We start from the raw sequence: 72,089 nt of genomic DNA on the forward strand, positions 1-72,089 counted from the left end.
ATGCAGTTTATTCAGGAACCTTGAACAATCATCGGACCCTGGGGAAAGCCAGCCCACAGCTTAAATAGCCTCTGGGTAGCCAACCCCAGCGTGCCACGTGGGCAATGCAGATAGGTCCACATACATGGAAGCAAGCCAGATCCTCAGCCTTAGCCAAATGTGGAGTTGTTTGTGACAGAGAGCACTCACCATCGGGAAGGTGGAAGGCGGGAAACCAGCTCCATCTTTAAGGCGCGGCATTATGCAGCTCTCTACAGTTCCCCCTTTTTGTTTTAGACGCATCAGGCAAGAGTAGAGGTCTGATCTCTGATATTAGAAATAAATTGGGACTTTGTACTGATGTTCATTTAGGTGTCATCCACCCAAAGAGCATCAGACCCGTCTGATACCTTTTTCTCAGAGGCGGGACCTGGGGCATCAACCCGCATGCAATCAGACTTGCTCTTCTCTGGGTCCAAAGCGGCTGACCCTGAGTGCAGTGCTTAGCCTCGCATCCTGAGCATAACATTTTAGCTTTTTATGGTAGCCAACCATGCTTGGGGAGACTGTCCTGCTTCAATGAACCTCAGATTACACCTTATCAAACCCATCAGAATGGTTAAGATAAAAAACTCAAATGACAATACATTCTGGAGAGGATATGTAGAAAGGGTAACTCTCCTCCATTGCTAGTGGGAATGTAAACTTGTGCAACCACTTTGGAAATAAATCTGGTGCTAACTCAGAAAACTAGGAATAGTACTTCCTCAAGATCCAGCAATACCACTCCTAGGGATATATTCAAAATATGTTCAAGTATACAGCATGGACATTTGCTCAACCATGTTCATAGCAGGTTTATTCGTCAAAGCCAGAATCTAAAATCAAAAAGATGTCCATCAACTGAGGAATGGATAGAGAAATTGTGGTACATTTACACAATAGGATACTACTCAGCAATTAAAAACAAGGAAATTATGAAATTTACAAGCAAATGGATGCAACAAGAAAAGATTATCCTGAGTGAAGTATCCCAGAAGCAGAAAGGCACACATGGTATATAGTCACTTCTACATGGATATTAGACATATAATCTAAGATAAACATACTAAAATCTGTACACCTAAAGAAGCTAAGCCAGAAGGATGACCCTGGGTAAGATGATCAATCTACACTCAGAAAGGCAAAAGGGACAGACATCAGTAGAGGGAGTAAACAGGGAACAGACAGGAGCTTACCGCAGAGTGCCTCTGAAAGACTACCCAGCAGGGTATCAGAGCAGATGCTGAGACACTCATACCCAAACTTTGGGCAGAGTGCAGGGAATCTTATGAACGAAGCAGGAGACAGAAAGACCTGGAAGGTGTAGGAGCTCCACAGGAGAGAAGCACAACAAAAAAATCTGGATAAAGGGTCTTTTCTAAGACTGATACTCCAACCAAGAACCATGCAAGGAACTAACCTAGAATCCTTGCACAAATGTAGTTCATGGCAGCTCAGTCTCCAAGTGGGTTCCCTAGTAATGGGAACAGGGACTGTCTTGGACATGAACTCAGTGATTGGTTCTTTGATTACTTACCACTGAATTGGGAACAGACTTATCAGGCCACAGAGGAAGACAATTCAGCCAGTCCTGATGAGATTTGATAGGCTAGGGTCAGAGGGAAGGGTAGGAGGACCTCCTTAATCAGTGGACTAGGGAAGAGGCATATAAGTAAAAGAGGGAAGGTGGATGAAATTGGGCAGCAACAAGGGATTGGGGCCACAGCTGGGATACAAATTGAATAAATTTTAATAAATAGTAAAAACAAATAAATTTAAAAAATAATGAACCTTAGATATATGCTTAAATGTGACACACGAATATACAAGTGTGACTATATAAAATAAAAAGATTTCTGTGTATGAAAAATACAATAAAAACTTATTCTAAAAATTTGGTAGAAATTATTTGGTCATCCAGCATATGATAAAGGAATAGTATCAAGTGTAATTAAAAAAACTCATACAACACAAACAAATAGTAACCTGGTTCAACAAAAAAAAAAAAAAATAAGGTATGAAAAGACATTTTCTAAAAACATTAAATGACCAAAAATTATAAGAAAATAGTTTACTATAACTCATCATCAGAAAAAAAATCAAAGCTGCAATGATGTTTTTATGAAAGCAATAGTAACAATAGGCAAAGTGATAGAAAAAAGGAAGTTCTCATACACTGTTTATGGCTATGTAAGCTTGTATAACTGATATGGAAAACAGGGTATAGGACTCTAAAATTCATGAAAAATAGAGCTAAACACATGACCAATAAATCTCTCAGTTGGATATGCAATAAAAGGAAATAAATTCTGGACTTGTGCAGATAAGTTTCTGTGTTCAGTGTAACATTATTTTATTGTAGCCAACATGGACATGTTATGTAACACTTAAATATATATAAAATAAAATACAGTCTGTGTTCCCATTACTAGGGAACCCACATGGATACTGAGCTGCCATGGGCTATGTCTAAGCAGGGGTTCTAGGTTATATCCAAACATGGTCCTTGGTTGGGGAATCAGCCTCAGAAAAGACCCCTGTGCCTAAATATAGTTGGTCCTTGTGGAGCTCCTTTCTCTCCAGTTCTCAGTGGCCTGCTCTTTGACCTCTCCTGACCCCTGAGGGAGAAGCAGCCTTGCTAGGCCACAGAAGAGGACATTGCAGCCAGTCCGGATGAGACCTGATAAGCTAGAGCCACTTGGAAGAGGAGGAGGACCTTCCCTATCAGTGGACTTAAAGAAGGACAGGGAGGAATGTGGGATTGGGAGGGAATGAGGGAGGGTGCTACAGTTGGGATACAAAGTAAATAAACTGTAATTAATATAAAAAATAAAATGCAACCAAGTGAACTTCAAGAAAATAATGAAAGATGTCAGAAAATAACACTAACTGCTTCAAATGGTGGCAGACAATAAGCACTTGACAAATTAAAATGTTTTTTATCTATTTTAATCTTAACCTGAAGGCAACTGGAAACCCTTGAAGGAGCCTCAGTAAGGCTTGATGCTAAAGATGAGAGCAGTGGTTGATGCTGTACAGAAAATTAATGGTTTACTATGTCAGAATAACAGGGAGAAGAGAAATGTGACCTAATAAGAGTTGAATCACAGTAGGCATGTTGTCAATGGGGTAGAAAACAGACCATGGGTGAAGATACCCATATCTTCCTGAGGTATGAGGAAGGACAGGTACTGGTTGTGGTTATGTTGGGGTTCCAGCTATAGTATCCATACAACTTATAAATTGTCCTCCTAGAGGCCGCTGACTGAAAAACAGTTGTATGAAAAATGTTTAAGGCCACTCTGGTATCTCTGAGCTTGTAGTTATTGTAAGATATCCAGATGGACATGACAGATAAGTAGAGCAGCTTTCACTCAAGAAGTAGATGCTCTGGCCACACTGAGCTATGTATTTCCCTGAAAACACCGTGATTAACTACCTTTTTTTGTTTTCCCATTAATTGTTGGCTATAGGTTAATTTTTCTCTTTACTAGTGCTAGAGTCCCATTTCGTGAGTCTGACACAAACTAGAGTCATATGGGAACGGAGAACCTCAGTCGAGAGAATAAGTCTTTCTTATTGCCCTGTATGCAAGCTTCTGAGGGTATTTTCTTGAATAATGACTGAAATGGGTTTGTCTAGCCTATTGGGTCTGTGTCACTCTTGGAAAAGTGATGCTGTGCTATATAAAAAGGTACCTGAATAAGCCTTGGGGATCAAGACAGTAAGCAGTGTTCCTCCATAGCTTCTTTTTGAGTCTTTGCCTCTACGTTCCTGCCTTGAGTTTCTTCTCTGACTTCCCTTCATTTTAACCTGTAATCTAAAACAAACTCTTTCCTCCACAGGTAGCTTTTGGTCATGGCATTTGGCGCAGCAGTGGAAAGCAAATAAGACACCTTTATTATCCTTCAAATATTGGATCACAAATCACCTCTACCATGAAGCCTTCCTTCCTTTTCAGATCTGTGCATCTGATTTTTCTGGTTCATTGCCTTTATTATCCAGAATTGGGAATACATTGTTTTGATTATTCAGTCGTTTTAAAAATATATATATTTGCATCCTCTTCTAGACTCTAACTCCTATGTATTCATGTATTTGTTCTAATGCTTCTGCCTTCTTCAGTGGCATCCCAGAGAAAACACACAGAAGATGGGCAGTGATTGTGCATTAATGTGAATTTAAATAACATAGTTTATTAAGTAAAATTAGAAGAAAAGAATGGAAGTAATTTTTCCTGAAAAAAAAATATTGCAATACAGTCCTTTCTGCAAACAACTATAGCTTAAAAACTACTGGTTTTCTTGTACCTTAGTGGTACAAGATAACAAAGTATAACCTCTTGAAAGGTTGTAGGGTTTGGTGAGCTTTTTCAGAAGCTCACTTCTGTGCTTTGAGGTATTAAATCTGACTGTTCCCTGTGACTTCTTCTTCTTGGCCTAATTCTGTTGCTGCTGGATTTGCTGATTCCATGATTCCTTGAAGAATTCTAATATTTTCTCTGCACTTATCTCTTGCTTTTGCTTTGCCCAATATTTGAGACTTGGTTCTTTTCTACCATTTCTCAGTCTATTCTTTTTCTTTGCAATTTTGTTTGAAATTTTGTCTATCTTTGTAGGATGTAGAGTCCTACAGCTGTTTTTGTACCTGTTTTGTATAGAATTAAAGTAGGTTTGATACAAGAAAAGCCTGGCTAGATATCACTGATGTCTTTCAATAGCACTAAACACAGGTGGCCATTGTATTATATTTAGACGTCAGTTTTTTCTTTGTTTCCTGTGTAGATACACATACACATATGCACTTATATGCATAGGCATAGACATAGATGTCATATATACACATCACACACATATATGCATATATATGCACATTTTAGGACGTTTTCTTCCCCAAGTTTTCTAAACCTTGTGGATTCTAACAATTTAATATAAATAATAGCAACCAAAAAAAATTAAAATGTTTATTCCTAAGCATTACACAAAAAGATTCTGGGAGGGAGCTCTAAACACCTCTGGAGATTTGGATACAGAAGAAACACAGAAGAGGAGTTAAGAAGTTAGTAAAGAACAAATCTCTGAATGACAGTCATTGGTGGGCTTTGCTCTCTGGTTCTATTTTCCCCTTCTATGACACTTCTCCTTTAGACATCTCAGTTGAAGGTATCTTCATAAACTTATGAGTGTATAGTCACTGTTACCATTTACCCGCATTATTAGTTTACAGACTAGCTCTGCAGAGTCTGTATAATTCACCGCTGGCCATAGTGGTGCATGCTTTAGTCTCAGCACTCACTCACATGACATGAGTTCCAGGGCAGATTGGTCTACAGAATGAGTTACTGTTTTCTCCATTTAAATACTACTCTTCACTCCTTTTAGCTGAGCTTTCATGTACCAGGGAAGAGTTTGTCTTTAACATGATGATAGTGCTTTCATAAACTTTCATTGACTTCCTAATATACAGCGAAGTTCAACTCATACCAGGCACTTCAGTAGCCTGGCATTCGACCCTTTGGCCTAAAGATCAAATTTGTTTACCATTTTATTCTTCTCAATAAATATTTTATGAGAAACACAGTTACATCAATAGGTTTGCTTATTTTTCTGCCTCTAATTTTGTCCTGCAGAAGCATAGTAAGGAACTTGTCATACATTTCATGTGGATGGTAAAACTTTCAACATTTGTTTTCTGATACTTTGTAAAAATGTCTACCAATCCCAATGTAGTTCCTGCTTTCCTCACCATATGAGTGCCTTAACTCTTACTGTTCCTTCAGCCTCATATAACTTCTCCAACGCCAGAGAATTGTAATTTGAATGACATTTCAAAGGGAGATGTTTAACTGGCTGACCCTGCTCCTACACTCCAGTCTGATATTGAAAAAGATTGAATTAAAGAGAAGTCCTTAAAAGAATCTGGCATGGTAATGGGCTTCACAGTAGACTGAAGTCCATCTTACCACTGAGCTGAGCTGATCAGACTAGACTGATACATGATAAGGTTAAATTATTCTAAAGAAGGCCTAGTTTATCAAGTTGACTAGTTTGGAATGTTATCATCTGTTCCATTAATGTAATCTCTTTTCATACCTCTTGGCAGCTTCTCTTAAAAATGATTCTGGGTCCTCTTTCCTTTTTATCTTCTCTAGGTGTATAGATTTCAGTATGTTTATCCTATGTTATAGGTCTATATAAGTGAGTATATACCATGTTTGTCTTTCTGCTTCGGGGATATCTCACTCAGTATGATCGTTTCTAGGTCCCACCATTTGCCTGCAAATTTCATGATTGCTTCTGCTCAGATGTAGCCCTTGGTAGCGCAGTATCCAAGTGGGTTCCCTAATAAGGGGAACAGGGACTGTTTCTGACATGAACACAATGGCGGGCTCTTTGACTGCCCCTTCCCCCCCTGCAGGGAGGAGCAGCCCTGCTAGGCCACAGAGGAGGACTTTGCAGGCAGTCCTGAAGACACCTGATAAACCAGTATCAGATGGAAGGGGAGGAGGTTCTGCCCTATCAGTGCAGATAGGAAAGGGGCAGGAAGGAGTTGAGAGTGGGAGGGTGGAGTTGGGAGGGAGAAAGGGAGCAGGATAGAGCAAGGATACAAAGTTAACAAACTGTAACTAATATTAAAATTAAAAATTAAAAAAATAAATGATTATGAAGCTGGTACCTGACTATGAATTAGGAACACACACACACACACACACACACACACAAACAAACAAACAAAAACACAACTATAAATAGAAAAAAATTAATGTGAGTGGGAGTACATGAATACTGTCACAATGATGTTTGAGTGAGGCATATTGGAAAATGTGCAGTATGAAGTGGTAGGAACATCAAGGCTACATGCACTGTGGAGAAAACAATAATATGGAGTCAATACATCCTACTCTCATCAACATTAAAAAACATGTTAATGTTGAATCAAAAGCATTTTATTTCTCTCTTTTTTCCTTTTTTATTTTTTAAATCTCATTTATTTAATCTTTATATTTTTTATTTATTACAATTTATTCACCTTTATTCCCAGCTATAGCCCCCACCCTTGTTCCCTCCAAATCCCTCCATCCCTCCCTCCCTCATCTTCTCCCATGCCACTTCTCCAGTCCACTGATAGGGGAGAACCTCTTCCTCTTCCATCTGACCCTTTTCTGTTTTAAGTTTAATGCTCCATTGATTGCACAGAGGTTATTTACTAATTTAATACTGTAGCTCTCTGGAAATGGAACAGTTTGAATGAGTACCTAAAGAAATAGTTTTTGTAATTTAAAAGCCCAGGGACTATGGAGTAGTCATGTTTGATGGGCTTCTCATTAATATTATTGAAATAGAATAAAATTATAATTGCATTTACAGCCATTACAAAATGCTCGCAAAATCTTTAGAAATTTATAGAGATTGAAGTATCAAAACCCTTGAGGTCTACTGACACAGTTTTTCTTTTCTTCTTCTTTTAATGATAACTTTCTATCTTAATAGAATGAAGTTGCAAAGAATAAGAATATCTTTTTTATACTTAAGATAATTTTTACTTGTTCTTAATATTTTCTACAACCTGAACTACAATAATTAAAATTCTCTGGAATAAATTACAATTACATCTAAATAAGGGTAAATTAAAAAAATAAAAAGGCCCAACTGCATTTACTGAAGAGAATTCAAAACTACAGACCTTTGTGTTTCATGTATCAGCTCAAAATACAGCTAAAAATTTAATGTTTTGATTGAAAAGATAAATACAAGCACGTGTTATGAGCTTGTTCCTATAATGCCATCTTCAGCACAGTGAACAAAGGAAACTGTTTTTCCTTTGTAAAATGCTGATACCTGCCCCCCAGAAAACATTGACAATTATTGCATTTCTTATATAACATAATGATTACTATATCAATGGTACTTGGTGGCTATATTTGATTTGCAATTACAATGCATAGAAGATACTGCTTACTAATAAAATTCACTAGATCAAATATTTTGAATATTCTGGGTAAATTTGCTTCAGAATTTTGACTTCAGTTGTAACAGTGCATAACACAGAAAATCCTTACATTCTTAATGATATCCTCCAAGATCTAGTGTAAGCTTATAGTTGAATAATTGCTTTAGTATAACTTTCATTTTCTTTTTCTGAACCATTCTCACTTTGACTATTGGGGATAGAAATGTCTAGGTATTATAGCTTGTTCTTCTAGTTACAGGTGGCTTATGAAAATTACAGTTAAACTTCAACGGATTGTCTCCTATATCCTCACCCATAGAGTCTCATCGTCTCTCTGGAACTTCCAAATAAAATAAAGCACTATAATGAAAACATCATTATCCTGTGTGTCCAAAGATCCTGGATCAAGGTGACAATGATAAATTTTTTTACCTTGAGTAAGTCATTCTCTCTCTCTCTCTCTTTCTCTCTCTCTCTCTCTCTCCTTTATTTGAAGTGATAGGGACCAAGGAATGTTACTGAGCACATATACTTCCATCTTCCTTTGATGGCCCTTAAACAAGGAAGATGCATGTTCACAAAAGTTTTCCTGGCCTATCAATTGTGATAAAGAATATACTATTCCAAAGACCATTTAGTGTAGTCTTACCTGGGTATATTATGATTCACATATAAGGTTAACATGGGTTTTTGTTGTTGCTGTTGTTTATTTATTTTTGTTTGTTTTTTTGTTTGTTTGACTTACCTCCATCAAATGACCACCTGAAATAATATGTGCATTTGATATTAAATGATCAAGCCTGTGATTACACAGTCTGCATTGTGATACAGAGTAGACATTGGGACAGAGTAAACAGAGAGTAAATATGTTACCTCTAGGTTAAGCCTTACTTCCTTTTAACACCCATAACATAACAAATGAAAAATGACAATTTCACTGGAGGTTGGTGGACCTAGACTTAATTTTAATTAAATGCTTTCATTTGATTCTCTTAAAGCCTCTTTTTTTCTTAAGGATACCCTAGTTGACTTCTTAATACCAATCACTTTATTGATTTTCCAATTGACATTTGCATAGGTACATGCTGAAAATGATGCTTAGTAAATTTTCATGGTGAGAATTGATGTAGCAGCGTTTCAGCAGCTGCACCAAATCTAAAAGAAATAAATATTTTCTGAACTATTAAGTGTAAAAGGAAAATAATAGCCAAGTTAGCTCAACTCATGAGCAAACTAACCAATATGTCAGCAATAATGCCCTTCTGTAGTTAGAGTAGGGGTTACAGACTGAAAAGCTATTATTTAGACTCTGGTTTATAACCTAAACGTTTCATTGATCTCTAATCACATTGCAAGTAATCTTAATACACACATACACACACAGACACACATACAAAATATCTTGCAAAAGTTGATTTTTTTCTGCTGAAAATTCAGTTTGTCTTCTTAAAATAATTTTTATGTCACCAATTCTTGCTGCACTAAAATTTCTTTATTTCTAGAACTTACAGAAGGAAAGTGGTAACTCAAAGTATGTGGATTCTTTCTAGAAATATTTGTGAGTTTCCAAAATGGAGTGTAGTTTTCACTTTGAAGAATAGTAGTGAATAAAACAACAGGCAGTTCCTGTGGGCTGGAGAATAACTAATGAACAAAACCAAAGATGCAACATGGAAAATGCACAAAATTAAAATGCTCTTGAGTATAATCTTATGCATGTGAATAGCAGCCCCGCAATACCATAGTTTTTGTGTATTGCCACTAGAAAAACAGAAAAAAAAAATTCCCTAAGTTAGCCTATGCCATAGATGGTGCTGGTTGTTCATAACAACAGAAGAGAATAATCTTCAGCAGGGAGGACTTGGCAAAGAAAGCATATCCTGCTATGGAGCAAAGGGATCCATGGCAGATACATGATTTCCTGGGGTTTCATGTGGGAAATGGCTTCTGAAATAGGCACTTGTTTTTTTCTACTGAAGTAAAATTTCTGAAAACAAGCCAGATGATCTAGCAACATTTTATTACAACATGAAACCCAAATGCTTATAATGATCTATTTTATTTCCTAAAAATATTTTAGGAATAATATGTATATCTTGCATACTACTCTTAAACAAACAAACAAAAAATACTTCTCATCATTTAAACAAATAATGCCAATTCAGAAGGCTCCAACATAAATCTATAACATTAGTCAACAAAAAATATCAGGAAGAAGATCCAGGCAGTCGTGATGAGACTTAACAAATTATGGACAGATGGCAATGGTGGAGAACTCCCCCCTTTCAGTGGGCTAGAGGAAGGAGATAGGGAGGAAGAAAGATGAAGGGTGGGATTGGGAAGATTTGAGGGAGGGGGCTTCAGTAGGGATATGTAATGAATAAATTGTGAAAATAAGAATAAAGAAAGTAAGTTCATAGAAAAAGAAAGAAAAGTAAATAAATGTTTATTTGACCAGTTTATCTTGAAAAAATTACAAATGTTATATAAGCACTGCTTGGGTTTCATATCAATTTAACAGAAAAATCATAGTTAAAATAAGGAAAACTAGTCTAATATTTGATATATTTTACCGTGAAGATTTTTCAGCAATTAGATTTTGATCTGGAATTTGTTTTTGTGTATACTACTTTGGCTTTATTATCTTAATCTCTAGTCACTAGTTTCAACTAAATGGTCCTTTTTTAAAAATATATTTGAATGTTATTTTTAAACATAAATCTCACCCTTGGTGTATGCACTCACTTGACAGCTTTTTTGATCACTTTCCCCTGGGGGGACTGCTTTGCCAGGACAAAAAGAGGAAGAAGACACTGTCAATCCTGATGCAATTTGATGAGCTGGGCTGGATGGGAAAGAGAGCTTCTCTTTTCTGAGAAAAAGAGGAGAGTGAGAGGGAATGGAGAGAGAGTGGAACTGGGAGGCTAGGGGGAATGGGCTTACAACAGGATTTAAAGTGAATATAAATACATAAAAAAATAAACACATACTATATTTCACCCTTTGATTCCTTATTTTGTGTATATCTGCCTCCACATGGTTCTCTGAATAGGCTTGATTTGAAGCTGGCTGGTGTTCTCTGAATAGCACATGGCACCATTCATTTTTTTAAGCACATATAATGAGGAGGCAAAATGAAAAATTAAAAATGAGGTAAATAAAAAAAATCAAATGACTTGAGAGTTACATTACTGAAATCTAAGGGAGTCAGGGATAAGCTTTGTCCAGTTACTACTAAATATGACAAGGTGGTTATGTTTCAATTTAAAGTTAAAATAAAGTTATCATTGAGGATGAGGTTGTTACTTCATTTGAAAACTTTAGATGAGTCAGCAACATACTAATATTTAACAACTAGATACTGTATTTGTGTATTTCAGTGTTTGTGAGTATTACTTTTTGTGTGCATTTATGTATGTACAGGTATAACTTCCATAATTATGTAAACTAATAGGATAAGTATACTGAGTAAATAGGAAATTATTTGAATTCCTCTGTACTTGAGCTTTGCTAATATCAGACTAAGAAAAACATTGAATGGCTGCACATATGACCTATAAGAAAAGACTTTTATTCATGAAAACAGCATTAAAGTTACTCCATAGGAACTCCAGAATTTTAGCACAATGATTCAGTTTACATGAAACAATAATGGAAATATACATTGCAAATCTTAGTATGGAGAACAGTACTTAATAAGATTCTTAAGCATTTCCATAATTAATATCAATTGAACAACATGGCTTCTTTAAATGTTTATCAATAGCATCTGACATGATTTACTATTTGAGTTGACAACTGAGAGAAGTATATTGTTCAAAAATTCTAAAGGAATACCTTGTCTCTCTAAAGCCAATTTAAAAGTAAAGGTGGATATTCATTCATTATATAATCCCACTGGTTCTCCGAAGACTCAATTCATGAATTTTTAAAGCAATTTGTCTTTTCTATAGTAATATTAGAATGGCTAGATTTTCTGCTTATGTGAAGGCAATGTGTACAAAAGTAAACTACAGAGAAAGATTGAATATCTTGGCTCTGGGTTCGATTGTAACTCTAACTTGTAATTATCAAGCAATGTGGAGTTTATATTTTTTATATTCCCAGTCTCATATTTTCTGAGCCAGTATTCAATTGCCTCAGAGCTTCAATTCATTTCTCTGTTAAGTAGATATGAGAACAACAAATCAAAAAATATGTTTTGTAGAATTTTTAGAAAATTATAGTATTTCATATAGGAGATAGTACAACCACTTTCTTTACATTTTTATTCTCCAATGCTATCCTATAAATCACTGGAATCTAAATAGAATAAAGAAAACAATACAATAAAATTAAATTAAAGTTTATACTAAACACAGCTTTTATAAAAAAAAATAAGTTATTTAGGTTCTTTTGACCTCTCATTTGGTTTTAACAAAGGACAAATCCCCTAGAAATCTGCAATAGAGAAATAACAATTGTCAGTTAATTAGTAACTGTTCCTAGTAAGTGATACCAACAATAGTTTTGTTCAGTTCATCTGATTAGTAACTGAATGAACACTGAACATGAACACAGCCCTTGATTAAATGCCACTTGTCTACCTAATGGAGTGCCTGAGGAGGAACAAAAAAATAGTCTTATGCTTGCTATATATATATATATTTTTTTTTTTTACTAACTTTCAGCACAGTTTATGTATAGTTGTAAAGCCACAGAAATCTTAATTTATTATACTTCTGTGCACTCTTTCATGTAAATTAGTGATACATGATTTTTAACAACCTTATGATAAATGCAGGCTTTTGATATTTTCTTTCTGTTCTCAATTTAACTATAATGTAATTGGTTCATTTTTTTAACCATAGAAAATGCATCATGCTACTGACTAATTCTTTTGGTTGCTTTAAAATAAACCGTGTGAAAAAAAAAAAAAGCATTTACCACAGTAACTTGAAATTAGTCAAGTTTGCTTTGACATGTAAAAGTTCTCAAGTTTCTCTAAAAATATGTTGATATTTCAGACTAGATACTAGTATTTGCTAATTTGAAGTTATATTAGTTTCCAGATGATGAGTGAGAATCAAAAAGACCAAAGTTCATTGATTTTGAAACTGTGTGACAACTGTTTCTTTAAGTGACTGCCACAACAAAAGAATACAGATTATAATTATGTTCGTAAATAAAGCAATTTTAACAGAGGCTTAACAATTAAGTTGAGTGTAAACAGTTTTATAAAGCTATATATCTTACCTTCAAATTTGAGTGAAAATAATCAGTTTGGTTACTGTTTCATATTTCTGAAAAGATACATATACGTAGCAAACTGCTGTTTCAGAAATAACACTGGACCAAACAATTTTGTTAATGCTTCCTGAAAAAAAAATGGCATTTAATAAATTCTAAAATTTTGGTGTAATTCAAAGAAAACAAAATTCAATAAAATGATTTTTTGCTGTGATTTACATTAGCTTTTATAGCATTACTTGATTTTATAGAAATAATCAAATCAAGTAAAATCAATATAATATAGATTATTTATTTTATTTCAAAATAGTAACTATAAATACATTCTCAATATATTTCTCCCTAACTCTTTGGATGCAACAATAACAAAAAAATGAAAGAAAGAAAGAAAGAAAGAAAGAAAGAAAGAAAGAAAGAAAGAAAGAAAGAAAGAAAGAGAAAGAAAGAAAGAAAGAAAGAAGGAAAGAAAGAAGGAAAGGAAGAAAGAAAGAAAATTAAAGAAAAGAAAAGAAAAGACAATCTCACTGTGCTCATTTGATGTATTATCTATGTAAAAGTCATGCAAATTATATTGTAGAGTAATATTATCACCATATACTTCTAGATTGACTCTGATATTTCTGAAATACCTGTGCCATTACTCATGAGGCCATGCCTTTTAATATTTATGCATCCTTATGTTGTACAAAACAAAATGTTTATGAAAAGCAACAAATGATAATGGTCTTCAATAACTTTCTAAATAATATATGTGTTGATACTGTTATTTAGAATGGAAAATTAAGTATAGATATAAATTGTCTCATATATTTGAATCACTGTACTTTAATAGCTGATTTCTCATAAAATTACACAAAGATTAACTTTTAAACAATTGAATCATTTTTATTGATTTCATAAAAAAATAATTTAAATCTTGATTTATATTACACTGACACAATATATTATGTCACCCCTTCACTGATTTCATAAGATCTAGTTTTCTCTGAAACTGTTCTAATACAGTCCATACACAAGAAAATCATGCCAAGAGGGTCATGATCTCACTTTAGAAATTATCACTTCTTGGCTTTTTAAGATTTGAATCAAAGTCTTTCTAAAAAATGTTTTTCCATGTACATATCATACTTCACAGGGTAAACTAACATCAAGATTATAGTTGAAGTCAACAAAATGTACATACAGTATTTTAACTGCTCTGGTACTCAACTCAGAATTTATAACTAACTACAGTATCATAAAAGATACAAGAACTAATGAAAGACAGGTGCAAAATAGAATACACTATATAATGTAGGCACAATGACTTCAGTTAAGGAAGTATATTAGCCTTAACCAAGGATTTGTTACTTTCATTTACAATTAGAACCTCCAAACAACCACATACAATTAAACTATTTTATCTCAATATTCTTTGAACATTTTTATCTTTCAGCAGAAGAGTGTGGGGAAGCTAATATACTACAGCAAGCTTAGCAATGCCTAAGATGGTGGCAGGTACTCTTGCTATTGACAGTCCTGCAGAAACCTTGAAACATCTTCCAAACATCACCTCACTGAATAAAAATACACAATCACAAGGACCTGTTAGCTTCAGCTTATGCATGGAACTTTCTGGTTCCTCATATAAGTGTTCATTTAAGATTTCTGTATCCACACTTTACTGATGGGATAAACAAAAACATTTCCTTAGAGGCCTTTGTGTCTTTATCCTGTCAGTGTGCATTAGGAGCCCTTTAATCCATGGATGCATGCATGAATGTAAATGGCATATTAAATGTCCTCATGAAACTGCAAATGGAAATTAGCGTTTTAACACACTTCTTTTCTTTCAAGATCAGAAAGCAATTATCTGTTTGGATGTATTTATATTCATATAAAGTATTCACAGACATTGTCATGAAACTGAAAATTACACGTTAAAGTTTTAAGAGCACCAGCATATACATAGGGAGAATTTTATTTTCTATCTAAAACAAAATGTCCAAATCATCTATATGTGTGAATATATACCCAAACACACATGCATGTACACCCACACACACACGCACACACACACACACACACACACACACGCACACACACACACACACACACACGCACACACACGCACACACAGACATAAATATACATAGTCCTGTAGTAAAATCAAGTTTATCTTTAAAAATTTTTGAACAAACCCATAAAATCTTCAAATTAGTATTTAATAAAGGGATTACTGTTACAAGCTTAACTGCAATATACTTTTGGAAGCTGCACAAAAAACATCTGCCCATTTGCCTTCTTGGCTACCTTACTGAATAATTAATTTATCAATTTATCACACCACATCACACCAAACACACACACACACACACACACACACACACACACACACACACACACAGCTGGCCAAGAAAGCAATAAGTCTCTGAATATTGATTTGCTAATTAGACTTCCTAAACATCTTCAGTTATCAACCCGTTAACAAATACTTCAATTATTTGACCAATTCTGATCTAGAACTTAAAAGCACACGCAAACAAAGGGGCATGTCAGTTGTAGTTGTAGATCATGAATTCATCTGAGCCCATTGCAAGCATTTTAGTGTGGCTTTGTTAGCCAAGATTACCATGATGTTTACAGTTCTACTAGATTGTCTGATAGTAGTCAGATGGATGAAAGAACAGTATACTTATGCATACAAGATACTATTTACCTTAGTCATTAATTTGTTAAATATTGTAATTAAAACTATTTGAACTAAGCTCATAGAATACTGAAAAGCAAGACAATTGATGGCAAATAACAACTGCCCCAGACACACTACTATAAAACTAAGGAGCCTATTTTAAAATGCACAGTTGGTAACAAATCTGAAGATAATATGCTAAATTCACAAGAATTGCACAGAACTTTTTTTTTAATTTTTGTGGGGTTTTTTTTGTATTTTTTTCTGCTTTTAAATTATACCTGATCACAGAATCCAAAATATTTCTATACACATTAGCTTCAGTTTCACTTTAGTATTTCTTTATCTTACCTAAATTTACACTTACTGATAAATTTGCTATGATCAGGAGAATAAGTCAGGCATATTAAATACATATTAAGGAGTACATGTTTTCCTATTTAGTATACAAAGTACTTCATAAATATGAATTATGTTACAAAAATAGCTTTGGGTGCGCTCACACGGTAAGCACTTTGCTAATTTTGGACAACCTTTAAGGATTGTGGGTATTTGACAACACTGAGAACAAAATCTAGTTTAATTTGAGCCATGTTTAATTATGATAAACATCATGTTTTTCTCTAGATCACCACAAATGCTATGTAACTCACATTTATTTTTTTCTCCTTTAAGTTTTTATGTATAGACAGGTAAGATGTAAAGTATTCGAATTTATTTTATAGTTATGTAATGCATGGTATATTTTAAACAAGTATTTCCACAATTTAACATTACAAATCCAGCGTTTTCAAGATGCAGGCCATAAATTTTACCGATTTACAAATACTATCAAATGTTCTCTCTTTGCATGCTTATTTGTTTTTCACACTTTTCAAATAATCTTTACACAGAGTTGTTACAATGCCACAAATCAAAAGGGTTATTCCAGTTTCGTCGACTTAATCTACATGCAAGATGAAGAACCCAGCTGAGGTACAAACACTGGTACCAGTTTTCTTGAGTTTGCTTTAAAAGCACAAAGCAACGAAGGTTTTGCATCAGGGTACAAAACTGATTTGCCTCTTGAGGTTAAATTCAGTGTATTATATTTATAAAGCATCCCTTTGGCAATAGAGTTTGCAGTATCCCCACAGGACTCCACAGTATAGGTTTTATGTAGTAAAATCTATTAAGGAAATTCTTTTTTACTTGACACATCTTTACAGCTACGGTTAATGAGATACCCTTGGAAACACCTGCCTCTATGCCTAATGATAATATATTATTTGGAAATTAGAAGTCAACAAAAGGCACTTTCATCATTAAATAATGTCCTCTGTATGAAGTCAGATTATATGACCTATATCTTATTCAAAGCTGTTTGCTCTTCCAGAACCTGTAGGTAGTCAGGGGAACTCTGAAGTTTTGCCTTCAGTTCAAAATACTCACTCTTTCTTTGTTCCACAACAATTTTACTGTGGTTACCACCTATCAGTGACTTCTTGGATTTTTTATCTTGTTGTTTTTCTGGATAGCGAATTTCAAAGCCGCTGACACCAATGCTGTTATACTCCTTTTTGCTTTCAAGAAAATTCTGAATAAACACATTGGAATCTCTGCTAGGAAATAGTTCATCCAGCTCATCAATTGTGCTCAGTCTCTTCCTGGTATCTACATGCAATAAATCTTTGTCTTTGTCAGCAGCATTTCTCATCATGACCTTCTGTCCCAAAGTATCTGAAAACATGAACCCAATTTCAGGTTCTTTGAGGCCACAGGTGTGATTTTTGCTCATCTGTTCTATGGTTTGTGGAATGAATGCTTCTGTGCTCAGTCCATCTTTTTTATTGGTTTTGTGGTCATGCTTCCTTAGTTGCAGCTGCATGGAGCCACATTCAGGATTCCCTAGACCTTCGTGCTTCACTGTGGGTTTCTTGTTGCGTCTTAGCACAAAAACAAGAAGGCAAAATGCAACAAAAACAGTTAAAATAAGAACCACCAAGATACTTAAGATTAAAATAGACAGAGGCACTGGGCCCCCAGGAGGACTTCTAATAGGACCCAACGGAGTGGTGAACGTAATTGCAGGTGCAGGGCTTGTGAATGGTGCAGATGGCTTGTTTAGGAGTTTAGGACATAAGATTTCATTTTTGAGGGACTTCAATTCAATGTTGGCAAACTGTACAGGAGTCTCACATTTTAGTTCTTTCACAACAATGCCATCATTTAACTTCTCCAACCACAGCTTTAATGCTACCAAGTCACAAGTGCAGTCCCAAGGATTGCCTTCCAAATCAATTTGTGTAAGAGACTGCAACTGATCTAGGACTCCACTGACAGGTAGGTACATGAATTTGTTGTTCCTCAGGTTCAGTCTCGCAAGTGGTGCTCCAGAAAAAATGTAAACTGGCAGGCTCTTTAAGAGATTATTGTTCAAGTACAGTAGCTGCAAATTAGGCATGGAGTCAAAGGTGCCTGCTAAGATTTCCTTAATTAAGTTGTATTCCAAATACAGATACTGCAGGTTATGAAGGCCTGAAAATATTTCAGGGTACAGCCTTTCAATCTGATTGCCATTGAGATAAAGCCTGCGTAGATTAGTAAGATTGTGGAATACTTCTCCTTTGATCACCATAATCTGATTGCTGCCTAAATGGAGCAAATCCAGTCCTTCAAACTCAGTGAAGTCTGAAATGTCCACATCTTTAATGTTATTGCCATTTACATGCAACTTCTTAGCATTTAAAGGTTTTGGTGTCAGTTCAGACATGGACTGTATATTTTTCTCTTGGCAATTCACACTCAATCCCAAATCAGAAGGATGTGTTTTACAAAAACAAGGTGCCGGGCAAGGTGTAAGAGGAGGCACTCTTGTTTGGTACGACACAATCTGACTGAGATTTCGGTTGGAGAGGGCTTTGCCTGCCACAATTCCCGAGATTTTGGAAGGATTTGTTGTTTTGGGTGGTTTTGTCACTAATCTGTGCAAAGTTGTTTGAGTAGTGTAACCATTGGGAGTGGTGTAGCCATTTTCCAGTTGAGATGGAGGCAGAATGCGTACATCAAAGTCACTTCCTGTACCCATGGGACATAATTCTTGCTTGTTGGTTTCCTTTAAAAGCCTTCCATATAAGTCACTGGGAGTTTCACAGATAGCCTCTCCTATGTAAATATTATATGGCATATTCTCCAACCAAGCCTTTAGAGGCAACAAATCACAGCTACAGTTCCAAGGGTTATCTTCCAGCTGCAGTTCAACAACCCGGCCAATATGTTCAAGAACTCCAATATAGGGGAGTTTCTGGATTCTGTTTCCTCGTATATCCAAATGGGTTAAAGATGCGAATCGAAAAATATTATCAGGAAGGAATGAAATGAGATTGTCATTAAGAATGAGAACTTTCAGTTTGTGGAGCTTATTGAAGGCTCCTCGTTCAATATACTTGATTAAATTGTAGTCAGCCTGGAGATACTCCAAGTTCTCTATGCCAAGGAAAGTGTCAGCTCGGAGAATCTTTAATTCATTGTTGTTCAAGTGCAACTGCTTTAATGCATTGAGCCCGAGAAAGGCTCCTCCCTCAATGTTCTGCAGTTTATTATTTCCCAGATGCAGAGATACTGCATGTGAAAAATTCACGAATGTATTTGGATAGAGGATATTTAAAAAATTGTTTTGGAAATTAAGATGATAAAAATGAGACCAAGGTGGTTTCAGCTGGTTTGGTCTGTAGACTGAAACCTTCTCACAGTTGACATAGAGCACATTCTCTACTGATACGCAGGAGCACACATTGCAGATTTCCACTGATACATCAGTATCTGCATTTGTCGAAGAAATCAGGGCTGACACAATCAGAAAGAGCCAAAGATACATCTTCTTGCAATCAGAAAACAACTCTATGCTTCTGAATAAAGAGAAATAATCTAAAAAATAAAAAGAAAACAGTTTTTCAATGGTCATTCCTTGAAAAAAATATTTGTACTTAAATCATCTCATTGTGAACACATGGCTACAGTCTCCAGCACTGTATTTTTTAAAACATCCAGATTTGCTATTCACTAAACAATAATAAGCACAAAATGTCACATTTTATATCTATAATTTGAACAAAATATACATGCATAGAATATACAAAAAACAGTAAGAAATACTTCAAGTCATACTTACACCTTTAATAAATTCAGTTTTTAACTTGAACTACCAACCTTTGCCCTTAAGAATAAGCCTCAAGCTTGCTATTTGCCACTTAAATGAATATACCTAGAGCATCATTTCTTTCCTTTTCTTTCTTTCTTTCTTTTTTTTTTTTTTTTTTTACATCCTCGATACCACAAAGATACCTCAGTTGGTGGAAATCTCTTCTCTAGGCTTCTGCTAGATACAGTAGCTAGATACTGACCATAATTGAACAGAATTAAGTAGAAGATGGCAGTGGGAGGACTGAGTCCCTTTAAAAAAAACGGTTAAAACTGTTAAGTGGAAGGTGCCCTGAAAAGAAATTTGCCTTAGCTTTGACAGTTAGGTAAGTACGTTGCCATGAATCACTTAATTTCTATAATCTGTTGCCTTCAAAAGCACAGGTGACCCTATTGGGGTCTAGAAAACCAACTGTCAGATTAATAAACAACACCTAATTTGCTGTCAGTCTCTTCTCAAATGGGGCTAAAAAGCCTTTTGTCTTTGGGTTCCTGAAAGCAGAAAAGGGACCTGCTTATTTTGCACTCTGCTGGTATCCAGGCAGCATTTTTACCCACCAGAACTGGCTTTTCTGTCTGCCTGGGCCTCTCCTGTTCTTCTTTTGTCAGTTTGAACCCAGTCCCCACTGACCTCTTGGCTCAAATGCATATCACATCATTCAGACCACAGCCTGTCACTACTGAGGAAGAGGAGTCCACTTGCCATAGTTTTTTAACAACTTCATCTGCAGAAACATATATTCAGTTCTACATAAAGCCTTCAGTTACCAAACATGCTTCCAAAATGACCACTCTATCCACCTACCTATAACCAAATGAAGAATTACTTCTTAGAAGACTTTAATGATTCAAAAATTAACCCTTTGAATCCACCTCCTTAAAGGCCTACAGACAAACAGATACACACACACACACACACACACACACACACACACATGCATATGCTCATACACACACACACATACAGAGAGAGAGAGAGAGAGAGAGAGAGAGAGAGACAGAGACGGAGACAGAGACACAGACACAGAGAGAGACAGAGAGAGAATGTTCCTGCCTTATTTGGCATTATGGAAAATAACTTAGTGGAACACATTTTACTGGATGCAGTTTTAGGCTTGTAAATCTTTCCAGTTGTGAATGGGAAGAAGGTGAGTTCAATTTTAATATGGTCACCACTAAATATAAATTAAATAAATAAAATATTCAGAGGCACAAGGATAAAATAACGCAAAGAACAAAATGTATCACACAGAAACTTTTTTTTTTCCTCACAAGGAATCAGCTAGTGTAGAAACCAAATGTGTCTCAAGGTAGAAAATCCTTTAGCCAAGACCCAGGAAGACTTGCATTTTAAGTACTTTGGTTCAGAATATAGCTAACACCACTGAAATGTTATTTAGCTGTCATATAGGTGGGCATTTCCCCTATTCACTGTTATAGCACAGCTGTCATTGTAAAAAGAAGTCATAGTTCTTAAGCATGACATCACCCAAAACAACTTCAATTGTAAAATCAAAATTTTCTCTTGGTCCTTTTTGTCTTGTGTTGATGTAGCTTTCAACAGCTATTTTAGTTCAGTTGAGTCATTTCTTGTTCCTAACCACCCCCATCCAAAAACAAAGAAACCAAAACGCAGCCAAACTAAAAGGAACCAAAACAGAGAAAGCAAAGAGAAACAAAACAAAATTCGAATAAGTGGAATTCAGCTCAAAAATAAGAAGTATAAGCCTAACAGATGTGAAAATACACGAAGAGCTGCCGTTTTATTAGCAATTTCTACGTTCTATTATTTGTCCCTATTTTTTATTTAATTTTATTTATATATTTGTTTATTACAATTTATTCACTTTGACTGCCCTCTGCAGCCCCCTCCCTTGTCTCCTCCCAGTCCCACTCACCCTCCCTCTTCTTCCCCTGTGCCCTTCCTTTCCCTAGTCTCCTGATAGGGGAAGACTTCCTCTCCTTCTATCTGATCTTAGCTTATCAGGTCTCATCAAGGTGCAGTAATTTCTACTTTAAGTATTAAAGGGGTCAGGGGAGGTGCAAGGATGAGCTAAGAAGTTCCCAAATACAGTTTTGGTGAAAGAAAAGAAACCAAAAGCAGCTGGAGCAAGCAAGTAAGTCAGAGTAAGAGTCAACCCAAGAAGGAGATGCAAACAGGCACTGAAAGGGCAACAGACATGGAGAGCTGGAGAACTGTCAAAAATGAGGCTAGGAAAAAAAGAAACCAAGAAAAGTACTGTAAGGAAGACAAATACCACTATAAATATACTAAAAAAACGTGACACAAAACAGCAAAAACACCGAAAAAGAAAACCTTACAAAGTATGGGTTGGATACCCAAAACCACCTCTCAGGCTTCCAAGGGGAACGAATTTCCCTAACCTCTTTTCTTCTATTGGTAGTACCAAGCAAGACTGTCAGCTCTCAAGGCTGCACAAGACTGCACAAACCTTGCCCTAACATAAATCCAGCATCTACCAGAGTGCAGCTGCTAGCGCTCCTTGCCCAAGCAGAGAGAGCGAGTCTGCAGAGTGAAAACCACTGCCAAGGGGGTCCACAGGTCGAGGTGGCTCTACATCAGTGGACACGGGGAACCTTAGCTGCCCCATCCCTGAGAGCCGCTGTGGGGGTGGGGAGAACTGTGGAGAGCTCAGCCACTGTAGCCCCCTGAGTGCTACCTAGAGCTGGAGGCGACGCGGTTGGAGGGGCCTCTGGCGGGTACCGCAATGTTTTGCCGCATCCCGGTGCCCAGAGCAGGCGCGCAGCCCCCTCCTCGGTACCCGGCCCAAGCAGCAGCCTCTCAGGCTGGGTGGCGGGGGCGGGGAACTGTGCACGATGTCGCGGGGGCCTTCAGTCCTGCTGCGCACACATTTCTCCGCTTGCTCCCGTCCCACAAGGGGTAGCTGCTGGAGTTTTCTTTGCCCTCTCTAGACCTGAACGTGCAGTGGGTGAGAAAGAGGAAGAGACGGCTAGTTCAGGCCGCGAGGAATATAACACTGGGGCATCAAAAACCCTTTTGCCACAGTCAGAGTGACTCCATAGTTCTATTGCCTCTAGCCACGGCCCGGGTTTTGCCCCCCACCCCCACCTGCCCAGGCCAGCTATAAGATCCCGTTAACCCAGCCAGAAATCACCTCAACATTTAAAAACCTTGCAAAGTGTCACTGTTATCGTTCGCCAGGTTTTGTTGCGCTTTCAGAGTTACCCACCAGCTATTCCTCCCATATTGCCTGTCTTGCTGAGTGCCAGCAGTCTCTGAGCAGTCCACTGGCCACCGCCTGAAACCCCACATTCAAGTCCACGCACAGTGCCTCAGAGTAGGGCACAGAGCACAAAGCCCAACAGCAGCCTTGACAACTTATGGTGCCAGAGACCAGGACACTTTCCCTGGTATCCAGATTGCCCCAGGGGCAGGGATGTTAAGGACACCCAGATTCTTTCGGTCCTTGAGGACAAGGGATAGCGCCATAGGCAGGCAAGTGGGAGGTGTGTGCCTGTGTGTGTGTGTTGGGGGTGGGGGATAGCCAACATGTCCACTTCGTCTACTCAACGGGCCCCAAACCAACACGACTCCAACTAAAAATAATAAGCTACCTGCTTCCCTCCTCGCGTGCACACATGCACTGTGCCAAGCCCAGCCAGGAAGAGGCAGCGCGCCCTTCTTTGCATCTCTCGCAGCTCGGGCTTGAAATTTACCCACCTCTGCAGTTCGAAGTCCTGTTGAGGTCCCAAGGCGTTCTGACTCGTTTCTCAGTTTCCGCGATGGTCTCTATGAGATCTGGGATCCAGCTTCTTGGCGCCTGCTAGCCGGTCAAACCCACCAAACAGCCTTTAGGCAAGCAAGCAGGCAGCGGCGCGCACGCGCACCCGGCCAGACACCGCGCGCGCACCCAGACCCTCGCACAAGGGCTGCACCTTTACTTACACGCTCTGAATCCCCGCCCCCGCCCCCGCCCCCGCCCCCGCCCCCGTCCCTTGGCGTACTCGCAGCCCTCCCTCTGGACACCCAACCATTTCTGTCCCCACACATTCCTGAGTCCCTTGACCCTACAGAAGAAACCCCGGACTTGAGTCCTTTTCTATCCAAACACTGAGAAAGACAACATCCTTTCCTCCTGGCATCCACCTCCTCTTTTACCTAAAACATCTCTTAGGGAGGAGCGACTCGAATTCTCAGGCATCAGAACCCTAATTTCCTAACACGGTCGCACTAACCTCCATAACCCTACCACGTACGTACACTCGAGTCTTTTCTCTTCCTCCAGCACCCTAACAAGGAAAAGAAGGCTCGCGTGCACGAGCTCGTGAACACACGCGCGCGCACACACACACACACACACACACACACACACACACACACTGGAGGTGTTCCTCTGAAGGAGCAAGCAAGAAGTGGGGTAGTGGAAAAGAAATTTTGGAGAGCCTGGGGAGAGAAGATGGGGTGGGGGTGGGGGCAGGGTACACAGGGTTTTCAAATCTACACTGTGGAATTGAATAATTCCAGAGAAGAAGGGTGAAACAACAACAATGGTCTTGTGGCATTATAGTGCACCCAGACACACTTGGATTTTATATCATGGGTATGGCTCCTTTGGCTAATTGTCATCAGTCAGAAGGGAGCTTTGGGAACACTTCAGTAGCAGGCAGTCCTTGATGAAGCATTCTTGGGACCAGTTTCCTGGGATTCAGCGGTATTCGCACTCCCCCTACCTGTCTGCGAGTGAGGGGTTTGAAGCTTTGAGGCAAAAGTGTTAGGCTCTAGCCCAAAGTGAGCTTACTTGTCAGGGTTAAAAGGAAACGGCTTAATTCTACGTATTTTAGAACTCTTCAGGCCTTTGTCGCTGAAGATATTAAGCATGCATGATAAATAGCTGAGGGTGTGAACAGGGAGTTAAGTAAGGGAAGGGGAAAGCAAGGTGTGGGACAGGGAGAGAACTATGCTTGAAACTATAAGAGGAGAAAAACAAAACAAAACAAAACAAAACAAAAAAAAAAAACAAATAGGGAGGAAAAAAAAAAAAAACTCGCCTTGACTACTGAGCATGCCCAGTTTCCAGCACAAGCGTTATAAGGGAGGCATTGTGTGCATTCCACTTCTCCGAGTTTTGGAGGTGACCAGGAAGGGACTTTGCTTGGGTGGTGGGGGGTTGGTGAGAGTCTTTAGGAAAGGGGTGGGGGGTATGTGGTTGGAAGCATTAAGCTGCTGAAAGGGGACTGTGAAGAGTGAAGGGGAAGGGATACACTAGAAAAAAAAAAAAGTCTTTCTTTACTTTCTGCCCGAGGGGAAATGACTTTAGGTTTATAGGTCTAAGTTATATATGGGAAGCTTTTCCTCTACAATATCTTACAATTCATTCTTTGCCACAATTCAAGAAAGACTTTCAGATCCATTTCTTTGAGATCTGTGCTTTCCTCGGCTCACTTATTCAAATCTCAGTGGCTCTAGCCACAATCCAGTGTAGCCAGTACCCAGGAATGCTTTTGCATATGAATGATAAATTCATTAAGCCAAAAATAGCAATAGCTTTTATATCAGAGTTATGCTGTCTACCTTAATTCCTACAGGTAAAAATGTGCAGTAATTGAAGGTTAATGCCCCAAATCTTAGCAAAACCATCAAACAAAATGGGCAATAGATTCATATTATTTTTTGATAATATCCTATTTTACATACTGTCTATATAGTTATCTCTTTCTGTTTTTATTTTCATTTTTGTCATTTCATGAAGCTCTCTTCAGTTTATATATATGCAAATGCAAATGTTAGTTGAACACAGAGATGCACGTGTAGTATTTAAATATTTAACTAGCTATGTATGTATAGGCTTATTTCTTCATGCATCCTTCATAAAGTGTTCTTCCTCCATACACACCCTCCATTGCCTTGATTTTTTTATACTCTCCTTTTTAAAAAGAACCTAGAAGCAAAAAATTGAGTGGACAGCAACTGTAATATTTGTCATATTCATTGTGAAACTCACTATGAAATAATATTGCTTAAAGAAACACTAAAAGATCAGTTCACAACATGTGTACTGGTGTGTCTTCTCTCACTGAGATGAAATGTGTTTTCTCCATAGGTAACAACTGCAATATGTTGAAAAATTTCCCCACTGTTGTGTACTTGAACAACATGAATCCTGCTAATTAAGAGCTCAAATTTGCATTACATTACTTAGTGAAATTAACAACTGGGAATGCGTAACAAAAGAAGTTGGCACGCAACTACCCTGTATTTTATCAGGTGAACTGTTTGTTCTTTGCTATAAATGTTAAAAAAGATCCAATGGAATGAACAATTTTTGTCTGAAAATATAATGCAAGTTTTAAGTACTAAGGTAGCTCAAAAGTCTACATTTGGACAATAAATATCAGACTATTTAAATGCCCATTTTTATTCAGATTTTGAAAGTGTTCTGAGGTTTAGTTATATTTAACATCAATAACTATAACCAGTTCTGTTTTATGCAAGTATGGAGAGAGCAATCTGAAAGTGAAAACACCTAGAACACTGATGAATTGCAATTAATATTACTACTAAACCTGGGTTGGTGATTAATATTAAGTTCACTAAAATGAGTGTTCTAGAATAACAGTTTTTTATGTAAAATAGATTAAATGAAATCACAAAATAAAAGTATCCGCTGCATAGTTTATCTTTCTTTGGCTTGAGAAGCAATTTAAAATTAAGTCCTGGAATCCTGTGGTTGCTTTTCCACTTCCTAGATGCTCATGTAGCATGAAGATAGAACAACAGCAAACAGAAAGAATTGTATGGCCAGAAAAAAAAAGAATGACTATATTAATGAGAAATGCTAAGGGAACTCTAGTACTATTTATGGTAATTGAAAAAAAAAATAGAGTTGGGCCTGAAAGATGGTTCAGTGGTTAAGAGAACTGGCTGCTCTTGCAGAGGACCTAGGTTCAATTCCCAGCACCCACATGGCAAATCACAATTGTCTGTAACTTCCATTCCAGGCAGTCTGACAACTTCATATAGACATTTACACAGGCAAAACACCAATGCACACAAACGAAAAATAAATAATCACTAAATAAAAATCAGAGTTGATGTTTTCTGTAAAAAAAAAAACAACAAAAAAAAACAATTAAACATTAAACATTAAACATTAAACATTACCTTGCAGGAGTACTTCCCATACTGTGGTGATTCTCAGATATGCTGTGTATCTCTCACTCAGGACATAAAATTTCCTCAGGAGGTTAAACAAGATCCTGACTATCTTGAGTTCCAACGTTTCAGTTATTGAACAACAGTAGGCCTACATGAGTAAAATTACCAAAACTTTTTCCTAGACAACATCCTCTCACTTTTATAGAATTTCTTATTTTTCTGCTTTGAGGGTTTTTTTGTTTTGTTTTGTTTTGTTTTCCTAATATTTATTTTATTTTATTTTTCTTTATTAATTACACTTTATTCACTTTGTATCCCCCCCATGGTTCTCTCCCTCCTCCTGTCCCAATCCCTCCCTTCCTCCACCCTTTGCATGCTTGCCCCTCCCCAAGTCCACTGATAGGGAAGGACTTCTTTTCCTTCTTTCTGATCCTAGTCAATTAGGTCTCATCAGGAGTGGCTGCCTTGTCCTTTTCTGTGGCCTGGTAATGCTGCTTCCCCCTCATCGGGAGGTAATTAAAGAGCAGGCCAATCAGTTCATGTCAGAGACAGTCCCTGTTCCTACTACAATGGAACCCACTTGGATACTGAACTGCCCTGGGCTACATCTGTGCAGGGGTCTTAGGTTATCTCCATACATAGTCCTTGGTTGGAATAGCAGTCTCAGGAAAGACCCTATGCTCAATTTTTTTGGTTCTGTTGCTCTCCTTATGGAGTTCCTGTCCTCTCCAGATCTTACTGTTTCCCACTTCTTTCCTAAGATTCCCTGCACTCTGCCCAAAGGTTGCCCATAAGTCTCAGTATCTACATTAATAATCTGCAGGGCAGAGCTTTTCAGAGGTACTCCGTGTCAGGATCCTGACTTGTTCCCTCTTTTCTCCTTCTTCTGATGTCCAGCCTCTTTGTCTTTCTGGATGGGAATTGAACATTTTAGCAAGAGTCCTCCCTCTTGATTAGTTTCTTTAGGTGTACAGATTTTAGTAGGTTTATCCTATATTATATGTCTATATGAGTGAGTATATACTGTGTGCATCCCTCTGCTTCTGGGATAGCTCACTCAGGATGATCTTTTCAAGATCCCACCATTTACCTGCAAATTTCATGATTTCCTTGTTTTTTATTGCTGAATAATATTCCATTGTGTAGATAAACGACAATTTGTGCATCCATTCCTCCCCTGAGGGGCATCTGGGCTGTTTCCAGCTTCTGGCTATTACAAATAAGGCTGCTACAAACATGGTTGAGCAAATGTCCTTATTGTGTACTTGAGAATTTTTTGGATATATGCCTAGGAGTGGTATAGCTGGATCTTGAGGAAGCGCTATTACTAGTTGCTGCTTTGATATTTTTACTGCTTAGCCTTAATTTTGGTATTCAAGTAGCACAGATTGTTAAAGTTAATATGTAATATTCATTATCTATTATTTAGTATTTTAACAATTAAGAATTTGGCATTTTTTGTTTATTTAAGTGAAACAGGACAAATAATTCCTAAGTAGTTAATAAACTGTGAAGTTTTCTTTTCATCATCAAATGAGCAAATAAGATCATTGATTCATATAACTAAATGAGATCTTTTTTAAATTTTAGGAATTCTCAATATTTTTAATTTTTTAAAATGAACTTTTGTTTACTAAGGGAAGTGGGATGGCACATATAGCTAACTTCTTTGACAATATAATCTACTTATTATTATTACTCTTTGAGTAGCTTTTACTAACTGTTTATTTGTGAAAATATGTAATTTAGAAGGTGAAAGGAAGCTTTTGGGTCATAAGTTGATATTATAATGGTAGCTTCTACTTAGTGAATGCCTTTTCTTAATCATTATTTAGTTAAAGATACAAGGGAGTTGATTATTATGTTTCTTTCTAAAAAATCCATCAGGGAGGTTAAATAACTTGCTGAAGATCACATAGTAAATATGTGATAGTCAGAATTTTGATTCCATGTCTTGGAGGCCTTTTGACTGCTCCAAAAGTTGCTTTCTTCAGAGGAATTTTGGCATGTTTAAGTTCAAAAAGAGAATAGATTTGAATTCATGATAGATTTTTCAATGGCAAATACTTAGGATTTTATTGTTTTCAAGTATTAAAGTATCAGTTTTTAGCAGAAGAATGATTCAATAAAGTATGTGAAAACCCGTTCATATCAGTTTTGTATGACAGAATGAATGTCTTAAACCAAACTTTTGATCCTAGGTCTACAATGATGCCTTATTTGTACATTGTAAGGAACGATAGTTTTACTGCTGCCAGGAGGAATTATTTAAAGAAACAGTGTTCATTCCAGTCTAGGGACAAAAGAACTGCTATTTGATATGACATTGAGTGAATTAGATGATATGAGACTGCTTAACCATTTATATAGAACATATCAGCTAACTGGGCCTCCCATGTCCTACAGAATTTTTTATAAATCAACTAGTAATCTTTCTTACTCAGAAACTATATAGAAAATAGTTAACAAATAAAAGTCTGTGCACTCCAGTCATTAATACAGTCATGGAATTTCATTCATAAATTAGTATCTGTAGAAGTGCAATATGAATGTATATTGTATTGAAGGTTTTTGGTAATTTTATCTTCTAATGAGTATTCATATGCCTCATTAATGCCACTTACATTGTCTACAATATTATTTGTTTTTTTCTGTAATTGTTAACATGGCAATATCACTGTTTTGTAAATGAATTTTTTTCTTTCTATACATTCTTTAATTTGGACAAATCTCACTTTTCTCACTGGCTGTCAAAGGCTGGGCTATAGAAACAAATTGTGCTGCCCTCAACAACTCTAAGATAACAAAGACTGTGAAAGAAAAGAAAAGAAAAAAAAGAACAAAAAACAAAATTAAGAGCTAAACAATCTTGTGTGAGAATTACTCCCATGGGCTATACAACTTCCATAATGCCAATGAAAGCTTTGTCAAGGTGACAGAAACCAGAAAATATTCTTTTTTAGTTTTACAATGTTCAACTCTGTTTAGGAAACAAGTGTGCTATGCCAGCCAGCAAAAACATTATCATCATTATATTTTTTTTCAAAAGGATTGAGGGTTTCTTTTTACCTAATCCTTTATGAGAGTATTATTTTTCCTTAGAAGTATGAAGTTATAGCTTCCTTTAAAATTGTTCTAGTTGCTATCCCATCTTCTTTTATTTCAGAGACTAGGTGGACATTTTAAAACTTGGTTCACAATCAGTAACATTAAAACAAAACAAAAACAACTATGGTATGAAAGACATGAGTATGACTGTGCCCTATTTACTATATCAAAAATAAAATTTATCTCTTTCTGATCTTCAAAGAATGAGTCAGAAGAAAGCATAATATCTGTATAAGCTAGTGTCAAATATCTTTGACTGACTACTTTTTTTTTGTTTCAGTTCAAAATTGAAGCATCTAATTGCCCACTCTGACTCAAATTGAATAATGTCCACCCACATAAGGTCATCATAAGAAAACCTTCCTCAGACCTATGCCAAGTGAATAATACAGGAAAAAAGTGTCATCACAGAGAATTGCTGCCATTTTTAATGTATACAACATTCTTGTTAAGTGAAATTTTAGAGCTTAAAGAGACCATTAACCACCCTCAATCAAGTTTGAAATATTCATAAGGTTAAACAATCACTGGTTTGATGCAACTCAGTGACAGAGAGCTCACTGAAAAGGAATCTCCAGGGATCTCCTAGAATATTAATTATAGAAAATTTGAAATGTTTGCAATTTTAAGTGAAGGAAATAAAGTTATACCTGTTCGTATATAATGACTGTGAAATTTCCCCTCAAATAAACATAGACTGAAATTCTTACTTTTCTCTTTAATAGGTGTATATCATTGAGGGTAGTCATCTCTATTTTTGAATTGATTCATCTGTCAATTAGGATTGAGAAACTAATTATCTCTGAATTTAATGAAGATTAACCAAAACACCTAATTTCATATCTTTCTAGAAAACTACTTTTGTTTTATTTGTAATGATCAGAGTAAATTTCTACATGTACAAAGAACGAAGTTTACAGATCATAAATTAATTTCCTACTTAACTGTAATCATGGCAAATAGAAAATACAGCTGAGGCTCACTGTAGAGTTTGTGTTTGCATACTTGAAATTATTTCAATGTTAAATTATTATATTTAAATAAATCTACATTTTTAAACTTTTCTTGCCATTCTTTAATTTCTCTTTTCACTTGATCAATTATGGGTTTTTAAACAATTAACAATAATATCACTGGAGAGCTAAGAATTATACACTCAGTAACTATTTTTAAGATCTGACTTGATAGATCATAGTGGAGACTTTGTATTTCAAAAACTCAATACAGTAAGCATTGCTAATATTTCAGCAAAATCCCTCATTGTTACACCAGAGGAGTTATTAAAAATGATTGTTTTCGGAATCTTATCAAATGGTTTTAAAAGAAAAAAGGAACTGAAAAATAAATGGAATAAAATATTCATAATTTTATGAATTTAATGTATCAAATATGTTCAAATGACCTAGGCACACTAATTTATTATCTACCATATGTATTATCATATATATGTATCAATATTTAATATATATTTAATATATATTTATATATATTACTACCTTAATAATCTAACCCATATTTTTCTAAGAATAGTGTGTAATAAAAATGATGTGTGCTGTTTTCAGAGAAAAGAAACTCATACCTGACAAGATGTAATGCTGTCATACTTAAGATAACATTAATATGATACATCCTATGCAAATTAATTCAACCTAAGTCATTCAATATGTATTCAAACAGTTATAATGTCTACTATATCTTCTGTTAATTAAATCTTCTTAGAATATTCATTGTTGGAAGTGCTGAGCCATAACTTATTTTATCTGGATGCTTAAAAAAAAAAAACTTCTTATAGTAAAATTATTCTAAGCTAAAAACAAAATTGTTCAGGGGGTGACCTTTAACAGTGATTTTTCACCCTAAAAAGCTAAAGTTCTTAGCATCCTACTTCCATTTATAACTAGAGATATTTTATAAAATTTCATTTTTATTATTTTATAGATGAAGGACTACTCAGAAAATCAAAACTACCAGATCTAAGTACTCAGGGTAATGAGAAAAAATATACATAAATGAACCATATAGGGATGACTCCTTTTATCTGCATGTGTCTCAAGATATGTGAGTTTCCTGAACCTTGACAGAAGATTCTCACTGATAGTCATTCTTATATTCTCCTTGAGAATCTGTCTTATGTAACATATGACAGGGCATCTCTGTCTCTAGACCATAATTCTAAGAATCTGTAGGGGCTCCTCTCCATAAACCCTTCTTGAAGATCAAGTCAGCGTATTGATTTAAATATAAAATATAACAATTTGTGGTTGTCATTTTTTCCATTTGAATGTCTTTTAGTTACCCTTAATGTTTAAAGTTGATATTAAGTATACTAACAAGAGTTGCCATCTTCCTAGGGTAAAAAAAAAAAAAAAAAAAAAATCTTTAAAATGTTTGCTATATTTTAGGAAAAATGATTTTTTAAAGGAAGCAATGTCTCATAAAAGAATATTAATTTATTAAACATAGTGGAAATGCTGTAAGAGAATAATTTCATGTGTAATATCTACAGTGGCAATAAACCTACAAGACATGCTGGTTAAGATGAATTTAGTTCAAATAGTAACTGTACCTGTGTCTTTTTCAGCACCATATTGGAAATTATTTCATAAGATGCCTCCAATTCATTAAAGATTCTGCTTTTATCATTTATTAAGACTAGGAGCAAGAACAGACTAGCCTAGAGGGGAAGAATTGATAAAAGAGAAAGGGCTGACATTTCAGCACACTTATACATTCAATTTATAAATTACATGTAGCTCTTCAAGTAGGTGTTTGCCCTCAATCAAATTATTATCCACTTAATGTAATTAACCATTTGTTAATCAAGAATGTTCTACTCTTTATTATTCACTGAAACCTCTAAACTAAAGACAGCAGCACCGAGTAATTTTTTATGAAAAAAAGCTTATTTTTATTTATTTTTTCAGGTTGTTAAGAAGTCATTTACTTTACATAATATGTACATAAACTCACCAAAATTATAAAATAAATTATTGCAGTAATATTTGATAGGTTCCCATTAAAAGAATCAAATGAACACTTAAAATAAGGTAGTGTTTTTCATGCAAGCTATCCTATAAATAGATTTTTTTTCCAGTTTAGACTCTAAGAACTTTAAGAATTCCAGGACATGAGAATTTTTGTCAGGGTACCCACATTCAAATTTTCTGTTCAATCAGAAATTTTAGGCCATTAAGTCTTATTGCACACCCATGTCATATCAGTCTTTGGAAATCAAGGCAAGAAAATGTATCTGTTCTGTAAAACCTGGCATTTTAATGCTAATTCAATGGGATTGGAGTATATGATATTCTATTATATAATGCATAAAATGCAAATGACCTTGAACTTCTGGATGTTCAACTTCAAATTTATCAAATTTTTTACTTTTATTAAATGTTGTGAAAAAAGTGAAAGGCAATAATGGTAGGCTTTCATGGCATATATTCAACGAAATTAAGAAAATCAGTACATTGCCTTCCATCAAATGGTAAGGTCAATACATTGTATGTCCTTCTGAAGATGACACAGTCCAAATCTTTGATATTCCTCCAGAATACAGAGTCACAATTCACTATGTGCCAGGCATATTTGGAAAGGACAGCAGCAGGAAATGTTCTATAAAATAAGGAATCAAATCACTTGGAAAGGCCAAAAATAAAAATAACTCATATAAGCAAAAGAAAGAAAATGAAAGAGAATACCAAACAAGGGATCTTATAAATTTTCTTGAAAAAAGTGTGGAAGTTCCAGGGTGGGTGACATAAGAATGGTGAGAACATTGTATAGCTGTTGGGGACTTGGCTTCACAAATGGAGCTAAGAACAACATTTGAGTAAATATGTCTCCCACTTAGTATATATAATCATAAGGTCTTCTATTGGTTGGGAACGAACACTGATAAGAAATATTGAACTTAGTCTCAAAAAACAGGAGTTTCTGGCAGTAGCATCCTTAGTACAAGCCTGAGTAGTTTTATATTAGTGATTCTCATAAAGGTGCAACAACATTTTAATGGGTCATTCAGAACAAATTTCAAGAAAGAGAGGAATCCTACACAAATTCCTTCACCAAAATTGAAAAGTTAATTTCTTTTTATGATTTTAATTTTAATTTTTCTTCACAATTTATTCTTTATATATCCCAAATTGAATCCCCCCCCTCAATTCCTCCCAGTACCATCCACCCTCTCTCTTTCTCCCATCCCCTTCTACTAGTCTGCTGAATGGGGAAATTCTCCACAATTGTCATCTACCCATAGCTTGTTAAGTCTCATCAGGACTGCCTGAATCTTCTTCTTCAGTGGCCTAACAAGGCCACATCACCATGGGTTGAGTGATCAAAGAGCAGTCAACAGAGTTCAGGATAGAGCCAACCCCTGCCCCCTCATTCAGAGATCCCCGTGGAGACTGAACTGCCAATTGGCTACATCTGAGCAGGGGGGTCTAAGTCCTCTCCATACATGGTCCTCCATTGGTGCATCAGTCTTTTCAGGACCCCCTGGGCTCAGATCCTGTAGCTTTGTTTGTCTCCTTGTCAACCATATAATATAGGATAGCCATCTACAGACCTGAAGAAGCTAAACACTGAGGAGGACCCTAGGGAGGATGCTTAAATCTTATTCAAATGGCAAACAGGTTTGACACCAGAAGCGGTGGAAGAGAGGAAACAGGATGGGAGATCTAGAGGTCCTCTGAAACGATACACCCAACAGGGGATCAAAACAGATGCTGAGACTCATGGCCAAATTTTGGGCAGAGTGCAGGGAGTCTTATGGAAGAATAGAGGGGTGGGAACAGAGGGAAAAATTAATTTCTTTATGCCTTGCTCTTCATAGTTGAAAAGCCCGTAGCTTCACTACTTGGGTTTTTTTAGCTTTAGTTTGATGTTGATTTGACTTGTTATTTATGGATATGAACATACTTTATGTATTTGTCTCTCCCTTTGTTCTGATTCTTTTTCCTAAGATTGAGTTTAATTATTTTATTTCGTTAGCTGTCCACCTACAAACAATTCTTGTGTGGATTGTATTTCAGTTTAAGCAGTAATTTCTTCTTTTTTCTTTTTTTTTATTTAAATTTTTATTTTTTATATTAATTACAGTTTATTCACTTTGGATCCAAGTTGTAGCCCCCTCCATCATGCCCTCCCAATCTCACCCTCCTTCCCTCATCTCCTTCCATTCCCCTCCCCAAGTCTACTGATAGGGGAGGACCTCTTCCCCTTCCATCTGACCCTAGCTTATCAGATCTCATCAGGACTGGCTGCATTGTCCTCCTTTGTAGCCTGGCAAGGTTTCTCCTTCCTCACAGGAGGTGGTCAAAGAGCCTACCTCTGAGTTCATGTCAGAGACAGTCCCTGTTCCCCTCACTAGGGAACCCATTTGGACACTGAGCTCCCATGGGCTACAAATGAGCAGGGGTTCTAGGTTATATCCATGAATGGCCCAACCACAGAGGGTTTCTGAAACACTACCCAGCAGTGAATCAAAGTAGATGCTGAGTCTTAGCCAAACTTTGGGCAGAGTGCAGGGAATCCTATGAAAGAAGTTGTGGGGGGGGTAGTGGGACCTGGAGAAGACAGGAGTTCCACAAGCAGAGCAACAGAACAAAAATATCTGGGCACAGGGGTCTTTTCTGATATTGATACTCCAACTAAACAGTAATTTCATTAGAAAAATGGTAGCCAGGAAAATTGCTCATCTTTTGCTGACTGCCATTGTTGTACTGCATAAAAACTCTGCCCATTTTTGCACCACACGCCCCAAAATAAAGAGATAGATGGGAAACAAAGAACAACCAGCCACTCCAAAATGGTGTTTGGCATTTTACACTGAAATCTCCTGTTGCTGTTCAATCTACTTGAAGTTCAAATTTTCCTTAAATAATAAATTATTTTGGAAAAAAAATCCCTGCTGTTTCTGCTGTACTATTATTTGAATGATTTTCAATTTATTACTCATTCATCTGGATTAGTGCCTATATATTTTCCAAAATGCTTAATAAGGAAAACTGTTTCTTTGTTCATATTGATCTTTAGCACAAAATTATGATTTCTGTATTTAAGAAGCATCACAGTATTTTCTTATTTATACAAACCTCTTATTGATACACACACTTTATAATATATAATTTATACTAAACCTAACTGATAAGGTACACAGTAAGAGAAAAGCAAAAATACAAAGCAATATATTTTAATAATTTATTTAATTTTATTTTATATGCACTAGGGTGAAGTGTCAGATCCCTTGGAATTGCCGTTACAGACAGTTGTGAGCTGCCATGTGGGTGCTGGGAATTGAAGTTGGGTCCTTTGAAAGAGCAGCTAGTGCTTTTAACCACTGAGCCATCTCTCCAGCCCTGCAAAGCAAGATTTAGAAACAAAAACTAGATGCCTGTTTCTAAGACTGAGGGAGTTAGCATAGAATACACATGTAGTTGAGAAGGGTAAATGATTTCTCTTCCAACCTTGTGGCCTCTGTCAAGTTCTTCCATTGTAAAAAAACAAATAGAAAAATGGTCATTAAAATGTCATGGACTTAGTAACCAGCATGGCCTGCTTTTAGACCACTTAATATCCCTATTCATCCTACCATACACTTCTTTTTTTATTTTTTTCTATATAGTTTTAATATCTATTTAATGAATGATGTTTTATTATCTGTTTTCCAAATAAAAATGTGTTCCTAATCCCACAACACAAAACACTGACAATTATGATATTTATTTTTAGCGAATATTAATTAATGTTTAATTTTATGCAAACATTTTATGACCAGCTGACTAAATTATAAAGTTAGATGGCAGCAAAACCTCACATAAAATAAGAATAACTGGAAAGAGAGAAAACAGAAATGCTTTCTGTCTATGCATATAATCTCTCTCTCACATGCTTATATGCACACACACATACACACAAATCACCTCTATGATATATGTATTTAATAAGTTAATTATCAACAGAAATAAGACCATCAAAGGTAGGAAATTAACATAGCTACAATATTTATTTTTTAGTGAGGCTTTGAAGAGTACTGATAATTAACTTCTTCTTCAACCTATTCAGTGTTTTTTTTTTTGTTTTGTTTTGTTTTGTTTTGTTTTTCAATGCAGTTTATTCAGGAACATTGAACAATCATCTGACCCTGGGGAAAGCCAGCCCACAGCTTAAATAGCCTCTGGGTAGCCAACCCCAGCATGCCATGTGGGCAATGCAGATAGGTCCACATACATGGAAGCAAGCCAGATCCTCAGCCTTAGCCAAATGTGGAGTTGTTCGTGACAGAGAGCACTCACCATCGGGAAGGTGGAAGGCAGGAAACCAGCTCCATCTTTAAGGCGCGGCATTATGCAGCTCTCTACAGTTCCCCCTTTTTGTTTTAGACGCATCAGGCAAGAGTAGAGGTCTGATCTCTGATATTAGAAATAAATTGGGACTTTGTACTGATGTTCATTTAGGTGTCATCCACCCAAAGAGCATCAGACCCGTCTGAAACCTTTTTCTCAGAGGCGGGACCTGGGGCATCAACCTGCATGCAATCAGACATGCTCTTCTCTGGGTCGAAAGCGGCTGACCCTGAGTGCAGTGCTTAGCCTCGCATCCTGAGCGTAACATTTTAGCTTTTTATGGTAGCCAACCATGCTTGGGGAGACTGTCCTGCTTCAAAGGCTGTAAAGGCCTGAATGGTCATGGCTGCATTATGCTGTTGTGAGACTCTAATCTTGCATATATACCACAGGCAAACCAAGGAGACCAACACCAGAAGGCCTGCTAACGCTCCCATGCCCGCCCATTCCTTCAGATGATTCATGGCTGCATCAATCCATGATGATAGTCCTGTGTCCACTCTGGTAGAATTTACTGTGACAATGGCCACTCTCAGCTGCTCCATCGTAGTATCGAATTCTCCAGTCCAATTACCTAAAATATAGCTAGACAATTGTTTAGACAGATTTGCAGCACAGGGAAAATTCTCATGTTGTATGCTAGTGACTCAAAGTCCAGCATACTTTCATTGACAGCCAAGTTGAGCGATTTGCCATAGGGTATCAATTTGCTCCTGCACGAGGTCAATCCTCTGATTGAACACCATCAAGCCTCCTTTAAGTTGAGCATTAATTCCTTTTTGTACATCTAAGGCATGAGCTACATTGGCTAAAAGGTTATTCAGGGTCTGAGCAGTCTGCACAGTATGACTCATGTCTAATGCCGCGGTGGTAGTTCCAACAGCCGCCAATGAGATGGCAGTAACAATGGCGGCTGTAATTCCAAGATCCCTTGTACTGAGTACTGATAATTAACTTCTTCTTCAACCTATTCAGTGTTTTTTTTTTTTTTTTTTTAGCTCTAAGGTGTTATTTCATTATTACAGTAACACCATCAAGAACTATCAACATTCTCTCCTCATTTTTTATTCTTTTTTTTTTTTTGACTACTGGAAATTTAACTTCAAGTCTTGCATGGACTAGGCAAGTACCAACCACTGACCTCCATCCTTAGGCTTTCTCTTTATTTTATTTGTTTTCTGAAATTAGTTTTATATCCTATATCCATCCTTTTTCCCAGTCATTGAAGTGCTGAAATACATCATGGATTTACTGAGAAGGTAGCTTAAAATATAACACTTTAAAATTTGAATTGTGAAATTTCTTGATAGCAGCAACTGAAAATGTTCCTGGTACCCAAGATTAATCATATGGTATCACAAAAACTATAGATAACAGAAGAGTTCTGAAGCCATGTTGTTTTATAATATTTTTAATTACAACTATTATTGATGTCACCTTTCCAGATCTATTTGCCTATTATTGAAATAGGATACAACATAGAAAGAAGTTCAAGCCATAGTATATACTGTGTTGTAAAACTGGTAGAAAATGTGGGGATAATAAAGGAACTGATTTTGTTAAACTAAAATCTAAAGCAATTATTTTCTTTTCTACTTCATTTTCAATAATAAATACCTAAAACTATATTTAGTTGATGGTAATAAGTACCTATTCTTATTCAATAGTCTAGACTAGTTCTTTGACTCTTTCTCATTTGTTCTTACTTGTTAAGTTTATTTATAACTTTCAAACAATAGGCAAATTATTTTCTTTTCAGTTACTTTACACTGTCAGTCTTTTATATAGGGACATGGTTTCTATCTCTCAGTTTTTCTTTCATGATCTCTACAAGTAAATCCATCTCAACTACAATGCACTTTTCATGAACTTCTTTCTTAAAGCAACTGACTTCCTACTTACCTCCAATTCTCTATTCTCTTCTAGGAAGACTTCAGACACACACACACACTCAAAATCAGTCTCTTCTTGTTTTATACATTTCTCACAAAATAGCTTTGAAAAATCAACACCCATATTCAAACATGTTGGGTAAATTCTTATTCTCTTTTCAGTTATTTCACACCAAGGGTCTATTATTTATTGACCTGGTTTCTATCTGTCATTTTTAAACTGTGTTCGAGCTTTCTCTTATGTGGAACACTGTGTTAGCTATTTTGTATGGAAAAATAGTACGTGAATAGAAATGAAAATAAGTACTATTAATGACAGTCCTAGCTTGCAAAACTGTTATAATTTGCTCTGTTTTCTGTTGGTCCAAGCTTAACTGAACAATGTTTTCATTTTCTGATGCTATTACTGACTTTCCATGGTGTAACTCTGGAGTTCCAGCAACCATGTCAGAAAAAAGACCCATGAAGATATGGGTGGTGTTTCATTTGTAAAAAGAGAAGTTTTTCTGTCCTCAATCATTTAAAGAAATATTCTACAAGAAAAATACATAGCATTCATTTAAAAATGCTTATTGTTATTTTATTTTTCAAACAGTTGTGCTTCACAAAATACAGTAAGTACGTCATTTTTTAGAGTTGATCACTCCATCCTATTCCATCCAATAGTATAGTTCTCACAGGACTGTTGTTTTATTAATCTTCATATCTTTCCATTACTACAAACTTCTATATAGATTATATATTCCTGATACCTTACAAATTCTTACTGATGAATACCACACATATAATTAATGGAATAAAATTATGTAAAGTTTCACTTATTTTTGAAAACTACGGTAATATTCTTTTTTTCAATTTTGTTTTTTTTATTTTTATTAATTATAGTTAATTCGCTTTGCATCCCTCCTGTATCTCTCTCCCTATTCCCGATCCAATTCCACCCTCCCTCCCCTTTCTTGACCTATGCCCCTCCCAAGTCCACTGATAGGGAAGGTCTTCCTCTCCTTCCTTCTGATCCTAGTGTATCAGGTCTCATCAGGAGTGGTTGCATTGTCTTCCTCAGTGGCCAGGTAAGGCTGCTCTTCCCTCAGGTATAGGTGCTCAAAGAGCAGGCCAATCAATTCATGTCAGAGACAGTCCCTGTTCACATTACTATGGAACCCACTTGGACACTGAACTGCCATGGGCTACACCTATGCAGGGGTTATGTTCTTATTTCTTCCAAATTAATTATTACTGATTTTAAAATCTTATTAGAAAGTGTCTGACAGAGTTTGGTGAAATAAACAATAGAATCTGAAGACTTTTATTTAGAAAGCATGTCAGAAGGTACATCAATAAAGAACCCCTCAAAAACAACTGGAAATAAGAAAAAACTCATTTGGAACAGGTTTAGGATTCCACATTGAAACAGCTCACACTTAAATCAACAGTCAATTTCTCTGCACTTGAATTTGTATGCCAGTGTCTGGTGACCTTCCAGCAGTTTTGCTCTTGCTCCTCTGGCCAATCAGCTAGTAATCATGACTTCCCTTGTCCTACACTAAATTGTGTACCCTGCAATACAGGTTAAAGCAATGCTTCCTGGATAACTTCTGGTAGTTTATCAGTGACTAATGCTAATCCACCCTAATGACATCCAATTTTAATGATTTATATTGCCTCTTCAAATAAGTCTATTGTAATTCCTTGTGAATCACTGCACTTTCCTGATAGTAATATCAATGCACTTTACTCATTTTACTTTTTAATAAGCAAATATTATATAATCGTTTATGCATTTAAAAATATCATTCTACTTTTTGGAATATATATTCCAGCATATATTTCTCTCAATGGTTGTTGTTTCATCTCAATGTATTTGTTTTATTATCTACTTTAAGGTTACAATATTTATCCATGCTATGCCATTCATATATTCACTTGTACTTTCGCATTTTGTGAAATTTTCAAGTCAAAACTTTGTCCAGAAAAGCATTTCTTGCAATAAATAATTTTCTCATGAATCACAAAGTACTATCTCTTGTGTTTCTAACATATTCCATCTGCCCTAATCTCTTTCTGCTTTCTTTTAACCTGTACACTGATACAGTGTTCTGGTTATTTTAGCACAGCACTTAAGTTCCCACAGCTTCTGCACGTTTTCCATTTTGCTTAATAAGAGTCAAGCTTTTTTCATATTTTAATACTATTTGGTCATACAGCTGCCTTCTGCACCTTACACTTGGCCTCATCACACACTTTGTTTTAGGGTTGTTACATAAAGTATTCTTTGTATTCCTTTCACAATGTATATGTGTCATTTTTATACTTTCATTCCTTTTTTTATATTTTAATACTTTTCCTTTTTTATCTAATATACATTGGTAAGTTCCAAAAAAAAAGTCCATGTGATTTATTTTGTACAAGGCCATACAAAATTTGACTGCCATAATTTTAAATAATGAAAACAGAAGTTTTTTTCTATTTTGAAATTTTACTTTCTTAATGACACTTTATTCACTTTGTATCCCCCATAAACCCCTCTCTCCTCCCCTCCTAAAATTACTGCCTTCCTTCCCCCTTCTCCACGCATGCCTCTCCCCAAGTCCACTGATAGAAGAGGTCTTCCTCTCCTTCCTTCTCATCCTAGTCTATCAGATCTCATCAGGAGTGGCTGCATTGTCATCTTCTGTGGCCTGGTAAGGCTGCGCCCCCCTCAGAGGGTGGTGATCAAAGAGCAGGCCAATCAGTTCATATCAGAGGCAGTCCCTGTTCCCATTACTATAGAATGCACTTGGACACTGAAATGCCATGGGCTACATCTGTGCAGGGGTTCTAGCTTATCTCCATGCATGGTACTTGGTTGGAGTATGAGAAACAAGGAAATCATGAAATTTGCGGGTAAATGGTAGGAACTAGAACGGACCATCCTGAGTGAGCTATCCCAGAAGCAGAAAGACACACACAGTATATACTCACTCATATAGTCAACTAATTTAGGATAAACCAACTAAAATCTGTACACCTGGGCGGGCATGGGAGTGTTAGCAGGCCTTCTGGTGTTGGTCTCCTTGGTTTGCCTGTGGTATATATGCAAGATTAGAGTCTCACAACAGTGTGATGCAGCCATGATCATTCAGGCCTTTACAGCCATTGAAGCAGGACATTCTCCCCAAGCATGGTTGGATACCATAAAAAGCTAAAATGATACGCTCAGGATGCGAGGCTAAGCACTGCACTCAGGGTCAGCCGCTTTGGCCCCAGAGAAGAGCATGTCTGATTGCATGCGGGTTGATGCCCCAGGTCCCGCCTCTGAGAAAAAGGTATCGGACGGGTCTGATGCTCTTTGGGTGGATGACACCTAAATGAACATCTGTACAAAGTCCCAATTTATTTCTAATATCAGAGATCAGACCTCTACTCTTGCCTGATGCGTCTAAAACAAAAAGGGGGAACTGTAGAGAGCTGCGGAATGCTATGCCTTAAAGATGGAGCTGGTTTCCTGCCTTCCACCTTCCCGATGGTGAGTGCTCTCTGTCACGAACAACACCACATTTGGCTAAGGCCGAGGATCTGGCTTGCTTCCATGTATGTGGACCTATCTGCATTGCCCACGTGGCACGCTGGGGTTGGCTACCCAGAGGCTATTTAAGCTGTGGGCTGGCTTTCCCCAGGGTCCGAGGATTATTCAATGTTCCTGAATAAACTGCATTGAAAAAAAAAAAAAAAAGAAACTAATCAAGAGAGAGGACTCTGGCTAAGATACTCAATCCCCATCCCGAAAGGCAAAGAGGATGGACATCAGAAGAAGAAGAAAACAGGAAACAAGTTAGGAACCTGCCACAGAGGGCCTCTGAAAGGCTCAGCCCTGCAGACTATCAAAGCAGATGCTGAGACTTATGGCCAACTGTTGGGCAGAGTGCATTGAATCTTATGAAAGAAGTGGGAAATAGTGAGATCTGGAGAGGACAGGAGCTCCACAAGGAGAGCAACAGAACCAAAAAGTTTGAACACAGGGTTCTTTCCAGAGACTCATACTCCAATCAAGTACTATGCATGAACACAGAATTTTAAGAAAATCAAATGCTTTCTTTGATTTAAAATTGATTGCTAGAGAGAAGATATTTGCTTCATCAATGCTATAACTTATATTTGTCTTACTTTTAATATCTGTTCTTATTACTATATATAAAATCTGTATAATAAAAGAAACTAAGAAAGAAGGACCCTGGGTAAGATGATCAATCCTCACTCAGAAAAGCAAACAGGACAAGGACAAACAACAAAATAGAGAGAAAACATGGAACAGGACAGGAGCCTACCAGAGAGGGCCTCTGAAAGACTACACCCAGTTGGGTATCAAAGCAGATGCTGAGGATCATAATCAAACTTTGGGCAGATTCCAGGAAATCTTATGAATGAAGGGGGAGATAGAAAGACCTGGAAGGGATAGGTGCTCCAAAAGGAGAGAAACAAAACTATGAATTCTGGCCCCAGAGGTCTTTTCTGAGAATGATACTCCAACCAAGAACCTTGCAAAGAGATAATCTAGAACCTCTGCCCAGATGTAACCCATGGCATCTCAGTGTCCAAGTGTGTTTCCTCGTAGAGGAAAAGAGACTATCTCTGACATGAACTCCTTGGCTGGTTCTTCTATCATCTCCCCATGAAGGGAGAGCAGCCTTTCCAGGCCACATAGGAAGACAATGTAAACAGTCCTGAGGAGACCTGATAAGCTAGGGTCATATGGAAGTCCTTTCAGTGGACTTAGAGAGGGGCATAGGAAAAGATGAGGGAGGGATGGTAGTATTGGGAGGGAATGAGGGAGGGAGCTACAGTTGGGATACAATGTGAATAAACTGTAATTAATATAAAAAATTTAAAAAATTCAAAAAGAACTATTATTATGTTCTTGTTTTTTCTGTCACATCATGGGCTATATTTTTAGATCAAATTTAAGTTTACATCAAAATCGAATGTAGAAGGAATAGAGATAGGACAGCTGTCTTTTTCAACACATAGGCATAGACTTTTCAATTGTCAATGGTCTTCATTAGAGTTGTACATTTGTTACAAGTGAAGATTATACATGGACACACCATCATCATTCTTATTTTGCTTGGGGAAATATATAATGATAACTATCTGCCAGTAAATTCTCATATGTCATGATAGTGCCTTAAAATTATGTGTGTTTTATGTTGTGTTAGAAGAAAGAAGAAATTTTGAAAAATAAAAGTCTTCATAGACTCATTCAATTTAGTTAATTTGAGTGCATTAATATTAGACATATTGTAGTTTTGTTAATATGTGTATATTAGAAATTTTTTTGTTCTGTTTTTGTTTTTGTTTTCCAATGCAGTTTATTCAGGAACCTTGAACAATCATCTGACCCTGGGGAAAGCCAGCCCACAGCTTAAATAGCCCCTGGGTAGCCAACCCCAGCGTGCCATATGGGCAATGCAGATAGGTCCACATACATGGAAGCAAGCCAGATCCTCAGCCTTAGCCAAATGTGGAGTTGTTCGTGACAGAGAGCACTCACCATCGGGAAGGTGGAAGGCAGGAAACCAGCTCCATCTTTAAGGCACGGCATTATGCAGCTCTCTACAGTTCCCCCTTTTTGTTTTAGACGCATCAGGCAAGAGTAGAGGTCTGATCTCTGATATTAGAAATAAATTGGGACTTTGTACTGATGTTCATTTAGGTGTCATCCACCCAAAGAGCATCAGACCCGTCTGAAACCTTTTTCTCAGAGGCGGGACCTGGGGCATCAACCCGCATGCAATCAGACATGCTCTTCTCTGGGTCCAAAGCGGCTGACCCTGAGTGCAGTGCTTAGCCTCGCATCCTGAGGGTAACATTTTAGCTTTTTATGGTAGCCAACCATGCTTGGGGAGACTGTCCTGCTTCAATGGCTGTAAAGGCCTGAATGGTCATGGCTGCATTATGCTGTTGTGAGACTCTAATCTTGCATATATACCACAGGCAAACCAAGGAGACCAACACCAGAAGGCCTGCTAACGCTCCCATGCCCGCCCATTCCTTCAGATGATTCATGGCTGCATCAATCCATGATGATAATCCTGTGGCTAATCTACATTATAGTTTCATGTAGGAAAAAGCAAATTTAAATAAAATATATGCATTTGTAGAAATATATGTACATACATCTAGTCTTCATATCTATACTATATATTCAACATATAATTAGTACAATTATATGTTCTATGAAAGTATAATAACATGGCAAGATTATATTTATAAGATAGATATGTTATATTCAAGATGTACAAAATATGTACACCAAATTTATGACCATTCACATCAATAATGTCTGACACAATTATTATAAAGGTGTTTCCATGAAAATTATCAGATTCTCATATGCCTAGAACAGAATATACTATACAGTTTTAAAAGGTATACATAGGTGGTTAAAATAACCCTAACACCTTAACTTCACTGTATTCTGATAAACCTTTATATCAGGAAGGTGCAGGAGTCTACCAAGTAGGGCCGCTGAAAGACTCTACCCAGCACTGTATAAAAGCAGATAATGAGACTCATAAACAAACATTGGGCAGAGTGCAGGGAAACTTATGAAACAGGGGGGGGGGGGTTAGTAAGACCTGGAGAGGACAAGATCTCCACAAGCATATCAACTAAACCAAAATATCTGGGCACAGGGGTCTTTTCTGAGACTGATACTCCAACCAAGGACCATTCATAGATATAGACTAGAACCCCTGCTCAGATGCAACCCGTGGGAGCTCAGTATCCAAGTGGATTCACTAGTAAGGGGAACAGGGACTGTCTCTGACCTGAACTCAGTGGCTAGTTCTTTGACTGCCTCCTCCAAATAGGGGAGCAGCCTTGCCACAGGGGAGGACAATGAAGACTGTTCTAATGAGACCTGATAAGCTAGGGTCAGATGGAAGGAGAGGTGGACCTGCCCTATCTGTGTACTTGGAGAGAGGCATAGGAGGAGACGACAGAGGGAGGGTGAGATTGGGAGGGGAGGAAGGAGGAGGCTATAGCTGGGATACAAAGTGAATAAACTGTAATTTATATAAAAAATAATAAATTAATTAAAAAAGAAAGTGTGTTTCCTTGATGTGGAAACATCAAGAAGGAAAACAAAGAATATATCCAGTTTTCTTTCAGGTGTTCTGTTTACACTTTGCTGGTACCTTCATTTTTGACTAACTATTTAAATACAGCTTCATCCATTACAGCTGCTTGCCTGTGAATGAGAAATATTTGAATACACTGCAAAATTTTAAATGGAAATTTTAACAATTCCACATTGTCCATCTGCATATGAAGTCTAATGTAAATCATAGTACAGCATAGTAATAACATGTCCCTTACATTGCTAATTACAGTATTAGCTAATTATTATTAAAACAGATTGCCAGAATACTTAATATGATCTCTTAACTGCTGATTAGTACTTAAGACTCAAATTACTAACACTGGTAATTCACTGAAATATTTTTTAATGTTCTTCTCATAGCAATGATAATTATAAAAGAGGTAAAGTTAGATTTTTAAATGTTCATATATTCATTCCATTAATCCAGCCAAGCACTCTGAGTCTTTCTCATTTGTCCTTTACACAGGGTTCTCATTTCAGCTGAAAGAAAATGTTCTTTACTTGTAACAAATGTCTGGCTCTAGTGAAAACTGTTGGCAAGGGAAAACTCTGTGCAAATGTTCTGAGGGCATTTGGGGGCTATGATAAAATGATAATAATGGGGAAATGTGGGGTAGTATGTGAAGCCTGTGAAAAGGACTTATGAGGAATAATAAAGCTTAAAGAAAAATGAAAGTAAAGGGCCCACAAAATTAATGAGAATAAATTATTTTACTATTCAAATTCCTTGAAAAGTCAATTATGATGAGATTTTTTTTTTCCTAAGGCAGGGTTTCACTGTGTATCTCTGACTAGTCTGGAATTCATTATGTAGATCAGGCTGGCATTGAACTCAAAGATATCCATCCCATTTGCCTCCTGAGTGCTAGGGTTACAGATATGCCTGGAACTTATGATGAAGGTGGTTTGCCTAAGATAACTAAGAAATTTTCAGACAGATTACTGGGTCAGGGAGTGGAAATAAAAAGGACAATGATAGATTATAGCTATTATGAATAAAGCTGTTATGAATATAGTTGAGCAAATATTCTTGTTGTATGGTTGAACATCTTTCGAATACATGCCAAGGAGTGGTATACCTGCATCTTGAGGTAGCATTATTCCTAATTTTCTGAGAAAGTACTGTCCTTATTTCCAAAGTGGTTGTATAAGGTTACATTCCCACCAGCAGTGGAGGACGGTTCCCTTTTCTCCACATTCTCTCAAGCATGTGTCATCCCCTGAGTTTTTGATCCTAACCATTGTGATGGAGGAATGTCAAGATATCTTTGATTTGTATTTCCCAGATGACTAAGGAAGTTGAGCATTTCTTTAAGTGTTTCTCTACCATTTGATATTCCTCTGCTGAGAACACTCTGTTTAGCTCTGTACTGCATTTTTTAAAATTGGATTACTTAGTTTGTTGGTGTTTAGCTTCTGGAGTTCTTTACATATTTTGGATATTAGCCCTCTGTCAGATGTAGGGTTGGTGAAGATCTAGATGTCCCTTAAATAAGGAATGGATACAGAATTTGTCGTACATTTACACAATGGAATACTACTCAGCAGTTAAACACAAAGAAACCATGAAATCTGCAGGAAAATGGATGGAACTACAATAGATCATCGGGTAAGGTAACCCAAGAACAGAAAGACACATGATATATACTTACTTATAAGTGGACATTAGCCATATAATATAGGATAAACATACTAAAATATCTAGTCCTAAAGAAGCTAAACAACAAGAAGGACCCTAGGGAAGATGCTTAATCCTCATTCGGAAGGGCAAACAGGATAGACATTTGAAGCATGAGAAGACAGGAAACAGAAAAAGGGCCTACCATAGAGGACCTCTGAAAGACTCTACTGATGGAGATACTGAAAGAAAAGCTGAAACTCATAGCCAAACTTTGTGCAGAGAACATGTAATTTTATGAAAGAAAGGGGAGATAGAAATACCTGGAGGGGACAGGAGCTCCAAAAGGAGACCAACAGAGCAAAAAAAGAAAAAGAAAAAGAAAAAAACCTGAGCCCTGGGAGCTCTGTAGAGACTGATACCCCAACCAAGGAAAATGCCTGGGAAGGATCTAAAACCCTGGCTCAGTTGGAGCCCATAGACTGAATCTCTAAGTGCGGTCCCTAGTAAGGTGAACAGGGGCTGTCTCTGGCATGAACTCAGTGACAGGCTCACTGATCACCTCTCGCTGAGGGGGATGCAGTCTTGCCAAGATACAGAGGAAGACAATGAAACCAGTCCTGAGGAGACCTGACAGTCTAGGGTCAAATAGTAGGGGAGGAAGACCTCACCTAATGAGTGGATTACAGGAGGGACATATGGGGAGAAGAAGGAGAGATCTGGGATTGGGAGGATAAAAGGGAGAGGAGCACATCCAGGATACAAATTGAATAAATTGTAATAAATTATGCCAATAAAAAGAAAAAATATATATGTAGTAAACATTTACCACATAGTTTCATGTAACAGATGCTCAAAAAATTCAACATTAGTTTCAAACATGATTTAAGCATACTTAAATTGCTCTGGAAACTTTTTCTACCTTCATATACCAGTGTCTTAGCCTTCAGTGCTATCATTGGAGCTGGTATAGTGGTACAGGAACAGATTTCTGTGGTTACGTTGACCTGAATACTATATTAGGCCCATAACTTAACCACTTTGAGCTCAATGACTTTGCAACAGGTTTTTTTAACACTGAAAAAAAAGTTATTTTTATTTTTACAATTTATTCACTTTGTATCCCAACTGTAGTTCCCTCCCTCATCTCATTCTAGACCTACCCTCCCTCCCTAGTCCATTGATAGCATAAGCATAAGTCCTCTTCCTCTACTATCTGACCATAGCCTATCAAGTCCCATTAGGGACTGTCTGGATCCTCCTCCTCTGTGGGTTAACTAAGTCATCCAACCAGGGAGAAGTGATCAAGGAGCAGGCAACAGAGTTCATATTATGTCTCTTCTCCCCTTACTAGGGAATCCACATGGTGACTAAGCTGTGTATGGGCTACCATTTGTCAGGAGGTCTTTGTCCTCTCTGTGCATGGTATTTGGACACTGTAATATTCCCTGGTCCAGTTATTTGGTTTTGTTGGTATCCTTGTGGGGTTCTTGTCCCCTCTGGGATCTTCTAACTCCTCCTTCTTCCATAAGACTCCCTGTGCTCTGTCCAAAATTTGACTGTGAGTCTCTGCATGTGTTTTGGTGCCATGCTGGGTGGAGTCTGTTAGAGGAGATCTTTGGTAGGCTCCAGTCCTGTTCTTTCTTTTCTACTGCTCCTGGTGTCTCTCATATTTTTGTTTGTTTGTTTTTGTTTTTGTTTTTTCTGAATGAGAACTAAGTGTCTTCCACAGAGTCCTCTTTGTTCTTCAGCTTCATTATTTCTGTAGATTTTACTAGTATTATCCTATGTTGTATGGCTAATATTCACTTATCAGTGAGTATATACCATGTGTGCAACACTTTTTCTTAAAGCTCACTTTAGGATGTATTTATATACCTCTTCCAGCTTAATTTTATTTATTACAAATATGTAAAAGTGTATTAAAACCTGATGGAGTTCTCAGGTATGAATCTCTTTATTGTTAATGAGTATATTATTGATAAGTTAGTGGTCTTGTCATATTGTTTTAAGCATTACCACAATCTATTTACATTTGTAAACACTTTATTTATTCAAGTGGTGGATGTATTTCATTAAGTTTGTTGAACACAACAAAACAAAACAAAACAAAAAAAAAAAGAAATAGCACATGAGTATATTTATAGATATTTGGGCTCAATGCCTTTTCCATTACTCAATAATTGGTCCAAGCTGAAAAATAACAAACTTTCTAAATCCCTTACATACATTAGGACACTTTTCCCTCATCACCTCTTTTAAGTGCACACCTAGACATTCACTGTTAAATACAGCAGAAACATGTTTCAGTTAATCTTTGGATGCTTTTGTAAACAGATATTTCTAGAATTCAATGAGCCTTGGGAAAGGAACTGAATTTTTTTTCAGTTACGGTGACCATATATTTTAAGATAACTTTGTGAATGTTGTGCAGCGACACCCTGTGCCAAAATAATTTGTGAGACCTACTTTGTGGAATTTCTACCAAGAAAGTAAATTCCTGGTAAAAAAAAGATAGGGTGAAAATTTGTAATTCTCATGAATAAAACATTTACCAGCTAGTAGTTGGTTAGTTAGTGAGTAAAACAATAGTGATTTATTAGACACATAACATGTAATGAACATGTTCAGTCTAAGTAAGAAGAAACACCTGGCTAACCATAATAAAAGGCAAAAATAGGAAGAAAAATGGGATAGTGATTTCATGGTACAAAGCACTAACTGTAGGAGAATTTCGAGACTTAAAACTGATGAGTCAGTAAATTGCTACAATAGGTCCAAGATGATGAGTAAGCATGGTATAGATCCTTGTGAAATGAGAACTGAAGAAGAAATTGAAGAATTATTGAATAAATACATAGGATTTAAGGAAGATGCATTAATATATAAAGTAGCTACCTTCCTTTACTAAGATGTAGCAGGATGTTAAGAATAACACCAGTGCAGCATAGCAAAACTAAGATTTTTCTGGAAAAATTTCTGAGCACATTGAAGTAACAAACAAAATCCCAAAATTAATTTGAAATTTAAAGGGAGCCTTGATAACTCATGCTTCCCAGTTTCAAAGCATATTACAAATTTATAGTAACTAAATAAAATGTTGTGTAGAATAATGAAGGAGAAGAATAGACCTTATAAATAACACTGCCCATGTATATGCATAAAAGGTCTTCTATAACCATGTCAAGTTATATAATGGCGAAACAATTATGTCCTTCTTAGCTTTGACAGCTTGACACAGCCTAGACTCATTTGAGAAAAAACAAAAAGCTTTGATTGAGAAATGTCATTTATCAGGTAAGTTATGGACTTATATGTGAGCTATTATCTTGCTTATTAATTGATGTGTTCAGTCTACCATGGGAGCACCATCGCTAGGCAGGGATGTGTAAGAAATCTAGCTAAGCATGACATAGGACCAGCCAGCAAGCTGTATTACTCCTTGCCTCCAAGTTCCTACATTGAGTTCCTGCTCTGACTTTTTTTTTATTTTATTTTTCTCATTAGTTACATTTTGTTAATTCTGTATCCCAGCTGTATCCCTCATTCCTTCCCCAAACCCACCCTCCCTTCCTCATCTCCTCCTTGCCCCTTTCCAAGTCCACTGATAGGGGAGGACCTCCTCCCCTTTCATATGACTCCATTTTGTCAGGTATTTTCAGGACTGGCTGCAAAGTCCTCCTCTGTGGCCTAACATTACTGCTCCTCCCTTGGGAGGTGGGGAGGCCAAAGAGCCAGTCATTGAGTTCCTGTTAGAAATAGTCCTTGTTGCCCTTACTATGGGAAACCAATTGATCACTGAGCTATCATGGGTCACATCTGAGCAGCAGTTCTAGGTTTTATCCTCTCATGGTCTTTGGTTGAGTGTCCATCTCAGAAAAGACCCTGTGCCCAGATATGTTTGGTCCTTGTGGAGCTCCTATCCTTTCCACATCAAACACCCCTTCTTTCATATGATTCCCTGCACTCTGCCGAAGGTTTGGTTATGAGTCTTAGTATCTGACTTTAATCAGTTTGTCTCATGAGCAACGGAGTGAAACTAAAAAAGACAATCATTTGAAGAGTATTGCAAAGAATCAAGTTATAATCTTGCTTTCTAAAACATAAAAAAAATTAACTCAAAGTGGATTAAATATATAAATACAAGAACAAAATATATGTAGAAACTTCTAGAAAAAAATGGAAGAAATGACTTTTTCTCACATTGCCTATGTTTTTCATGTGTTAGCTGAAGGAAAGAAATTAATTTCTTCAACTTTCTAGGTATCCAGCACACAGAGAAAACAAGCAATTACACATAAAAATTATTTGGCTCCTGCATAGTAACATGGTTATGATATAACAGCACTAATATGTTTTAAAATAAAAGTCAATTCTGTAGAGATTTTTAAAATATCTAAAATGTTGTCATTTCTTTCATTTTATCTAGCCTCCATTGAGTGTAAAGTTATGAATATTTAAAATTTAACACTGTAGTGTACATTGTTTTAATCCTTATATCTGTTACTGATTAAAAATAGGTTTAGTGAAATAACTGGGATTGTTTTCTTTCCAGAAAATATTTTCAAAATCTGTTAAATTGTATATTTCTTTCAGCCAGCAGATGGCATCTGTCTCAGTGCTAAGACACACAAAGAAAATGCATAATTAAATCTGTCCTAAGGAAAATAATATAATTCTTACTTCGTGTATTCAACAGAAAATAAGGAATGTAGATATGTCAGTGAATTTAATCAATGAAAAACTACATGCTAATACATTTTTACACTTGTGAATATGTCACTTAAACATACAGACTTTATGGTAGAAAAGTATTCATTGATTAGTTGAATAATTGATTTAAAACTCTTGAGCATTATTTCAATGTATAATTCCTTTATTTACTGTAATAATTTCATTAATGAGCTCATCTTATATTTATGGAAGCAAACCCAGTGTTTTTATTCTATAATTCATCTTATTTATATTCTATAATTCATTTTGCAATGTATAACTATAGTTATCAACGATTAATATACCTACTGTCATCCATGTACCAGACCAGTAAAGAAAGGTAAAGCTAGGTTTTCCTTTACATAAAACACAAATATTTAGAAAAATTTGAAGGTAATAATTTACTTTATATAAAAAGCTACACTATAAAAGTATCCACAGCAATATAATTAAAAGGGAAGATTTTCTTAGTGTATTTAAGCTTGTACTTGACTTTACCATCACAATGGAAACAAAAATGAAACTGGGTGAGTATCACTCTGAGCTTAAGGACCCTTCAGAGGAGTAGCAAGATTAACCACTCACTTTCTCATAGTTTATATTCTTTTCACTTTACATATCAATGTGAAATATTCAAGTACTTTTTTGTTCATCATTCAGGAGAATCATATAACAAGGAAAAAAGTAATAAAAAAAGGACTTTTTCTTTTTTGCTTTGAGCTTCACTATGTGCGTGTGTTTACTAAGTTTTAGAAATTTAAAAAAAGTTTATTATTTTTTATTTTTAAAATTTTTATTAATTACACTTTATTCACTTTGTATCCCCCCATAAACCCATCCCTCCTCCCCTCCCAAACCCACCTTCCCTCCCCTTTCTCCACACATGCACATCCCCAAGTCCACTGATAGGGAAGGTCTTCCTCTCCTTCCTTCTGATCCTAATCTATGAGATCTCATCAGGAGTAGCTGCACTGTCACCTTCTGTGGCATGGTAAGGCTGCTCCCCCCTCAGGGGGAGGAGATCAAAGAGGAGGCCAATTGGTTCATGTCAGAGACATTCCCTGTTCCCATTACTATGGAACCCACTCTGGAAATCAATCTTGCGCTTCCTTAGAATTCGAGGAACTATTTATTCTTTTTATTTTTTATAATTTCTTTAACTTTTATTAATTACACTTTATTCATTTTGTATCCCTCCATAAGCCCCTCCTTCCTCCCCTCCCGGTCCCACCCTCCCCTCCCTTTCTGCATACATGCCCCTTCCCAAGTCCACTGATAGGGGAGGTCCTCCTCTCCTTCTTTCTGATCTTAGTCTATCACTTCTCATCAGAAGTGGTTGCATTGTCAGGGTTCTAGGTTATCTCCATGAATAGTCCTTGGTTGGAGTATAAGTCTCTGGGAAGTTCCCTGTGTTCAAGTTTTCTTGTTCTGTTGCTCTCCTTGTGGAGTTCCTGTCCTCTCCAGCTCTACTATTTCCCACTTCTTACATAAAATTCCATTCACTCTGCCCAACAGTTGGCCGTCAGGCTCAGTATCTGCTTTCATTTGTTAAATTAATTACAGTTTATTCACTTTGTATCCCTGCTATAGCTCCCTCCCTCATTCCCTTCTAATCCTACCTTCCCTCCTTCCTTTATCTTCTCCCATGCCCCTCTCCAAGTCCACTCATAGGAGAGGACTTCCTCCCCTTCCATCTGACACTAGCCTATCAGACCCTGCACAGATGTAGCCCATGGCATCTCAGTCTCCAAGTGTGTTGTCTAGTAAAGGGAACAGGGACTGTCTCTGACGTGGTCTCAGTGCCTGGCTCTGTCACCACCTTTTCCTGAGTGGGTAGCAGCCTTACCAGACCACAAAGGAAGACAATGCAGCCAGTCATAATGCTTATTCTCTTAAGCCTAATTGTTGTAAAAATTATTAACATTTACTATTGATATATCTTTTGGTAAAGCTGCTGTTAATCCTAAACAACTATATAACCAAATGACCACACAGAGACTATGATTTATTTAGTTAACCTAGATCACAATGCTGGGCAATAGTTACTCGATCCTAAACCTCCAAGCCCTCATAGTTTCCTAACATTCGGATTCCCACATTATACTTGCTTTTATGAAATCTTAGGTCTGGTTTATTCTCCGTATCATTCCAAGACCTTCCTCCAGCTCTCTTCTCCCAGTTCTCTCCTGCCCTTCTCCTTTTCTGCCTGCCACTCCTTCCTCTCCCCTGGCTCCTCACTCTATTCCTGCTTCCTTTCCATTGATCAACATTGTGGCTGATTGTTTTATTTTGGCATGTTCACACAAAGTTGAGACAGGTGATGCTTAGAATAAGTATCACAATGCAATGTCCTTATTGAAAATGGAGAGTGGGGGAGAGAAATTAGCATTTGAATAAACAAGGGTAAGGTGTATACATTCCAAAAGAACATTATACCAACATTTCCCCTTTTAAGTCCAAAAAAAGGCTCCTCTTCTTTCAATACTGTAATAATTATGAAATTATTAAAACTGTTAGGTAAAATATACATGTGCAATTTCCAGTCCATGTATATTTAGCAACTTAGGCTAAAGTATCTGACTATCCTATCTATCTTGACAAGTTTAAAATTCTATACCTAAATTAACTTTCATCCTTATTGGTATTATCTATAAGAATAAGAAATGAAAGCATTTCTTAACTTTTAAACAACTTAAGCTTAATTGTGGCACTATCATTATTTGGTCTTCAATCCCATCAGAAACTTGAGAAGGAGTAAAAATAGTTATTAGAGTAAATAGGAAGTGCATGTTAACATCTTCCAAAAATAAGATTGACAGAGACTGTTTGCTACCTGGACAGTCACCCATAACTCTGTATAATGTTGGAGCATCATCTTCACCCTTCTTGCTCAGAATATCTGACATATATATATGTGAAACAGGAACTATTTAGGACTTGCTTACCCTGTCTTGGCAGACTTCAACAATCAACTTGTCCTGCATTTAAGTTTGCCCATTTGTCGGTTATGAAGCAAGTCTTTGGTATTTTATTTAACCAAGTGGCTCATTTGCCACATTTGAAGCCATCTCCATATGGAGGTGCTTCGATGTGATGCTCATCATCTACTTTGAGGTAGGTGGGGTGCTGCCAGGAAATGACCTGTCTCAGTGTCAAAAAAAAAACTTTAAAATAATAAAGACATTTTAAAATACCATATTCTGTAGGTTTCTGAAGTTTCTGAGGAATACCTATCTTTATGTAATTGATCTGTGTATAAAATAATATCTATCTATTAAACCTAGAATGTATATATATATACTCCTATGATAATTACACTAGTGTCTGACATGACTATGAGTTGATTAACTAGCAATTAACTTGTGTTACCTAATACCCTAACCAGTTTCTAGTAGCAGTTTAAAAGTATTGGAAGTAACCGTGAATTTGTATCAATATGTTAAAGCTTATACCAATGTATCAAAAATAGACTTATTTTTGCATCAATATGCAAAATCCTATACAAGAGTTCAAATTAAACTTATTTGAGAATAACAAATAAAATCCTAAATGGAGTAGATTCAATAATCTACCTTTTGTCTTTTTCCTATAAGTATCCTTTTTTATACAGACTGGGAAGTTATGCCTTTGTAGCCAAACTTTATATAAACTCTCTTTTACCCTTAGCATTTAAATATATCCTAAATTGGGAGCTTATTCACCCTACCAAATTATGATGAAGTATGATTTAAAGGGTGTGGATACTTAGATATGTTGGGCACCATTTCTTGTAAACAATATTAATATTTACTAAAAGATAAGTAAGTATTATCTTACTTACTTATCAATAGTAAGTATTAATCATCACCTACAACACCCAAACTACATCACTTATCACTTCATTTTTACTTAATTTTAATTGATAAATAACATTTCACACTTTTAAATGTTTTATCATTTATCTGCATTGTATACTGGCTCAAAAACCCTAATTAACACATGTATTATATGTATTGCCTTATTTGTATCTTAAACTTTATGTATGTAAAAACAATATAAAATTCCAAGAATAAAATGCATCTAACTAATATCACCACTAGTCCCCCAGCGCTTGACTGTCACCATTCTACTTTTTGTATTTATGAGTTTGATTTTTTTATGATATGCATAAAAGTAAGATCATTCATTGTTATTTTTCAGTGTTTTTTTTAATTTCACTTTTCATGATTTATTTCATGTTCATTAATCCACTGTGTCATAAGTGTCAGAAATTCCTGATTTAAAGTTGGATAATATTCCAGTCTGCTCTCCAGATCTTACACTTTCCCAATTCTTGCACAAGATTCCATGCAGTCTTCCCAACAGTTGGCCATAAGTCTCAGCATCTGCTTTGATAGTCTGCAGGGCAGAGCCTTTCAGAGGCCTCCTGTGGCAGGTTCCTAACTTGTTTCCTGTTTTCTTCTTCTTCTGGTGTCCATCCTCTTTGCCTTTCCAGATGAGGATTGAGCATTTTAGTCAAGGTTCTCCCTCTTGATTAGTTTCTTTAGAGGTACAGATTTTAGTAGGTTCATCCTATATTATATGTCTATATGAGTGAGTATATTATGTAAGAAGTGGAAAATAGTAAGATCTGGAGAGGACAGGAACTCCACAAGGAGGGCAACAGCACCAGAAAATTTGAAAACAGGGGTCTTCCCAGAGACTCATACTCCAACCAAGTATCATGCAGGAGATAACTAGAATCCCTGCACAGATGTAGTCCATGGCAGTTTAGTGTCCAAGTGGGTTACATAGTAATGGGAAGAGGGACAGCCTCTGACATAAACTGATTGGCCTGCTCTTTGATCTCTTCCCCCTGAGGGGGGAGCAGCTTTATCAGGCCACAGAAGATGACAATGCAGCCATTCCTGATGATATCTGATAGACTAAGATTAGAAGGAAGGAGAGGGGTACCTCCCCTATCAGTAGACTTGGGGAGGGTCATCATGCAGAAGGGGGAGGGAAGGTGGGATTGGGAGGGGAGGAGGGAGGTGTTTATGAAGGGATACAAAGTGAATAAAATATAATTAATAAAAGTTAAAATAATAACACAGACACAGACACACAAACACATACATACACTGAAAAAGTACCCCCTCCTCCTTTGGGTAAACTGGCACAAATTATATCCTTTAATATTAAAAAAAAATATTCCAGTGTGTATATAGTCCACATTTTTTAATTCATTGTTGCATTGATAGACAGATTGATTTTACATTTTGGCTATGGTGAGTCATAGGCAGTGTACAAGAAAATACAGATCTTTCCTCTTATTTTATTTCCTTTGATAAATACACAGTAATGGGTTGGTTAGATCACATGGTAACATTGGTTGTTGTTGTTTGTTTTTATCTATAGTATCCATGAATTCTTTCCTTCCACATCTTTACCGACATTTATATTTTATATTTTAGTAATAGCTATTCATTTTTTAATTATTTTATTATTTTTTTATAATTTATTCAATTTGCATCCTGATTGTAGCCCCCTCCCTCATCTTCTTTCAGTCCAATCCCATCCCATTCCCCTACTATCTTCCTCTTTTAGTCCACTTAAAGGGTGAGCTCTCCTTCCCTATCATGTGACCCCAGCCTATCTCATCAGGACTGCCAGGATCCTCTTCCTCTGTGGCCATGTCCAACATCTACAGCCTGATACTTCAATATTGTTTTGATATGTGTTTGCTTATTTATTATGATGTTGAGAAATGTAGATATTTAATGTCTAATATATATGCTTTTATTCTTCTCACATCCTATATATCCTAACTAGAATTTCCCTTCTCTCCACTCCTCCAAATTTCTCTCCTCAACTCCCTTTATTCTGAGATCCACTCCTCTTCTTTTTTTCTTGGATGAAGAAGAAGAAGAAGAAGAAGAAGAAGAAGAAGAAGAAGAAGAAGAAGAAGAAGAAGAAGAAGAAGAAGAAGAAGAAGAAAGAAGAAGCCTCCCAGAGATAAACACCCAACACGGTCCAACCAAATACAATAAGACTGGACAAAAACCCTCAAATTATGGCTGGAATTGACAACCCAGTAGGAGAAAAAGAGTCTCAACCATAGATAAAACAGTCAGAGATACTCCCACCCCTGTTCTTAGAACTCATACAAGAACACCCATCTATACAGCCGTAAAGTGTATGCAAAGGTCCTAGCTCAGATTCATATAGGGTCACCTTTTGTTGTTACAGTTTCTATAACAGCTATCAGACCTGTCAAATATATTTTAATTAGGTTAATTTAAAATATTGCTTTGTCTGGATTTATTTGATATGTTGAATAGTATCAAATATATGGTTTAAAAAGCCAAATCTCATTCTGCACAATGTCACTTTCATCTGTTGATATTTTTTTAAATTTTTTGATTAATTATAGTTTATTCACTTTGTATCGCAGGTGTAGCCCGTCCCCTATTCCCTCTCTCTCTCACCCTCCCTCCCTCTTCTTTTCCTATGGCCCTCACCGAGTCCAATGATAGGGGAGATCTTCCTCCCCTTTCATCTGACCATAGTTTATCAGGTCTCATCAAGAGTGGCTTCTTTGTCTTCCTCTGTGGATTGGTAAGGCTGAGTTCATGTCAGAGATGGCCCCTGGTCCTATTATTGGATAACCCTCTCTGATATTGAGCTGCGTTGGGCTACTTCTGTGGAGAGGTTCTAAGTTACCTCCATGCGTGTTCTTTCTTTGGATTATCAGTCTCAAAAAGAACCCTGTGCACAGAATTTTTTTTTTTTTTTGGTTCTGTGGCTCTCCTTGTGGAACTCCTGTTCCCTACAAGTCTTTCTATCTCCCCCTTCTTTCATAAGATTCCCTGCACTCTGTCCAAAGTTTTGCTATGCATTTTAGCATATGTTTTGATAACCTGATGGATGAAATCTTTTAGAGGCCCTGTGTGATAGGTTCCTGTCCTGTTCCCTGTTTTCTTCCTCTTCCGATGTTCTTCTCATTTACCTCTCTGAATGAAGATTGATCATCTTACCCAGGGTCTTCCTTCTTGATTAGCTTCCTTAGGTGTACAGATTTTAATATGTTTATCCTATATTATATGTCTAATATCCACTTATAAGTGAGTATATACCATGTGTGTCTTTCTGCTTCTGGGATATCTTACTCAGGATGATCTTTTTTAGATCCTACCAGTTTCCTGTAAATTTCATGATTTCTTTGTTTTAATTGCTGAGTAGTATTCCATTGTGTAAATGTACCACAATTTCTGTATCCATTCCTTAACTGAGGATCATCTGGGTGGTTTCCAGCTTCTGGCTATTACAAATAAACTGCTATGAACATGCTTGAGCAAAAGTGCTTTTTGAGCATTTTTTGGTTATATGCCTAGGAGTGGTACAGCTGGGTCTTGAGGTAGTACTATTCCTATTTGTCTGAGAAAGCACCAGATTGATTTCCAAAGTGGTTGTACAAGTTTACATTCTCACCAGCAATGAAGTAGGGTTCCTCTTTCTGCACATCCTCTACAGCATGTATTGTAACTTGAGTTTTTGATCTTAGCCATTCTGAAGGTTGTAAGGTGAAATCTCAGGGTTGTTTTGATTTGTATTTCCCTGATGACTAAGGATGTTGAGCATTTATTTAAGTGTTAATCTGCCATTCAATGTTCCTCTATTGAGAATTCTCTGTTTAGCTCTGTACACCATTTTTTAATTGATTTACTTGATTTGTTGCTGTTTAACTTCTTAAGATCTTTATATATTTTGGATATTAGCCCTCTGTCAGATATAGGGTTGATGAAGATCCTTTCCCAATCTGTAGGCAGTCGTTTTGTTCTGACAACGGTGTCCTTTGCTTTACAGAAGCTTTTCAGTTTCATGAGGTCCCATTTATTGATTGTTGATCTTAGAGCCTGTGCTGTTGGTGTTCTGTTCAGGAAGTTGTCTCCTGTGCCAATAAGTTCAAGGCTCTTGCCCACTTTTGCTTCTAACAGGTTTAGTGTGTCTGTTATTATATTGAGATCTTTGTTCCACTTGGACTTTAGTTTTGTGCAAGGTGATAAGTATGGATCTATTTGCATTTTTCTACAGAGACATCCAGTTAGTCCAGCACCATTGCTTGAAGATGCTATCTTTTTTCCTTTGTATGGTTTTGGCATCTTTGTCAAAAATCAGGTATCCATAAGTATGAGGTTTATTTCTGGATCTTCTAATCGATTCCATTGATCTACCATTCTGTTTCTATGCCAGTACCATGCAGTTTTTATTACTGTTTCTCTATAGTACAGCTTGAGATCTGGGATGGAGATACCTCCAGAAGATCTTTTATCATAGAGGGTTGTTTTTAGTGATTCTAGGTTTCTTGTTACTACATATGAAGTTGAGAATTTTTCTTTCAAAGTCTGTAGAGAATTGCGGTGGTAACTTGATTGGAATTGTTTTTAATCTGTAGATTGCTTTTGGCAAAATGGGTATTTTTCTTTAACTTTTACAATTCTGTCTCCATATCTTGAACCATTTTTTTTATTTCCTTCATCTATCTGACTGTGTTTTCCTGTTTTTCCTTCAATTCCTTCATCTGTTTATTTAAACATTCCTGTTTCTTTTATTTCTTTCATTGATTTAATCATTTCCTCTCTGAAAGCCACAAACTGTTTGGCTGCATCTTCCTGTATTTCTTTACAGATGGCCATAATCTGTTTGATTTTATCTTCCTCTACTTCTTTATGCATTTCATTTGTTTCATCCATTAACTTCATCATAAGCATAGATGTAAGGTCATCTTCTTGAATTTCACTTATATTAGTGTGTTCAGGGCTACTTGCTCTTGAATACCTGGGTTCTGGGGATGCCATACTGTTTTGCCTTTTGTTGGTTGTGTTTTTATGAAGGCCTCTACCCATCTGTGCATCCTGGAATTCTGGAGTGAGAGAATCCCTTTGGCACAGTTCTGAAGGAAATCTCCTCAGCTTTTTGAGCATGGTCATCTGATTGGTGGTGCTTCTCAGAAACTGTCACAGTTCACCTCAAGCATATGGACCTTTGTGGTTACTGTCCTGTTCAGGAAGGCTGTCCTCTCATTAGGAGAAGTCCTGGAGATGGCTACCCTGATCCTAGGTTTCTTGCTCTTAATTTAGTGAGCTGCTGCTGGTGCTGCTGTTAAGCTGTATTTGCTGGGAGTAACCCTCGTGAAGAACCAGGAGTTCCATGGTTTTGTCAGTTTAGCTAGAGGTAACTGGTCGCACCTTGGAACAGTATCTCAGGGCTGCTCGAATGGCTCTCAGGCTCTTGTAGGTCTGAGGTTGGAGAAGTGAGCCCCAGTACCCTAGCCATAATCAGTGGCAGCTGAGCATAGCACTCATGTGTGCCGTAGAAGGCCAGAGCTTAGAGCCTGTGGTAACCCAGAAACTTTCCTGGAGATGGGTGTCCTGAAGGTTGGAACCGATGTTTTCCCAGAGTCTATGGTGTTTTGGGGTCTGCAGGTTCATCTGGGATGGCAAGTAGAGTAAGCAGGCACAGGTGCATGGCTCCATCTTGGTGGCAACTGGGCTACTGGGTGCCTGGGTGTCTGGGCAGTTGCAGCAACCCTGGTCTTTTCCTGAGAACTTTTTTTTGGTGGGGAGAGGAAAGTGTCTGCTGAGTGTTCTGGGGTCAGTCCTGCTCTTCCCCTCATTGTGGGCTTCCAGACGACAGAGAAACTCAGTTTCTGGTGTCCTGGGGCCCTCAGTTCTGTCTGGGATGGTCAGACACACAGGCAGAACTCTGTGCTAGCAGCTAAGCACCCCACTTTGGGCTGGTGCCTGGCACCTGCCAAACCCAGGTCTTTTTCAGGGGTTGTCTGGGTGACCTAAGGTCGGTCCTGATTACTTCCTGCACCATGGGGTTTTTCTCTTGAATGGAAATCCCAGTCTCTGGTGTTGTGGGGCTAACAGTTCTGTTTGGGACAGTGATCAGAGCACACCAGCAGCTTGTGGCTCTGAGCTGGTGACTGAGCATCTGGTCACCCCAGAGAACTGTTTCATAGTTTAGCTAGGTTATCTCATACTAATTAAATTTCACACAGTGGTGTTTCTTCTCACCTAAGAAACACAATCGCTAGTGTTTTAGGGCCCAGAGTTCCATCTGCTGGTCACTGTGCAGATCCTGCTGTGCTGCTGCTGAGAAAGAGTGTCTTCCCCAAGATAGCCATTTTTACCATGTTAATCCTGCCAAGCCATGAACATGAGAGATCTTTCCATCTCCTAATATCTTCTTCTATTTCTTTCTTCAGAGACTGAAAGTTTTTTTTTTTTTTTTTTTTTTTTTTTTATACAAGTCTTTGACTTGCTTAGTTGGGATTACACCAAGATACCTGATGTCCTTTGTGGCTATTGAGAAGGGTTTGCTTTCCCTAATTTCTTTCTCAGCCCTTTGTCTTTGTATACAGGAAGGCTACTGATTTTTTTTTTTAGTTGATTTTGTATCCAGGCACTTTGCTAAATGTGTTTATCAGCTGTAGGAGTTCCCTGGTAGAATTTTTAGGGTCACTCATATTTACAATCATATCATCTGCAAATAGTGATACTTTGACTTCCTCCTTTCTGAACTGAATCCCCTTGAATACTTTAACTTTCTCATTGCTCTAGCAAGGACTTCAAGTACTATGTTAAAGAGGTATGAAGAGAGGTATGAACAGCCTTACCTTGTCCCTGATTTCAGCAGGATTGATTTAAGTTTCTCTCTATTTAGTTTGATAATGGCTATAGGCTTGCAGTATATTGCCTTTACTGTGTTTAGGTAAGTGCCTTGTGTCCTGGATCTCTCCAAGACTTTAAACATAAATGAATGTTGGATTTTATAAAATACTTTTTCAACATCTAAGTAGATTATCATATGGTCTTTTTCTTTCATTTTGTTTATATGGTGGATTAAAGTGATGGATTTCCTTATATTGAAACACCCCTGCATGCAAGGGATGAAGCCTACTTGGTCATGGTGGATGATAAATTTTATGTGTTTTATGATTAAGTTTGTGGGTATTTTATTGAATATTTTCACATCAATGTTCATTAGAGAGATTGGCCTGAAGTTTTCTTTCTTGTTGGATCTTTGTGAGGTTTAGGTATCAAGATGACTATAGATTCATAGAATGAGTTTCGAAATGTTCCTTCTGATTCAATTTTTGTGGAAGAGTTTGAAGAGTATTGGGGTTAGCTCTTCTTTGAAAGTCTGGTAGAATTCAGTGCTTAAAACAATCTGGTACTAGATTTTTTTGTATGGGAGAATTTTGATAACAGCTTCTATTTCCTTAGGGGATATAGGACTATTTAACTGATTTACCTGGTCTTGATTCAGCTTTTGCAAGTGGAATAAGTCAAGAAAATTGTCCATTTTATTTAGATACTCAAATTTTGTGGCTTATAGGTTTTGAAGTAAGACCTAATGATTGTTTGGATTTCCTCAGTGTCTGTACTTATGCCCCCCTTTTCGTTTCTGATTTTGTTCATTTGGGTGTTATCTCTCTGCCTTTTAGTGGGTTTGGATACTGGTGTGTCTATCTTGTTTATTTTCTCAAAGAACCAGCTCTTGGTTTCATTCATTTTTTGAATTGTTTTATTTCTTTCTAATAAATTGATTTCAGCCCTGAGTTTGATTATTTCCAGCCGTCTACTCCTCTTGGGTATGTCTGCTTCTCCCCCCCCCCCCCCAGGGCTTTCAGGTGAGCCTTTAATTTGCTTGTACAAGATGTTTGAAATTTCTTCTTTTTTTTTACTTTTATTAATTACATTTTATTCACTTTGTATCCCTCATAAATCCCTCTCTCCTCCCCTCCTATTCCCACCTTCACTCCCCCTTCTTCATGCATGCCCCTCCCCAAGTCCACTGATAAGGGAGGTCCCCCTCTCCTTCCTTCTGATCTTAGTCTATCAGATCTCATAAAGAGTGGCTGCATGGTCATCTTCTGTGGCCTGGTAAGGCTGCTCCCCCCTCAGGGGGAGATGATCACAGAGCAGGCCAATCAGTCAATGTCAGAGGCAGAACCTCTTCTCATTGCTATGGACCCCACTTGGACCCTAAAGTGCCATGAGGTACACCTGTGCAGGGTTATCTAGGTTATCTAGGTTATCTAGGTTATCTCCATGCATGGTACTTGGTTGGAGTATGAGTCTCTGTAAATACCCCTGTGTTCAAATTTTCTGGTTCTGTTGCTCTCCTTGTGGAGTTCCTGCCCTCTCCAGTTTTTACTATTTCTCACCTTTTTCATAAGATTCCATGCACTCTGCCCAACAGTTGGCCATAAGTCTCAGCATTTGTTTTGATAGTCCACAGGCCAGAGCATTTCAGAGGCTCTCTGTGGTAGGTTCCTAACTTATTTCCTGTTTTCTTCTTCTTCTGATGTCCATATTCATTGCCTTTCAGGATGGGGATTGAGCATTTTAGTCAGGGTTCTCCCTCTTGATTAGTTTCTTTAGATGTACAGATTTTTAATAGGTTTATCCTATATTATATGTCTATATGAGTTATGATATACCATGTGTGTCTTTCTGCTTCTGGGACAGTTTACTTAGGATGATCTTTTCCAGTTCCCACAATTTACCTGCAAATTTCATGATTTCCTTATTTTTCATTGCTGAGTAATATTCCACTGTCTAGATGTACCACACTTTCTGCATTCATGCTTCAGTTGAGGGGCATCTGGGTTGTTTCCAGCTTCTGGCTATTACAAATAAAGCTGCTTCAAACATGGTTGTGCAAATGGAACCTCATGAAACTGAAAAGCTTCTGTAAAGCAAAGGACACTATCATCAAAACAAAACGAATGCCTACAGATTGGGAAAGAATCTTCCCTAACCCTTTATCTGACAGAGGGCTAATATCCAGTATATATAAAGAACTAAAGAAGCTGGAAAGCAAGAAATCAAGTAATCCAATTAAAAAATGGGGAATAGAGCTAAACAGAGAATTCTCCATAGAAGAATATTGAATGGCAGAGAAACACTTAAAGAAATGCACAACTTCATTAGCCATCAGGGAAATGCAAATCAAAAGGACCCTGAGATTTCACCTTACACCCAACAGAGTGGCCAAGATCAAAAACTCAAATGACAACACATGCTGGAGAGGTTGTGGAGAAAGGGGAACCCTCCTTCACTGCTGGTGGGAATGTAAACTTGTACAACCGCTCTGGAAATCAATTTGGCACTTTCTCAGACAAATAGAAATAGTCCTTCCTCAAGATCCAGCTGTACCACTCCTAGGTATATATCCAAAAGAGGTTCAAGTACACAATAAGGAAATTTCTTCTTGAAGGCACTTAGTGCTATGAACTTTCCTCTTAGCACTGCTTTCTTTGTGTCCCACGAGTTTTGGTATTTGGTAGGTTCGTTTTCATTGAATTCTATGGAGTGTTTGATTTTTGTCTTTATTTCTTCCCTGACGCAGCTGTCATTTAGTAGTGAGTTGTTCAGTTTCCATGTGTGTGTAAGCTTTTTGCTACTTCTCTTGTCATTGAGGTCCAGCTTTAGACTATGATGATCAGGTAGGATACAAGGTATTATTTCAATCTTTTTATACCTGTTGAGGTTTGCTTTGTGACCAACTACAGTCTATTTGGAAGAAGGTTCCATGAGGTGCTGAAAATAACATAAATTCGTTTGTGTTTGGGGGAAAAGTTTTGTATATGTCTGTTAAGTCCATTTGATTCATGACCTCTGTCCGAGTCATTTTTTCTTTGTTTAATTTCTGTTTTGTTGACCTGTCCTTTTTTGAAAGTGGGGTGCTGAAGTCTCCCACTATTGATGTGTGGGAACCAATGTGTGGTTTAAGTTTTATTAATGTTTCTTTTACAAATGTGGGTGCTCTTGTATTTGGGGCATAGATGTTCATAATTGTGATCCCTTCTTGGTGGAATTTTTCTTTGATGGGAATGAAATGACCTTCCCCATCTCTTTTGATTAATTTTGGTTAAAAATCTGTTTTATTGGATATTAGAATGGCTACTCCTGCTTGCTTCTTGGATCCATATGCTTGGAAAATCATCTTCCAGCCCTTTACTCTCAGGTAATATCTATCTTTGTCACTTAGGTGTCTTTCTTGTATGCAACGGAATGTTGGATCTTGTTTACATATACATTCTGTTAGTTTGTGTCTTTTTAATGGAGATTTGAGTCCATTGATGTTGAGGGAGATTAATGACCAGTGGCTGATATATCCTTTGATATTGATGTTGAATGTGGTAGTGTGTTTGTGTGCTTGGCTACTTTTAGTTTTGCTGTAGTGAAGTTAATTATTTCCTATTTTTTTTCTTGAATGTAGTTAGCTTTCCATGGTTGTATTTCTCCTTCTAGTATCTTCTGTAACTCTGGATTTGTGGGTAGGTATTGTTGAAATTTGGTTTTGTCATTGACTATCTTGTTTTCTCCATCTATGAGGACTGAGGGTTTTGCTGGGTATAGTATAATCTGCTGACATCTGTGTTCTCTTAGGGTATGCATCATATCCGTCCAGGCCCTTCTGGCTTTCATAGTCTCTGTTGAGAAGTCTGGTGTGATTCTGATGGGTTTTCCATTATATGTTATTACTTGGCCTTTTTCCCTTGCAGCTTTAATTTTTTTCTTTGTTCTGTACAGTTACTGTTTTGATTAGCATGTGGTGAGAAGATTTTCTTTGTAGACCTCTTGTATGCTTATAGGCCTTTCTTTAAGTTAAGGAAATTTTCTTCTATTATTTTGTTGAAAATATTTTCTGGGCCTTGGAGAAAGGAATTTTCTTTTTCCTCTATTCCTATTATTCTTAGGTTTTGTCTTTTCCTGTTCTCTTGGATTTCCTGTATGGTCTGTATCAGGAATTTTTTAGATTTAACATTTTCTTTGATGGCTACATTGATTTCTTCCATTGTGTCTTCCACACCTGAGATTCTTTCTTCCATTGCTTGTAGACTATTGTTTATGCTTACCTCTGTAGTTCCCATTTTCTTGCCTAAGTTCTTTCTCTACATGATTTCCTCTTTTTTTGTTTCTTTAATTTTTCAATTTTATCTTTAGATCTTGAGCCGTATTCACCTGTTGACTGTATTTTCTGTTTTTCCTTCAATTTCTTTGGCTATTTGCCTGTATCTTCCTGCATTTCTTTATGAATGGCCATTATCTGTTTGATTTTATCTTCCTCTAGGTCTTTATGCATTTTATTTGTTTCCTCTATTATCCTCTTCATAAATATAGATGTAAGGTCATCTTCTTCAATTTTATTTATGCTAGGGTATCCAGGGCTGCTTGCCCCTGGATGATTGGCTTCTGGAGATACCATATTGCTCTGTATTTTGTTGGTTAAGCTTTATGCTTACTTCTACCCATTGGGTTATATTAGGTGTTGGATATTAGTTTCTGTTGCTCTCTAGAATCCTTCGGTGGGGAGAATCCCCTTGGCAGGAAGATGATTTTTCCTGAAGGAGCTTTTTGGGTATGGTCCCTGAATGGCAGATGTTTTTCAGGAATTGCTATAGCCACCTAAATTGTATAGACCTGAATGGTAACTGTGGTCTTTATTAGTCAAGGGGGTTCTCCTCTCACCTGGAGAACTCCTGGAGACAGCTTCCCTGCTTCTGAGTTTTTTGTTCTAAATTTAGTGATCTCCTGATGTAACCTGGGCGCCCTGTGGTTTGGTCAGTTTAGTGAGGGATAACTGGTTGCTTGTTGGAGTATTATCTGTGGACTGAACTCAGGAATTCCAGGCTTTTGCAGGTCTGAGTTTGGAGCTTTGTGCCCCAGTACCTAAATGGTAATCAGTGTCAAGTGAACACAGCTCTCATGTGTGCACCATGAGTCTAGAGCCTGGAGCCTGTGGAGATTCAGAAACTTTTCCATATCTGGAGTCCTTAGGTAGGGCCAGATGTTTCCTTCCCCCACCGTGGAGTTTCCTCCCAACAGGGAGAACCAGTCTGTGGTGTTTTGAGGTCTACAGTTCTGTTTGGGGTGGCATGTAGAGTGCATAGGCACTGGTGGGTGGTAGCTCCAAGCTGACAACTGGGCACCTGCAGGGACCCAGGAACTTTTTCTGAGAACTTTTCCATGTGTGGTGGTGGTGTGGTGGTTGCCTCAGTGCTCTAAACGCATACCTGCTGTTTCCTTTGCTGTAGGGTTTTCTTCTGACTGGGAAACCCAGTCTCTGGTGCCCTGGGGCAGACAGTTCAGTCTGTGATGGAGAGTAGAGCATGTGGCAGTTCTCTGTGCTGGCAGCTGATGCCCTGCTCTGAACTTGCAGGTATGCATCCAGCAGTCCCCAGGCCATTTTCTAGGGACAGAATAGGTGAAATGAGGTCAGTCCTATTTGCTTCCTTCCTGTGGGTTTTTCTCATGACTAGGAATCCCAGTCTCTGGTGTTTTGGTGCCCACAGTTCAGCCTGGGAAGGTGATCAGGACATACAGGCATGTGGCACTGGCCTGGCGACCAAGTACCTGCTGGGACCTGGGAACTCTTCTGGGTTTAAGCTGGGTGACCTGAGAATGGACCTGATTACTTCTCATACTGTAGGGTTTCCTGTCACCTGGGAATCTCAGTCGCTGCTGTTTTAAAACCCATAATACAATTTCTTAGTCATTGTGCTTACACTGCTGTCCGGCTCCTCAGACAGGCACTGCCATCTTGGATCTCCCTGCTGTTGACATTATAACTATGAAGACTATTCATTTTATTTTTATGCAATCCTGACTTAATTATTTTTCTTGTTTTTTTACATTTTTTTAATTATTTACACATTTCTGTGTTTACACGATGTGAACATCTTAAAGTCCAGAAGAGATTGCCACATGTCCATTTCTACCATTCTCTGCCCACTTGTTTTGAGAACAGAATCTTTCTTTGAACCTAAGGTTTTCACCTTCGTGAATAGGCAGAAAATCAGCAAGACCTAGTAATTTTTCTGTCTGTGCCCTGCTCACTCACATCTTGCTGTGGGATTACTGGAATATGAAATTCTGCCCTTCCAACAAAAGTGCAAGTGTTCTTAAATCATGTCTTCAGCAAAAGTGCAAGTGTTCTTAAATCATGTCTTCAGACCTGCTTGTGTTGGTTTTATATACATGCTGCCATTATCATTGTTTAGAACATTATTGCATATTTCTCCAAAATGATTTAAAAGAAATATTTTCAATGTTTCATGTTCTAAGATCACTGACTGCTTTGCCGAGAGCCAGGATTCAATTTCCAGCACCAACATGGCAGTTTACCTCCATATCCAGGTGATATGTCTCCCTCTTACGACCTCCATAGGTGCTGCATGAACTTGGTACACATACACATGCAGGCAAACACCCATTACACATAAATAAAACTTGTAGGCAGGATAAATTTGGAGTTGGAGGGGTTTTTTGTTTTTGTTTTTGTTTTTGTTTTTTTCTGTTAGTTGGTGTTCTCCTCCCACCACTCTATAAGTCCTGCCTGACTACAAGGTGGCTTGCTCAGTCTCGATTTCTCCTGCTGCTAGGAGATTCAGGCAGGGAAATAGCCATATCCTACCATATTGCAGGTCTCCAGCTTGTCTCAGTGATGCCCCTGCCCTTGGCTTCCTCTTTCTCTCTAAGCCCTCTCACCTCTCCTTCACACTTTCCCACATTTGATCTCCCACCCACTTGTTTCTCTCCCTACTTCCTCTCCTACTAAATTCCCTATCTTCATCAACTTCTGCCATCTATTCTATTTCCCTATCTGAAGGAAACTCAAGGAGGGTCTCCCTTGGAATCTTCTTGTTACTTAGCTTCTTTGGGTTTGTGAATTATAGTGAGGTTATCTTATACTACATGGTTAATATCCACCTGTAAGTTACTGCATACTAAGTGTGTCTTTCTGGGTCTGGGTTACCTTACTCAGCATGATCATTTCTAGTCCCATTCATTTTGCATGCAAATTTCCTGATTTCCTTGTTTTTAATAGCTGAGTAGTGTTCTATTGTGTAAATGAACCATATTTTCTTTATCCATTCCTCGGTTGAGGAACATCTTGGCTGTTTCAATTTTTTGGCTATTATGAATAAAGCTGCTATGTACAAGAGCAAAGAGTAAGGGAGTGTTTAATCAATATCAGGCCCAAGATGAGACCCTCATGGTATATAGCCAACCCTTGACACCAATAATGATCTTTTCATATGTGTACTGACAGGAGCCATGCATAACTATCATCTGAGAGGTCCCACCAAGCAGCTGATCAAATCAGATATTGAGACTTACAGGCATATATTAAGCAGACCTTGGGAAGTCCTGTGGAAGAGTGTGTGTGTGTTTGGGGGAGTATGAATATAAGGTCCTGCAAAGGATAGGAATACCACAAGAAGTCCAACAGTGTCAAGTAGCCTAGGCCCATGGGTGCTTTCACAAACAGAAGCACCAACAAAAGAGCAGACATGAACTGGACCCCGTCCCTGTACACATATATAACCGGTGAGCAGCTTGATCTTCATGTTGGTTCCCTAATAAGTTGAGTGAGTGCTTTCTATGACATGGACATTGTTGCCTGTTTTTCAATCCCTACTCCCTAATGTGGCTTGCCTTGTCGGGCTTCAGGGGATGAGGATGAGCTCAGTATTGATGCAACTTGATGAGCTGAGGTGGGTTGGTGAAGGGTGGGCCTCTCTTAATTTAAGGAGAATGGCAGAGAAAAAGCTGATAGCATGAAACCAAGAGGAGAGGAGGGAGGGGGCTATTATCAAGATTTAAAGTGAATATAGCAATTAAAATAAATTTTAAAAAGAAAATACCAGTATAAAATACAAATAAAAGTGAATGATATGTTTAAAATAATTCATAATATATTTAAAATAATTCATAAAATAAACAAATAAAAATACCCATTGTAAGACCATCTTACCTGGACAAATGTCACCAAGGATGGTATGACCTTTTTCCTCCACAGTATCTTTATATGATAATAGTGTTATAAACGTTACTTGAAATTTTATGGTAAGAGCAACATTCTCGAGTTGATATAATATTGCATAACTAAAATGCTTTTTAGCATAACTGAACATATAGAACGAGATGATGCTACTTTGGTAATCTGATGTCTCTATTATTTTCTTAAATCATTTCCCTGAACTAAGATCACTGTTGCTCTTCTGTGTGTGCCATAAAGTTATATATCTATTATCAACTT

General features: G+C 37.2%; 1 protein-coding gene across 2 annotated transcripts; it reads right to left on the reverse strand.

Annotated features, from left to right (window-relative positions):
• Window positions 1-12,635: 12,635 nt before the first annotated feature.
• Slitrk4 (SLIT and NTRK like family member 4) lies at window positions 12,636-23,975 on the reverse strand. Of its 2 annotated transcripts, none has more exons than XM_021629187.2 (2): window positions 23,754-23,975; window positions 12,636-19,777 (listed from the first exon to the last, which is right to left on the reverse strand). In XM_021629187.2, the coding sequence occupies exon 2, from the start codon at window positions 19,725-19,727 to the stop codon at window positions 17,214-17,216; it is 2,514 nt and encodes an 837-aa protein (XP_021484862.1). In that variant the 5' UTR covers window positions 19,728-19,777; window positions 23,754-23,975; the 3' UTR covers window positions 12,636-17,213. The 2 variants fall into 2 exon arrangements, with proteins under 2 accessions (XP_021484862.1, XP_060230397.1); XM_060374414.1 differs by lacking the exon at window positions 23,754-23,975 and adding an exon at window positions 22,732-22,898.
• Window positions 23,976-72,089: the final 48,114 nt, after the last annotated feature.

The sequence above is a fragment of the Meriones unguiculatus genome, chromosome X, assembly GCF_030254825.1.
Source record: "Meriones unguiculatus strain TT.TT164.6M chromosome X, Bangor_MerUng_6.1, whole genome shotgun sequence".
Taxonomy (NCBI): domain Eukaryota; kingdom Metazoa; phylum Chordata; class Mammalia; order Rodentia; family Muridae; genus Meriones; species Meriones unguiculatus.

Coding starts and splice junctions, on each gene's coding strand:
- Slitrk4 (XM_021629187.2), bottom strand. CDS start 19,727: ATGTATCTTTGGCTCTTTCTGATTGTGTCAGCCCTGATTTCTTCGACA.